The sequence below is a fragment of the Porites lutea genome, chromosome 13, assembly GCF_958299795.1.
Source record: "Porites lutea chromosome 13, jaPorLute2.1, whole genome shotgun sequence".
Classification (NCBI taxonomy): Eukaryota; Metazoa; Cnidaria; class Anthozoa; order Scleractinia; family Poritidae; genus Porites; species Porites lutea.
In genome coordinates this window covers 18,602,013-18,674,101 of record NC_133213.1, presented here as the reverse complement: position 1 = coordinate 18,674,101, position 72,089 = coordinate 18,602,013, and the positions used below count along the sequence as shown (strand labels likewise).

At 38.2% G+C, this 72,089-nt stretch overlaps 2 protein-coding genes across 2 annotated transcripts; both read right to left on the bottom strand.

The window, feature by feature from the left end:
* Nucleotides 1-27,710: 27,710 nt before the first annotated feature.
* On the bottom strand, nt 27,711-52,976 carry LOC140922653 (transketolase-like). The gene is made up of 12 exons (XM_073372642.1): nt 52,752-52,976; nt 52,590-52,660; nt 45,864-45,910; nt 44,934-45,053; nt 42,103-42,200; nt 39,179-39,370; nt 37,237-37,364; nt 35,464-35,663; nt 33,379-33,700; nt 31,366-31,580; nt 28,802-29,018; nt 27,711-28,168 (listed from the first exon to the last, which is right to left on the bottom strand). The coding sequence occupies exons 1-12, from the start codon at nt 52,859-52,861 to the stop codon at nt 28,005-28,007; spliced, it is 1,884 nt and encodes a 627-aa protein (XP_073228743.1). The 5' UTR covers nt 52,862-52,976; the 3' UTR covers nt 27,711-28,004.
* A 2,426-nt stretch (nt 52,977-55,402) lies between these two features.
* LOC140922878 (transketolase-like protein 2) lies at nt 55,403-69,913 on the bottom strand. The gene is made up of 12 exons (XM_073372914.1): nt 69,756-69,913; nt 67,611-67,681; nt 66,799-66,845; nt 65,149-65,262; nt 64,563-64,660; nt 62,855-63,046; nt 61,542-61,669; nt 60,522-60,721; nt 59,503-59,824; nt 58,185-58,399; nt 56,856-57,072; nt 55,403-55,750 (listed from the first exon to the last, which is right to left on the bottom strand). The coding sequence occupies exons 1-12, from the start codon at nt 69,863-69,865 to the stop codon at nt 55,587-55,589; spliced, it is 1,878 nt and encodes a 625-aa protein (XP_073229015.1). The 5' UTR covers nt 69,866-69,913; the 3' UTR covers nt 55,403-55,586.
* Between the last annotated feature and the right edge of the window lie 2,176 nt (nt 69,914-72,089).

Sequence of the window (72,089 nt, the reverse complement as noted above, 5' to 3'; positions counted from 1 at the left end):
CATGTATGTCTTTCAAACGTTTGAGGCTAGAACGCGAGCAAATCAGGCAGATATTACTGGACTTGGAGCGATTGACCTCTGACACGAGTTTCAAATTAGAAAATATGTTTTTAAAGCGAGCGGAACGAGATTTTCGGGTCGCGAGGCGGCCCAGCTAGCGATAAAATCGCGATAAGTCTTCGAACCGCGAGCCAAATTTTTATATAAGACGAAAGACTTCTTCGAAAGTGTAAAATATTACTTGAGAATATAAACAACAAATCTCTGTCGGCGGTGCGGTCCGGTAGGAAATCTTGTCGAGTCAATTTGACAGTTCTATTGTACTTTGAAGAAAAAACAGATGACGCTCGCGCGTGCGCATAATCGGGACACTGTCCCTTTAAGTTAACTGATTTGAGGAATACAAAATTATTGTTTGATTTAAGTTATAAATTTATTAATGGGAGCTTCGCTTTTAGCTGTGGCTAAATCTATATATTATGATACCACGAAGCGAATAAAAATAGCGTTGATGCATGCGATGGGTTTGTTTACATAGTCTTTAAAATAATCCTTCGTTGACAATGAAGAATAAAAGACACGCGAAAGCTTTCGAGTGGTTTTCGCACTCATCTGGTACGAGTTTGCGTTTGAAATCGAATCAAATGTAATACGATGTATTAAATTGGCTGACAAACATGGCGCATTCGAAAACGTTGGTTAATTTGTCAGACGTGTAGAATATGGCAGGCCAAATGTAGCAATATTCAATTCGCTTAATTTTATATGTAGTTTTGTATTATGTGTTCAACTATGCGTTTAATATTCAACTTATATTCAACATTCAACGCGTTATTCAATATTCCAATTCGCATTCAACATTCAACTATTCATTTTATATTCAATTCCTTATTCACCCATTCAATTATCTATTCAACAATTTCAACCATTTATTCAGCATTCGACTTTAATATTTAAAACATTCAACTATTCATTCAACATTCAACTTTAATTCAACATTCAACTCTTTTGAGCCCTCACTACTTCTGGTCAGTGACACAGATCATTGCTTGCTACGGAAATAGAAGGTTATGAAGATGACACAAGGCTCCACTTCGATGGGGAGTCTGACTTTCCAAGGTTTCTTGACTCGGTTCTTCAAAGAACTGACCAGATTTCCCAGACGAAAGTGGATGAGGAAATTGTGGAGCAGCATATTGTCGTTGTCGATCAAACGGTGCGTTTGCTTCGTATACCCAGGTATACCCCGGTATACCCCGAGACAGCAGTTCGAATATTAACGCCTATGAAAAAGAAACATTAGATAATCTCTCACCAGCGTGAGAGATTTTACCCGTGTTTTCACAATTCTTGTGAATTCTTATCGTTCCATTCTATCCCTGACCAGATTTAGGGCGTGAATATAAAGATCGATACCCAGATGAGTGGACTGTGTTAGAGGGTCAACAACATCTAACACATAGCACTCTATTGAATGCCTTTTATCTAAAGAAATTGGTTCGACAACAACGTTGTTATCTTCTTCTGAAGGAGAGGGGCCCTCTGGGTCATACCCATACAATAATATTATTGTGGTGGGAGACGGTTGCTCTGGCTAAACATTGCTGCAGGGCTGATCGACATCACTGAACGCTGATAAGAGATTATCTAAGGTTTCTTTGTCATAGGCATTAATATTCGAACTGCTGTCTTGGGGTATACCTGGGTATACGAAGCAAACGGACCGTTCGATCGACAACGACAATATGCTGCTTCACAATTTCCTCATCCACTTTCATCTGGGAAATCTGGTCAGTTCTTTGAAGAACCGAGTCAAGAAACCTTGGAAAGTCAGACTCCCCATCGAAGTGGAGCCTTGTGTCATCTTCATAACCTTCTATTTCCGTAGCTGGCATTCTAGCCGCCGCCGCCATGTTTTTAACAAGCAATGATCTGTGTCACTGACCAGAAGTAGTGAGGGCTCAAAAGAGTTGAATAAATAGTTGAATGTTGAATGAATAGTTGAATGTTGAATTAAAGTTGAATGTTGAATGAATAGTTGAATGTTTTAAAAATTAAAGTCGAATGCTGAATAAATGGTTGAAATTGTTGAATAGATAATTGAATGGGTGAATAAGGAATTGAATATAAAATGAATAGTTGAATGTTGAATGCGAATTTGAATATTGAATAACGCGTTGAATGTTGAATATAAGTTGAATATTAAACGCATAGTTGAACACATAATACAAAACTACATATAAAATTAAGCGAATTGAATATTGCTACATTTGGCTTGCCATAGTAGAACATCATTTTCTTTTCTTTCATGGATTGATGCCAATAAAAGAGTCGTGCATGATACATGTGTAGAAATAAAATTTGTTGTGATGTATCTTCCAAGGAAAGTTGTCTGAAACTTCGTTCTTATACAGAAAATCGCCCGTAAGAAAAGTATTTCTAATTCTACATCAAAGTTGCGCACTTGCCGATAACGCAATGCAGTCAATAGCCTGAATTTCATCCGATTACTTCGAGTCGTTATTACTCCCTCAGTAACGTCTGAATCGACCGGCCGTTAATGTCGTCCAGTGACGTCACTATCCTTGACCTTTCCTTTAATTCATGCAAAAAGTAAAACACGATTTTCAAGTGGCAAACCGAGAAATATCGTTTGGAAATGTCTCCATGATACAGAAGTGCTTTATTTTTTTCGATCGTAATTCATGTTTAACTTTCAAACTATCAACTGCATGCAGTACAACACTGAACCGGTTGTACTAAATTCTATAATCATGATCAAACTCGGTCGCAATCACGCAATGAAATAAACACACACACGGAACACTTAGTTCAAAAACACAATGATTTGCTTTAATTGAAAAGAAGCTATTTGGTCCTTAACGAAGAAAAAAAAACAAGGAGACAAGAAAGAAAAGCTGACAGAATCATTACACTTGACGGTAAAAATAGCAAGAAGGCCGAATTATAACATTGATCTCAGAAAACTTCGCGTAAACAAAACCACCGGCCGCCGAAACCACAAAGCGGCTCTAGATGAAAAACCTACCGACTCTCCGCAATGATCCTTCATTCGCAGTTCAATATCACGGCATTTCAGTTTCGAAGACAAGGGCAATTTTGCTTTTTAAGAAAAAGATTAAGCTTATCGAAATGTTTGAACTAAACGAAAGGATGCCAGGGATGTGATCCACTGAAAATCAAGCGACAATCCCGCTAAAATTTTTCATAATTATATATATCAACCAATCAAAATCACTACCCGGTTTTCGGGTAGTGAGTGACGTCACTGGACGGCATTAACGGCCGGTCGATTCAGACGTTGTTGAGAGGAGAAAACGACTCGAAGCAATCGGATGAATTTCAGGCTATGCAGCCAAAGGCAACAAATAAAAATTCCCGCTCTTGGTATCCTATTACACTTGCTCAATCCACATGTGGTCTTGGGAAACTTGTATATTCGGAATTTGTATGAGAAAATGGCTAAACGACAGTCCTCTCTGGTCAACCTTTTTAGCAAAAGAGCAAGAAGTGAAGGTGAGTTTGTTGACCAACAGTAAGTTTTTTCTTCCCGGTGATTTTCGTCTGTTTTTTCTTTGCTTTGCGTGACGGCGGCATTGCTGACGGTAATTTTGTCACTCTTAATCTGTTATCATTAAAAAAATCTGAGAAATAGTAAACATTATTATTGTAAACAAACAAATATGGACCTAACATGTACTAGGATATGGCATCTAAGAGAATAATGAAATGGGGAATAAAAAAAAATTGATGATGTTCATTCAAAATACTCAGGATTGTTAGCATTGCTCTCGGGAGAGCCAATTTCAGCTAGCGCGAAAACCTCAAATCCGTTTTGCTTCCGGGGGCTTCGCCCCCTGGACCCCAAACGGGGCGCTGCCCCTGTACCCCGCTGGGGGCCTAGGCGGCCCCCAGACCCCTCGCCTCCTGGGTGGCCTCCGGCCCCCAGTGCCGCCTGCTCACTTTCGTTCTCCGGCTACTTCAAATCATTTTGACAACCCTGCCTACCCCTCACCCTTACCATTCTTCACTTGACTGTGTTTATCAATCACGACTGTAAGACTTCATGTGGACTGATACAGGATGATTTATTCACCAACTGGCAGTTTGGATCTCTTATTGATCCTTGGCTGCGTGACCTCCAACTTCTCGTACTTGTGGTTTTCCACTTTGTATTCTAGTTCTTTTGGGATGACTGAAACCATTGTCTTTGCTAAACAAAATAAGACCCCCATCTCAAATATGCCCCCGGGTCTATTTAGCCCTACCCCCTCCCCCCCCAATTGTGATTGAAATAAATAAGACCCTGGGGGGGGGGGGTGGGGGCTTAATGCTTAATAGAGGATTTCGGTACTTGACTAAACACCTTTGACCCCAGTTGTTCAAAAGGTGGATAGCTCTATCCACCGGATAAATCTCTATCCAGTGGATAGTGCAATACTTAATACTAATACTTATCTTCTGGATAGAGATTACTCTGATGGATAGTGCTACCCAGCTTTTGAAAAACTGGGGCCTGTAAGATTAAAATTTAATAACAAAATGGTTGTAAAGTATTGGATAATTTTTTTGGTTTCTAGATACTAGGGGAATTATGGTCTTATTGTACACTAGTATACTTTTCCTCTGTTTTTTTGCCTGTTGATTACTTGTTAAACGAAGGAGTGTGTACCACTCTCGAAACATGTTTTGCGTCAGGGAACAGAGAAACGTAGGGATACCACTCTTAGGGCCTGGTCAAAAAGTATGGGGGTGGGCCGGAGCAGAGAGGGGGGGGGGGGGTCATGAGGTTTTGAGCCTTGTGGAAGGGGTGGGTCATGCAATTTTCAGCTACCCTTAGGGGGTGGGCCACCCTATTTTATTACATAGATAGGCACACTATACTGATACTAACAAGACAGTTGACCACACTTGATATATAAAACACAGCCAGCTGGAATTATTGCTAAAATACTCACAAACCTGTTGTGTGAGAAAATACAAGAGGTGACAGGCCACGCATCTATACCTGCCTGAAACCCTTTGTTAACCTTTTTTTTTTTGCTCTAATGAGCATGCCCTTTAATGATTTTCCTTTCTTGTAAGGAAATGATAGGTGGTTCTTTAAAAATTTAGCGAAGGTATGGTTGGTCTTGTATAAGATTTCACTTTTTCATTCAAGCCTCCTTTATAGTAGACACTGAGGGTTGGCATTGTGTCACGAATGGCAATATTTATTTTTCCTCCTTGTTGTTTTGTTTTAGGAGTTTAGACTTTTTATTTCTGATGGTAGGTTTTCTATCAAAGTTTGTGGGTAGCCTCTATCCATCAAGCGTTTCAGCTGAAATTTGAATTAGTTTCTTCAAAGGTTGTTTCTGAGCTTTTTCGTAGGATTCTCAAGGCTTCTTCTTTGACAAATCCTTTTTTTGTGTGTGCAGGAAGGTTTCCGTCTGTTTAAAGTGTGTCTTTGCATCAAGGATAGATTTTTCCTTGAATCTTGTGCCCTTGTATACAACAGTGTCTAAAAACACAGTCTCAGTGTCAAATGTTTCGGCCGTGAATTTAATAGTTGGGTGATGTAAGTTTGCTGGTTCAATGAAGGCCTCGATGTCTGTTATGTCCTATAGGAACAAGATCGTCTATGTAGCATTTCTAAACTGTTGGTTTAAAGACCGTTTTGTTGTCGGTTTTGTTTCAAATATATGCCATAAAAATGTTGGCAAAGAAAACTGCTGTCTTTGTGTCCATTGCAGTTTCATGGGTTTGTAGGTAGTGCTTTCCATTGAAGTGCGAGAAATTTTCTTTGAGGATGAATTTAAGCATTTCCGGCAAGTAATGTGTAGGAATAGGTTGTCTTTGTAGAAATTTTCATATGCTTTACAGATAATTTTAATACCCTCGTTTTGCGGTATATTTGTGTCAACACTCATAACGTCCATCGAAACAAGAACTGTTCGGCTTTTCACATTTGTCTTTTCAAACAAAGGTATGATTTCTGTGATTTTGATAATTGGTTGTAGCAATGTATCAAGACATTTTTTCACGCAAGGTTTTATTGGATTATTAAGAGGAAACCAAAAATCCATGTTTTGATACTAGGGGATGGGTCATCTAATTTCCAACCTTACTTTGGGGGTGGGTCAGTCATTTTTGTACCGAAGGGTAAGGGTGGGGCATGTATTTTTTATCAACCACATTTCCAAATTATCCGGCCAACCCTCCCCCCCTCCCCCCCTCTCCGTACTTTATTTCCAGTCCCTTATTGAGATACTCTTCGAATCGCACACTGATACTGGCCAGTAGAAAAAAATGACAAACTTTTCCAACTGGAAACTCATTCTGAAAACAAAAATGATGAGATATCCTCTAAGTAAATAAATAAATAACGATTTCAAGGTAGCCCATCCACATAGTTCTTCTTTGTCTACCTGATTCCTGGTCGAATTGGAATTTGGAAATGTTAGTTTTTGAGGAGAGGGGAAAACCAGAGTACCCGGAGAAAAACCTTCGTGGCAAGGGAGAGAACCAACAACAAACTCAACCCACATACTTGGCGTCGACGCCGGGATTTGAACCCGGGCCACATTGGTCGGAGGCGAGTGGTTTCACCTCTGCGCCACCCTTGCTCTAATTTCTAAACTTAAGAATGTGCAAACTTATACTGTCTTTTTTGACTTTTTGTCTCTACAGGTAATGGATGAGCGCAATTTCTTCCTAGATTTCTGCCCTTTGCATCTTCAGTGTCTGACCTGATATTGATTCAGAGTGGCCACAACACCAGACTCTGCACTCTTTGGGGATTGCTAAGTAAACGCTATTGATCATGATTCTTATTTTTCCAGTTTCAATTAAGATTCACATTTCTGCAATCTAAAATTATCAACGCGGACAACGGGAATCCTGGTTTGTTTTGGAACTTTTTTTTGTGGAAATTCGACGGGGTGTATAGGCGTTGAAACGTATTTTGCGTCAACCGCTGACACTCCAACCGATATTACACAAAAAATCAGGGAACAGAGAAACGTTGGGATACCAAAGTAAAATTATTAACTTGGGACAACGGGAATCCCAGTTTGTTTGGGAACTGATTTTTTGTGGAAATTCGACGGTGTGTATAGGCGTTGAGACGTATTTTGCGTAAACCGTTGACACTCCAACCGATATTGCACAAAAAATCAGGGAACAGAGAAACGTTGGGATACCAAAATAAAATTATTAACTTGAGACAACGGGAGTCCTGGTTTGTTTGGGAACTGATTTTTTGGGGAAATCCGACGGGGTGTATAGGCGTTGAGACGTATTTTGCGTAAACCGCTGACAATCCAACCGATATTACACAAAAAATCAGGGAACAGAGAAACGTTGGGATACCAAACTAAAATTATTAACTTGGGACAACGGGAATCCTGGTTTGTTTAGGAACTGATTTTTTGTGGAAATTCGACGGTGTGTATAGGCGTTGAGACGTATTTTGCGTAAACCGTTGACACTCCAACCGATATTGCACAAAAAATCAGGGAACAGAGAAACGTTGGGATACCAAACTAAAATTATTAACTTGAGACAACGGGAGTCCTGGTTTGTTTGGGAACTGATTTTTTGGGGAAATCCGACGGGGTGTATAGTCGTTGAGACGTATTTTGCGTAAACCGCTGACACTCCAACCGATATTACACAAAAAATCAGGGAACAGAGAAACGTTGGGATACCAAACTAAAATTATTAACTTGGGACAACGGGAATCCTGGTTTGTTTAGGAACTGATTTTTTGTGGAAATTCGACGGGGTGTATAGGCGTTGAGACGTATTTTGCGTTAACCGCTGACACTCCAATCGATATTACACAAAAAATCAGGGAACAGAAAAACGTTGGGATACCAAACTAAAATTATTAACTTGAGACAACGGGAATCCTGGTTTGTTTAGGAACTGATTTTTTGTGGAAATTCGACGGGGTGTATAGGCGTTGAGACGTATTTTGCGTTAACCGCTGACACTCCAACCGATATTACACAAAAAATCAGGGAACAGAAAAACGTTGGGATACCAAACTAAAATTATTAACTTGGGACAACGGGAATCCTGGTTTGTTTAGGAACTGATTTTTTGTGGAAATTCGACGGTGTGTATAGGCGTTGAGACGTATTTTGCGTTAACCGCTGACACTCCAACCGATATTACACAAAAAATCAGGGAACAGAGAAACGTAGGGATACCACTCTAATTCGGGTACTTTTCAAACTGGAAACTTATACTAACTTCTTAGTTTCTTCCAGGTGATGGTTGCACGCTTTGGGATTACCAAGCAAACTCTATTGATCGTGATTCTAGTTTTTCCGCTTTCTTTTTTAAAGAGAAGGCGATCCACGTTACTCCCATCTAAAATTATCAACGCGGACAACAGCAATCCTGGTTTCTCTTGTGATCTGATTGATTGTGGAAACTCGACGGAGTGTTTAGCCCTTGAGACGTATTTTGCGTCAGCTGTTGACACTGAAATCGTTATTACAGAAGACATCAGGGAACAGAGAAACGTAGGGATACCACTCTAATTGGGATGCTCTTCCAATCGCACTTTGATACAGGCAACAGAGTAATGTTGAGATTTACTATAATTAAAATGCTTTTCATCAAGATACTTCATAAAAGTCAAACTCATACTAACTTTTAGTGCCTTTTTATCTGCACAGGTATAACACAGTGACTGAACGGACTCTGCACTCTCTGTTTCTTATTTTTCCACTTTTAGTTTTTAAGCGAATTGCTCCAATCCAGATTTACCAGCGCGGACAAGTAAGTAATGTTCTCTAGTATTTTTCCCGTTATATTGTTATTGCCTTGCCTAATGTCGTTATAGAGCGAGAACAAGGTAGATTGTTATATTTCTTGACTTTCACTCCACTAAACAGGGACAGCCATTGGCTGATTCTTGGTCACATGACCTTGACTAAAAAAAATGTATCCCGATCGTGATACATTAAGTAGTGTACCCCGCCCGGGATACGTTACAACACGTGATCAAAGTATGGTGGAAAGTGGCGTTACAGAAGGCGGGAAAAACACTGCCAGTTTTCTTTTTGGTGAACTAACACAACAACACAAACATGAAGCCTCAAGCTAAAGCGCAACGATTTTTAAAGTTATCCCAGAAGGAAAACAGCAGCTAGTGGAGGAAAAAGATGCAGATAATATAAGGAAATTACTTTGTAAATCATTCATTCAGTGGTTTTGAGACTTAAATGTGTGTTCTTATAAGTACCGAGTCGACTGTTTTAATTCGCTCCGCTTAACCTTATTCTTTTGTTGCCGTTGCAGTACCTTAATTTAAAGTGAAAGTCTAGGAATATAACAAAACACTTAATTTCAGGTACCTCGGGAGACAAGTTAGTTTTGTTTTTCCTTGAGTCCTGATGTTTTCCGAGACGAAGTCGCCTCTCGGGAAAACAAAACTAACTGTTTCCCTCGGAATCTGACATTAAGTGTATAATGTTGCCCCCTTTTGGAGTGTTGATAAACCTTATTGATTTTTGAGCATTATTTCCAATTTATTCTTGCTGGGTCAAAAAGAAGACGTCCACAATTCTTTCCTAAAATTATTAGGAGGACAGTGGAAATCCTGAATTATGACGGGCCTCACACGACTCCCATTCGGCATTGGTTGAACTGTTGTATCTTCAAGTTGTCTAGTTTTGTCGGTACGAGTATGTCATAATAGGGCCATTTATACGAGGAAAAATAAGACGCGTCTTACATAAGACGCGTCTTAAATAAGACGCGAACTGTACCATTTATACGAGCATGTCTTATCTAATAAGATGCGTCTTAGCTAAGCCGCGTCTGATTTTAGACGAAATGTGCAGTTTATACGGAAAGTTCGCGTCTTATTTAAGACGCGTCTTATGTAAGACGCGTCTTTTTTTTCCTCGTATAAATGGCCCTAATATGTTAATAAGACTTTGTAGACCAGTCATCTATAAAAAATTTTTGTATCAAGATTTCCCTCAGCAACGGCTGGTTTTTCCTATGATGTCATTTCTCATTAAAATGTTTTTAAACAAAGCGAAGCAAATGCTTTTCCTTGGGTCTCTTTCTTGATTATCGGTGATTTCCAACAGATTTTTAGCTATCAGTTTATCTGAATAATCTCATACTAAGTCTTCGTTTAAAATTGTTGACACCATCTTCAATTGTTTTCTTAGAAGTGTTTTGTCTGAGTAATCTGAGTATAAATATTTGCAATTCCCTTTTGGAATAGCAACCTGGGGCCCGTTAAACTGTCATTTGAACTCACAAGTGCAGATGAGATGTGTACAATGTATATTATCGGCAATACAGCTTGTCAAATAAATTTTAGAGCTTATAATTGCTAAATTGTTATCTTAGATCCGGGATTGAGGTACAGTCTACAGAGTTATAACAGCTAATGGGTGATGCTTCCTCGTTCTATGAGGATCTGCAAAAATACAAGAGTAAGAAAATGGAAACGAAAGATAAACAAGAAAACAAGGACATCAGGAATACAAATATATAAATGGCAACTCCGAAGCAAAGTAGGTTTATGATTACGTTCATTGCTTAAAGATTTACAGATTTCGCCAAGAAAAAGTGCGGAAAAGCTTACTCAGTGTAAACTCTCTCAAAAGGAGGGCTTATTTTTCCAGTAACTGGAAAAGACCTTGGAGAAGAGGGCCCATTGGAGAGGAACGCTTAATAAATTGATTGTTCAAAAGAAGAGATTGGGACAGTTCTTAGCGAGATAATGGCCTTATTCCCCAAAGCATCAAGCTATCTCCTATAGCCGTACGTGTCTAGGGTCCTTCTTAAACTCTTAGCTGTTCCCAACAAACATGCAAGCTTGCCTTCCTTCCTTCCTTCCTTCCTTCCTTCCTTCCTTCCTTCCTTCCTTCCTTCCTTCCTTCCTTCCTTCCTTCATGTGCAAATTACCCTTTGTCTTTTATATCTCATCTAGAAATGTCATCTACATGCCATGGTCACTAGCCTGCCGTTAGAAGGAAACCAGAGCTTAACTGGGGAAGCCACTGTTGTTTTGTCTAACACAATTTTAAAATAAAATGGATTGCTGGTAAGACTTAATTTTATTGTTGTTTTTGTTGTTGTTTTTTTTCTCTCCCGGCTTTCAAAAAGTCACAGTTAAACAACATGTAGCTAATAGCACAAGTATTGGTTATGTATTCTTAATTTACTTTATTTATTTCGGAATTGCATGCTCTTCTCTGATCCAGGTCGTTAATTGCCATGATTTCTCGCATTGTTCTTCCACCACACCCCTTATGCAGAGTCTGTTGGTAAATGAGACAAGGACAGGATCTCCTGCTGAGTCTGAAAGCTACGGAATTTTGAGTGGAAACTTCGGTAATCTTAGTCCTGCAGAGCACCCTTCAAAGAAAGACATTTTTGTTGGTGCACAAAGTTTAGTGACTAACCCTACAACCATGAAGTCTCTAACAGAATTCCTCAAAAAGAACAGTTGTTTTGCTTGTAAAGATGATATACGAGCGTGTGAAACGAACTCTGAAGCACTATTGGACAGATTATCTGAAGCGTCTAGATACTTATTAAATATTTCAATAATTCTCTGGCGCTCAAGGTATCTGATTATCCTTTTAACAATTTCAGTAACTCATTGCAACTCAGTCCAGCCCAGGGGACCTTTGAAATGGGGTACAGCTGGCCTGGGGTTTTCCTCCTAGGGGGCAAGTGGACGTACGGGGAGGTTTTTCACCCAGCTGTTGTTCCACGACCCCATTTCATTTAACGTTTACTGAATCTTTGACTGCTAAATATAAGCGTTGAAACTGTTTGCGTTTCGTTAAGTTAATAAATTAAGTTAATCGCAACTGGGTACGAGATTCGCTTGACAATGGGAATGTTGTAAAGCTCCCGCAAGGGTCGTGAGTATAGTAGAACCTCGATATAACCAAAGGCCAGGGGACTGACAAAATTTGTTGGCTAAAACTAGGATTCGTTATATCGAGGTTCTTTTTCATATATTTTACTATTACTTGGGTAAAGAAAGTCCTTCGTTAAACCGAGGACTTTGTTATATAGAGGTTTGTTATATCGAGGTTCTACTACAGTAGGTTGTGCCCTTTACTTACCATCAGTCTAAGTGGCTATTATCCTGCGTGCTTTGAGGAGTACACAGGTGAAGACTCGGACTATCCTCTAATATCAAAACAGTTTCCCAGCCTTGTCCTAAGCCTCTGTCCTCTGTCCTCTGCAAGTACTTCATATCGGATCAGTGGTCAACCAACTGCTTCGTAATGGTTAAAATATAACCTCGCTTGTAAGTATAACGAGTTTCCTTGTTTTCTTGTTTGTTTGTTTGTTTGTTTGTTTGTTTTTTTGGCCCTATCTTCTGGAGACACGGCTGGTATGGTCTGCGGAGAACAGTTTTTGTTAACTGCACAGGGCTTTATTTACAAAGAAATTTTTAAAAAAACTCCCACTTAGGGAGCTTAATCCCTCGCGCATTTTGCCGCAAATACTTATTTATATGCAGCTAGGATAGCCGCAACACAAATTATGGTAAGACACTGTTTTCAAGTGTGTTTCAATTTTTAAAGGACGATTTCAGCAGGCGTACCTCTCTCTACTTGAAATATCATCACCTGTTTAGTTCAGAAAAGCAATTTTTTTCCCTAAAATATCGTAAAACGAATTTCCTTGGCCTGTTTTGCCTAAAATAAAAACATGGAAAGATTGCCAATTTTTGACCAAAACAAATCCCAATTTTTCGACTTTTTGAGCCTTTTCTTTATGTAGTCTCTACGGGCGTTTTTTCTTTCTAGAATATCGTAAAACACGTTTTCCTGGCCTATATTACCTAAAATTAACGTCTTTATACTCTACAAAAGTGTTTTTTCCTTTTAGAATATCGTAATACACATCTTCCTGGCCTATTTTACATAAAATAAAAACCTGGAAAAATTGCCACTTTTTCGGCAAAACCATGGACAAACTCCTTTGGAATAATCCCAATTTTTGGACTTCTTGAACTTCGTGTTTTTAACTAACCCCTCTGGGAAAATTTCTAACTTCTTGTTTTTATAATCTAGAAAGACCTCTTTTTCTTTCTAGCGTATCGTGAAATACATCTTCTTACCCTATTTTGCCTTATTTTTGACAAAAACCATGAAGAAACCCATTGGCAAAAATCCCAATGTTTCGACTTTCTTAACTTCTTGTTTTTATAGTCTAGAAAGGCGTTTTTTCTTTCTACCATATCGTGAAACACATTTTCGTAGCCTAAAATGCTTAAAAAAAAAAGGACACCTGGCTAATTTTTGACCAAAACCATGGACTAACCCCTTTCGAAAAATCTAAATTTTTCAACTTCTTGTTTTTATAGCCTAGAAAGACGTTTTTCCTGTTTAGAATATCGTAAAACACATTTTCGTGGCCTATATTCCCTGAACTAAAAAGCGGGAAAATGGCCAATTTTTGACACAAACGACTAACCCTTTTGGGAAAATCTCAATTTCTCGACGTTTTGAGCTTTTCATTTTTATAGCCTAGAAAGGCGATTTCTTTGTTTAAATTATCATAAAACATATTTTCCTCGCCTATAATCCCTAAAAGAAAAAGATAGAAAAATGACCAATTATTTACAAAAATCATGAGTTAACCCCTTTGAAAAAATCTCAATTTTTCGACTTCTTGAACTTGTTGTGTTTATAGCCAAGACAGGCGTTTTTTCGTTCTAGAATATCGTAAAACACATTTTCTTGGCCTATATTGCCTAAAAAAAAGTTGGAAAAATGGCTATTTTTGGACCAAAATCACGGGTTAACCCCGTTAAAAAAATCTCAATTTTTCGACTTTTTGAACTTGTTGTTTTTATAGCCTAGAAAGACGTTTTTTTTTGTTCCAGAATATCGTTAAACACATTTCCCTGGACTATATTGCCTAAAAAAAAAAGTTGTAAAAATTTTTCGACTTTTTGAACTTGTCGTTTTTATAGCCCAGAGAGACGTTTTTTCGTTCTAAAATATCGTAAAACACATTTTCTTGGCCTATATAACCTACAAAAACAAGTTTGAAAAATTGCTATTTTTGGACCAAAACCATGGGTTAACCCCATTGCAAAAATCTCAATTTTTCGACTTTTTGAACTTGTTGTTTTTATAGCTTAGAAAGGCAGTTTTTCGTTCTAGAATATCGTAAAACACATTTTCTTGGCCTATATTGCCTAAAAGAAAAAGTTGGAAAAATGGCTATTTTTGGACCAAAACCATGGGTTAACCCCTTTGGAAAAATCTCAATTTTTCGACTTTTTGAACTTGTCGTTTTTATAGCCTAGAAAGACGTTTTTTCGTTCTAGAATATTTCAAAACACATTTTCTTGGCCTATATTGCCTAAAAACAAAGGTTGGAAAAAAGGCCATGTTTGGACCAAAACCATGGGTTAACCCCTTTGGAAAAATCTCAATTTTTCTACTTTCTTAACTTCTTGTTTTTATAGTCTAGAAAGGCGTTTTTGCTTTCTAGAATATCGTAAAACACCTTTTCTTGGCCTATATTACCTAAAACAAAAAGTTGGAAAAATGGCCATGCTTGGACCAAAACCATGGGTTAACCCCTTTGGAAAAATCTCAGTTTTTCGACTTTTTTATCTTCTTGTATTTATAGCCTCGAAAGGCGTTTTTTCGTTCTAGAATATCGTAAAACACATTTTCTTGGCCTATATTGCCTAAAAAAAAGTTGGAAAAATAGCCATTTTTGGACCAAAATCACAGGTTAACCCAATTAAAAAAAATCTCAATATTTCGGCTTTTTGCACTTGTTGTTTTTATAGCCTTGAAAAGCGTTTTTTTTTGTTCCAGAATATCGTTAAACACATTTCCCTGGACTATATTGCCTAAAAAAAGAGATGTAAAATTTTTTCCACTTTTTGAACTTGTCGTTTTTATAGCCAAGAAAGACGTTTTTTCGTTCTAAAATATCGTAAAACACATTTTCTTGGCCTACATTACATAAAAAAAAAGTTGGAAAAATGGCCATGTTTGGACCAAAACCATGGGTTAACACCTTTGGAAAAATCTCAATTTTTCGACTTTTTTATGTTCTTGTTTTTATAGCCTAGAAAAGTGTTCTTTCGTCCTAGAATATCGTAACACACATTTTCCTGGACTATATTGCTTAAAGAAAAGTTCGAAAAATGGCTATTTTCTGACCAAAATCACGAGTTAAACCCCTTTGAAAAAATCTCAATTTTTCGACTTTTTAAACTTGTTTTTTTTTTAATACCCTAGAAACGCGTTTTTTCGTTCTAGAATATCGTCAAACACATATTCCTGACCTATATTGCCTGAAAAAAAAGTTTGAAAATTGGCTATTTTTGGACCAAATCCTGACCTATATTGCCTAAAAAACAAGTTTGAACAATGGCTGTTTTTGGACCAAAACCATGGGTTAACCACATTGCAAAAATCTCAACTTTTCCACTTTTTGAACTTGTTGTTTTATAGCCTAGAAAGGTAATTTTTCGTTCTAGAATATCGTAAAACACATTTTCTTGGCCCATATAAAGAAAAAGTTAGAAACATGGCCATGTTTGGACCAAAACCATGGGTTAACCCCTTTGGAAACTTTTCAATTTTTCGACTTTTTAAACTTCTTCTTTATATAGACTAGAAAGGCGTTTTTTCGTTCTAGAATATCATAACACACATATTCCTGACCTATCTTGCCCAAAAAAAAAGTTTGAAAAATGGCTATTTTTGGACCAAAGCGATGCGTTAACCCCTTTGCAAAAATCTCAATTTTTCGACTTTATGAACTTGTCGTTTTATAGCCTAGAAAGACGTCTTTTCGTTCTAAAATATTGTAAAACACATTTTCTTGGCCAATATTACCTAAAAAAAAAAGTTGGAAAAATGGCCATATTTGGACCAAAACCATGGGTTAACCCCTTTGGAAAAATCTCAATTTTTTGACTTTTTTATGTTCTTGTATTTATAGCCTAGAAAAGCGTCGTTTCGTTCTAGAATATCGTAAAACCCATTTTCTTGGGCTATATTGCTAAAAAAAAAGTTGGAAAAATTTCCATTTTTGGACCAAAACCGTCCGTTAACCCCATTTTGAAAAATGCAATTTTTCGACTTCTTGAACTTCTTATTTTAATAGCCTAGAAAGGCGTTTTTTCGTTCTAGAATATCGTAAAAGACATTTTCCTGGCCTATATTGGCAAAAATAAGTTTAAAAAATGCCCATTTTAAGACCAAAACCATGGGTTAACCCCTTTGAAAAAATGTCAATTTTTCGACGTTTTCAACTTGTTGTTCCAATAGCCTTCAAAGGCGTTTTTGTCGTTCCAGAATATCGTAAAAGACTTTTTCCTGGGCTATATTGCCTAAAAAGAAGTCGGAAAAATGGCCATTTTTGGACCAGAACCATGGGTTAACCCCTTTGGAAAAATCTGAATTTTTCGAATTTTTTAAATTCTATTTTTTATAGCGTACGAAGGCGTTTTTTCTTTCTACAATATCGTAAACGATATTTTTAATGGCCTATATTGCCTAAAAAAAAAAGTTAGAAGAATGCCCATTTTTGGACTAAAACAATGGGTTAACCCCTTTCGAAAAATGTCAATGTTTTGACTTTTTCAACTTGTTGTTTTTATAGCCTAGAAAAGCGTTTTTTCGTTCTAGAATATCGTAAAGACATTTTCCTGGCCTATATTGCCTAAAAAAATTGTTAGAAACATGCCCATTTTTGGACCAAAACCATGGGTTAACCCCTTTGGAAAAATGTCAATTTTTGGACTTCTGGAACTGCTTGTTACTTCAGCCTAAAAAGGGGTTTTTTCGTTCTAGAATATCGTTAAGACATTTTCCTGACCTATATTGCCTAAAAAAAAGGTAGGAAAAATGCCCACTTTTGGACCAAAACCATAGGTTAACCCCTTTGGAAAAATGTCAAGTTTTCGACTTTTTTTGAACTTCTTGTTTTTAAAGATGAAAAAGGCGTTTCTTTGTTCTAGAATATCGTAAAATATATTTTGCTGGCCTATTCTGCCTAAAACAAAAAAGTTGGAAAAATGCCCGTTTTTCGACTTAATCCATGGGTTAACCCCTTTGGAAAAATGTTAATTTTTTGACATTTTGAACTTGTTCTTTTATGGCCTAGAAAGGCGTTTTTACTTTCTAAAATATCGTAAAAGACACATTCCAAGGCTATATTGCCTTAAAATATAAAAGTTGGAAAAATGGCTATTTTTGGACCAAAACCATGGGTTAACCCCTTTGGAAAAATGTCAGTTTTTCGACTTTTTAAACTTTTTGTTTCTATAGCCTAGAAAGGTGTTTTTTTGTTCTAGAATAACGTAAAAGATATTTTCCTGGCTATTATTGCCTAAAAAAAAGAAGTTGGAAAAATAGCCATTTTTGGAACAAAACCACGGTTTAACCCCTTTGGAAGAATGTCAATTTTTCGACTTTGTAAACTTCTTGTTTTTATAGCCTACAAAGGCGTTTTTTCGTTCTAGAATATCGTAAAAGAACTTTTGCTGCCCTATATTGCCTAAAAAAAATGTTGCAAAAATGACCATTTTTGGACCAAAACCATGGGTTGACCCCTTTGGTAAAAATGACAATTTTTCGACTTTTTGAACTTGCTGTTTTTATAACCTAGAAAGGCGTTTTGTCGTTCTAGAATATCGTAAAACACATTTTGCTAAACTATATTGCTTTAAAAAAAAAGTTGAAAAAATGGCCAGTTTTGGACCAATACCATGGGTTAACACCTTTGGAAAATTTTTAATTTTTCGATTTTTTGAACTTCGTGTTTTTATAGCCTAGAAAGGCGTTTTCTCGCTTTAGAATATCATAAAAGACATAGTCCTGGCCTTTATTGCCTAAAAGAAAAATGTTGAAAAATGCCCATTTTTGGACAAAAACCATGGGTTAACCCCTTTGAAAAAATGTCAATTTTTGGACTTTTTAAAGTTGTTGTTTTTATAGCCTAGTAACTCGATTCTTCGTGGTAGAATATCGCAAAAGACGTTTTCCTGGCCTATCTTGCCCAAAAAGAAGTTGAAAAATGACCATTTTTGGACCTAAACCAATTTTTCGACTTTTTGAACTTGTTGTTTTTATAGCCTAGAAAGGCGTTTTTTCGTTCTAGAATATCTTAAAAGAAATTTTCCTGGCCTTTATTGCCTAAAAACAAAAAGGTTTGATAAATGGCCATTTTTGGACCAAAACCATGGGTTAATAACCTTTTTGGAGAAGTGTCAATTTTTCGACGTTTTTAACTTGGTTTATTTATAGCCTAGAAAGGCGTTTTTTCGTTCTACAATATCATAAAAGACATTTTCCTAGGCTATATCGCTTAAAAAAAAAATTGGAAAAATGTCCGCTTTTTGACTTAAACCATGGGTTAACCCCTTTGGAAAACTCTAAATTTTTCGACATTTTGATCTTGTTCTATTTTAGCCTAAAAAGGCGTTTTTGCGTTCTAAAATATCATAAAAGACACTATCCAAGGCTATATTGCCTTAAAAAAAAGTTGGAAAAATTCCTATTTTCGGACCAAAACGTGGGCTTAACCGCTATGGAAAAATGTCAAATTTTCGACTTTACAAACTCCTTGTTTCTTTTTTACCCTAAAAAGGCGTTTTTTCTTTCTAGAATATCGTAAAAGACATTTTTCTGACCTATATTCCTTAAAAACAAAAATAGGAAAAATGCCCATTTTTGGACCAAAACCATTTGTTAACCCCTTTTAAAAAAATGTCAATTTTTCGACTTTTTAAACTTCTTGCTTTTATAGCCTAGAAAGGCGTTTTTTCGTTCTAGAATATCGCAAAAGACATTATTCTGACCTATATTGCTTTAAAAAAAATAGGAAAAATGCCCATTTTTGGACCAAAACCATGGGTTAACCCCTTTGGAAAAATGTCAATTTTTCGACTTTTTAAACTTGTTGCTTTTATAGCCTAGAAAGGCGTTTTTTTGTTCTAGAATATCGTAAAAGACATTTTCCTGGCCTATATTGCCTAAAAAAAAAGTTGGAAAAATGGCCATTTTTGGACCAAAACCATGGGTTAACCTGCAGTGTCGCAATTTGTAATAATCATCCCACTTTGTAATACCTCCATAAAGTGGCCATTTTTCCTACTTTTTTTTTTAAGGCAATATTGGCCAGGAAAATGTCTTTTATGATATTCTAGAACGAAAAATCGTCTTTCTACGCTATAAAAACAAGAAGTTTAAAAAGTCCAAAAATTGACATTTTTCCACAAGAGTTAACCCATGGTTTTGGTCCAAAAATGGCCATTTTTCCAATTTTTTTCTTTAGAAATTATAGGCCAGAAAAATGTTTTTTATAATATTCTAGAACGCAAAAACGCCTATCTAGGCTATAAAAACAAGAAGTTCAAAAAAGTAAAAAAAATTGACATTTTTCCAAAAGGGTTAACCCATGGTTTTGATCAAAAAATGGCCGTTTTTCCAACTTTTCATTTTTAGGCAATATAGGCCAGCAAAATGTCTTTTATGATATTCTAGAACGAAAAAACGCCTTTCTAGGCTATAAAAACAAGAAGTTCAAAAAGTCGAAAAATTGACATTTTCCCATGCTCTTGGTCCAAAAATGGCCATTTTTCCAACTTTTTTTTTTTACGCGATATAGGCCAGAAAAATGTCTTTTACGATATTCTAGAGGCAAAAAACGCCTTTCTAGGCTATAAAAACAAGAAGTTCAAGAAGACGAAAAGTTGACATTTTTCTAAAGGGGTTAACCCATGGTTTTGGTCCAAAACTGGCCATTTTTCCAACTTTTTTTTTTTAAGCAATATAGGCCAGAAAATGTCTTTTATAATAATCTAGTGCGAAAAAACGCTTTTCTAGGCTATAAAATTAAGAAGTTCAAATAGTCAAAAACTTGACATTTTTCCAAAGGGGTTAACCCATGGTTTTGGTCCAAAAATGGCCATTTTTCCAACTTTTTTTTTTAGGCAATAAAGGCCCAGAAAATGTCTTTTATGATATTCTAGAACCAAAAAAACGCCTTCGTAGGCTATAAAAACGAGAAGTTCAAAAAGTCGAAAAATTGACATTTTTCCAAAGGGGTTAACCCATGGTTGTGGTCTAAAAATGGCCATTTTTCCAACCTTTTTTTTAGGCAATAAAGGCCAAGAAAATGTCTTTTATGATATTCTAGAACCAAAAAAACGCCTTCGTAGGCTATAAAAACGAGAAGTTCAAAAAGTCGAAAATTTGACGTTTTTCCAAAGGGGTTAACACATGGTTTTGGTCTAAAAATGGCCATTTTTCCAACTTTTTTTTTTTAGGCAATATAGGGCAGGAAACTGTGTTTTATGATAATCTAGAACGAAAAAACGCCTTTCTAGGCTATAAAAACAAGAAGTTCAAGAAGTCGAAAAGTTGACATTTTTCCAAAGGGGTTAACCCATGGTCTTGGTCCAAAAATGGCCATTTTTCCAACTTCTTTTTTTTAGGCAAAATAGGCGAGAAAAAAGTCTTTTATGATATTCTAGAGCGAAAAAACGCCTTTCTAGGCTATAAAAACTAGAAGTTCAAACAGTCGAAAAATTGAAGTTTTTCCAAACGGGTTAACCCATGGTTTTGGTCCAAAAATGGCCATTTTTCCAACTTTTTTTTTTAGGCAATAAAGGCCCAGAAAATGTCTTTTATGATATTCTAGAACCAAAAAAACGCCTTCGTAGGCTATAAAAACGAGAAGTTCAAAAAGTCGAAAAATTGACATTTTTCCAAAGGGGTTAACTCATGGTTTTGGTTTAAAAATGCCCATTTTTTCAACCTTTTTTTTTAGGCAATGAAGGCCAAGAAAATGTCTTTTATGATATTTTAGAACCAAAAAAACGCCTTCGTAGGCTATAAAAACGAGAAGTTCAAAAAGTCGAAAAATTGACAATTTTCCAAAGGGATTAACCCATGGTTTTGATCCAAAAAGGGCCATTTTTCCAACTTTTTTTTTTAGGCAATATAGGCCAGAAAAATGTTTTTTGTGATAATCTGTAACGAAAAAAACGTTTTTCTTGGCTGTAAGAACAAGAAGTTCAAAAAGTCAAAAAACTGAGATTTTTCCAAAGGGGTTAACCCATTGTTTTGGTCCAAAACTGGCCATTTTTCCCATTTTTTTTTTTAGGCAATATAGGCCAGAAAAATGTCTTTTATGATATTCTAGAACGAAAGAACGCCTTTCTAGGCTATAAAAACAAGAAGTTCAAAAAGTCGAAAAATTGACATTTTTCCAAAGGGGTTAACCCATGGTTGTGGTCTAAAAATGGCCATTTTTCCAACCTTTTTTTTAGGCAATAAAGGCCAAGAAAATGTCTTTTATGATATTCTAGAACCAAAAAAACGCCTTCGTAGGCTATAAAAACGAGAAGTTCAAAAAGTCGAAAATTTGACGTTTTTCCAAAGGGGTTAACACATGGTTTTGGTCTAAAAATGGCCATTTTTCCAACTTTTTTTTTTTAGGCAATATAGGGCAGGAAACTGTGTTTTATGATAATCTAGAACGAAAAAACGCCTTTCTAGGCTATAAAAACACGAAGTTCAACTAGTTGAAAAATTGACTTTTTTCCAAAGGGGTTAACCCATGGTTTTGGTCCAAAAATTGCCATTTTTCCAACTTTTTTTTTTTAGGCAATATAGGCCAGAAAAATGTCTTTTATGATATTCTAGAGCGAAAAACGCCTTTCTAGGATATAAAAACAAAAATTTCGAAAAGTTAAAAAATTGACATTTTTCCAAAGGGGTTAACACATGGTTTTGGTCTAAAAATGGCCATTTTTCCAACTTTTTTTTTTTAGGCAATATAGGCCAGGGAAATGTGTTTTATGATAATCTAGAACGAAAAAACGCCTTTCTAGGCTATAAAAACAAGAAGTTCAAGAAGTCGAAAAGTTGACATTTTTCCGAAGGGGTTAACCCATGGTCTTGGTCCAAAAATGGCCATTTTTCCAACTTCTTTTTTTTAGGCAAAATAGGCGAGAAAAAAGTCTTTTATGATATTCTAGAGCGAAAAAACGCCTTTCTAGGCTATAAAAACTAGAAGTTCAAACAGTCGAAAAATTGAAGTTTTTCCAAACGGGTTAACCCATGGTTTTGGTCCAAAAATGGCCATTTTTCCAACTTTTTTTTTTAGGCAATAAAGGCCCAGAAAATGTCTTTTATGATATTCTAGAACCAAAAAAACGCCTTCGTAGGCTATAAAAACGAGAAGTTCAAAAAGTCGAAAAATTGACATTTTTCCAAAGGGGTTAACCCATGGTTTTGGTTTAAAAATGCCCATTTTTTCAACTTTTTTTTTTAGGCAATGAAGGCCAAGAAAATGTCTTTTATGATATTTTAGAACCAAAAAAACGCCTTCGTAGGCTATAAAAACGAGAAGTTCAAAAAGTCGAAAAATTGACAATTTTCCAAAGGGATTAACCCATGGTTTTGATCCAAAAAGGGCCATTTTTCCAACTTTTTTTTTAGGCAATATAGGCCAGAAAAATGTTTTTTGTGATAATCTGTAACGAAAAAAACGTTTTTCTTGGCTGTAAGAACAAGAAGTTCAAAAAGTCAAAAAACTGAGATTTTTCCAAAGGGGTTAACCCATTGTTTTGGTCCAAAACTGGCCATTTTTCCCATTTTTTTTTTTAGGCAATATAGGCCAGAAAAATGTCTTTTATGATATTCTAGAACGAAAGAACGCCTTTCTAGGCTATAAAAACAAGAAGTTCAAAAAGTCGAAAAATTGACATTTTTCCAAAGGGGTTAACCCATGGTTGTGGTCTAAAAATGGCCATTTTTCCAACCTTTTTTTTAGGCAATAAAGGCCAAGAAAATGTCTTTTATGATATTCTAGAACCAAAAAAACGCCTTCGTAGGCTATAAAAACGAGAAGTTCAAAAAGTCGAAAATTTGACGTTTTTCCAAAGGGGTTAACACATGGTTTTGGTCTAAAAATGGCCATTTTTCCAACTTTTTTTTTTTAGGCAATATAGGCCAGGGAAATGTGTTTTATGATAATCTAGAACGAACAAAACGCCTTTCTAGGCTATAAAAAGAAGAAGTTCAAAAAGTCGAAAAATTGACATTTTTCCAAAGGGGTTAACCCATGGTTTTGGTCAAAAAATGGCCATTTTTCGAAGTTTTTTTTTTAGGCAATACAGGCCAGAAAAATGTCTTTTATGATATTCTAGAACGAAAGAACGCCTTTCTAGGCTATAAAAACAAGAAGTTCAAAAAGTTGAAAAATTGACATTTTTCCAAAGGGGTTAACCCATGGTTGTGGTCCAAAAATGGCCATTTTTCCAACCTTTTTTTTAGGCAATAAAGGCCAAGAAAATGTCTTTTATGATATTCTAGAACCAAAAAAACGCCTTCGTAGGCTATAAAAACGAGAAGTTCAAAAAGTCGAAAAATTGACATTTTTCCAAAGGGGTTAACCCATGGTTGTGGTCTAAAAATGGCCATTTTTCCAACCTTTTTTTTAGGCAATAAAGGCCAAGAAAATGTCTTTTATGATATTCTAGAACCAAAAAAACGCCTTCGTAGGCTATAAAAACGAGAAGTTCAAAAAGTCGAAAATTTGACGTTTTTCCAAAGGGGTTAACACATGGTTTTGGTCTAAAAATGGCCATTTTTCCAACTTTTTTTTTTTAGGCAATATAGGGCAGGAAACTGTGTTTTATGATAATCTAGAACGAAAAAACGCCTTTCTAGGCTATAAAAACAAGAAGTTCAAGAAGTCGAAAAGTTGACATTTTTCCAAAGGGGTTAACCCATGGTCTTGGTCCAAAAATGGCCATTTTTCCAACTTCTTTTTTTTAGGCAAAATAGGCGAGAAAAAAGTCTTTTATGATATTCTAGAGCGAAAAAAACGCCTTTCTAGGCTGTAAAAACTAGAAGTTCAAACAGTCGAAAAATTGAAGTTTTTCCAAACGGGTTAACCCATGGTTTTGGTTTAAAAATGCCCATTTTTTCAACTTTTTTTTTTAGGCAATGAAGGCCAAGAAAATGTCTTTTATGATATTTTAGAACCAAAAAAACGCCTTCGTAGGCTATAAAAACGAGAAGTTCAAAAAGTCGAAAAATTGACAATTTTCCAAAGGGATTAACCCATGGTTTTGATCCAAAAAGGGCCATTTTTCCAACTTTTTTTTTTAGGCAATATAGGCCAGAAAAATGTTTTTTGTGATAATCTGTAACGAAAAAAACGTTTTTCTTGGCTGTAAGAACAAGAAGTTCAAAAAGTCAAAAAACTGAGATTTTTTCAAAGGGGTTAACCCATTGTTTTGGTCCAAAACTGGCCATTTTTCCCATTTTTTTTTTAGGCAATATAGGCCAGAAAAATGTCTTTTATGATATTCTAGAACGAAAGAACGCCTTTCTAGGCTATAAAAACAAGAAGTTCAAAAAGTTGAAAAATTGACATTTTTCCAAAGGGGTTAACCCATGGTTGTGGTCTAAAAATGGCCATTTTTCCAACCTTTTTTTAGGCAATAAAGGCCAAGAAAATGTCTTTTATGATATTCTAGAACCAAAAAAACGCCTTCGTAGGCTATAAAAACGAGAAGTTCAAAAAGTGGAAAATTTGACGTTTTTCCAAAGGGGTTAACACATGGTTTTGGTCTAAAAATGGCCATTTTTCCAACTTTTTTTTTTTAGGCAATATAGGCCAGGAAACTGTGTTTTATGATAATCTAGAACGAAAAAACGCCTTTCTAGGCTATAAAAACACGAAGTTCAACTAGTCGAAAAATTGACTTTTTTCCAAAGGGGTTAACCCATGGTTTTGATCCAAAAATGGCCATTTTTCCATCTTTTTTTTTTTAGGCAATATAGGCCAGAAAAATGTCTTTTATGATATTCAAGAGGCAAGAAACGCCTTTCTAGGCTATAAAAACAAGAAGTTCAAAAAGTCGAAAACTTGAAATTTTTTCAAAGGGGTTAACCCATGGTTTTGATCCAAAAATGGTCATTTTCCAACGTTTTTTTTTTATTCAATATAGGCCAGGAAAATGTCTTTTATGATATTCTACAACGAAAAAACGCCTTTCTAGGCTATAAAAACAAGGAGTTCAAAAAAGTCGAAAAATTGACATTTTTCCAAAGGGGTTAACCCATGGTTTTGATTCAAAAATAACTATTTTTCCACATTTTTTTTTAGGCAATATAGGCCAGAAAAATGTCTTTTATGATATTCTAGAACGAAAAACGCCTTTCTAGGCTGTAAAAACAAGAAGTTCAAAAAGTAGAAAAATTGACATTTTTCGAAAGGGGTTAACCCATGGTTGTGGTCCAAAAATGGCCATTTTTCGAACTTTTTTTTTTTAGGCAATATAGGCCAGGAAAATGTCTTTTATGATATTCTACAACGAAAAAACGCCTTTCTAGGCTATAAAAACAAGGAGTTCAAAAAAGTCGAAAAATTGACATTTTTCCAAAGGGGTTAACCCATGGTTTTGATTCAAAAATAACTATTTTTCCAAGTTTTTTTTTAGGCAATATAGGCCAGAAAAATGTCTTTTATGATATTCTAGAACGAAAAACGCCTTTCTAGGCTGTAAAAACAAGAAGTTCAAAAATTCGAAAAATTGACATTTTTCGAAAGGGGTTAACCCTTGGTTTTGGTCTAAAAATGGCCATTTTTCCAACTTTTTTTTTTTAGGCAATATAGGCCAGGAAAATGTCTTTTATGATATTCTAGAACGAAAAAACGCCTTTCTAGGCTATAAAAAGAAGAAGTTCAAAAAGTCGAAAAATTGACATTTTTTCAAAGGGGTTAACCCATGGTTTTGGTCTAAAAATGGCCATTTTTCCAACTTTTTTTTTTAGGCAATATAGGCCAAGAAAATGTCTTTTATGATATTCTAGAACGAAAAAACGCCTTTCTAGGCTATAAAAACAAGAAGTTCAAAAAGTCGAAATTGACATTTTTCCAAAGGGGTTAACCCATGGTTTTGATCCAAAAATGGCCATTTTTCCAATGTTTTTTTTTAGGCAATATAGGCCAGGAAAATGTCTTTTTTAATATTCTAGAACGAAAAAACGCCTTTCTAGGCTATAAAAACAAGAAGTTCAAAAAGTCGAAAAATTGACATTTTTCCAAAGGGGTTAACCCATGGTTTTGATCTAAAAATTGCCATTTTTCCAACGTTTTTGTTAGGCAATATAGGCCAGGAAAATGTCTTTTATGATATTCTATAACGAAAAAACGCCTTTGTAGGCTATAAAAGCAAGGAGTTCAAAAAAGTGGAAAAATTGACATTTTTCCAAAGGGGTTAACCCATGGTTTTAATTAAAAAATGGCTATTTTTCCAACTTTTTTTTTTAGTAAATATAGGCCGGAAAAATGTCTTTTATGATATTCTAGAACGAAAAAACGCCTTTCTAGGCTATAAAATCAAGAAGTTCAAAAAGTCGAAAAATTGACATTTTTCCAAAGGGGTTAACCCATGGTTTTGATCCAAAAATGGCCATTTTTCCAAGTTTTTTTTTTAGGCAATATAGGCCAGGAAAATGTCTTTTATGATATTCTAGAACGAAAAAACGCCTTTCTAGGCTATAAAAACAAGAAGTTAAAAAAGTCGAAAAATTGACATTTTCCCATGCTCTTGGTCCAAAAATGGCCATTTTTCCAACTTTTTTTTTTACGCGATATAGGCCAGAAAAATGTCTTTTATGATATTCTAGAGGCAAAAAACGCCTTTCTAGGCTATAAAAACAAGAAGTTCAAAAAGTCGAAAACTTGAAATTTTTTCAAAGGGGTTAACCCATGGTTTTGATCCAAAAATGGTCATTTTTCCAAGGTTTTTTTTTTAGGCAATATAGGCCAGGAAAATGTCTTTTATGATATTCTACAACGAAAAAACGCCTTTCTAGGCTATAAAAACAAGGAGTTCAAAAAAGTCGAAAAATTGACATTTTTCCAAAGGAAAAAACCCATGGTTTTGATTCAAAAATGGCTATTTTTCCAACTTTTTTTTTAGGCAATATAGGCCAGAAAAATGTCTTTTATGATATTCTAGAACGAAAAACGCCTTTCTAGGCTGTAAAAACAAGAAGTTCAAAAATTCGAAAAATTGACATTTTTCCAAAGGGGTTAACCCATGGTTTTGGTCCAAAAATGGCCATTTTTCCAACTTTTTTTTTTTAGGCAATATAGGCCAAGAAAATGTCTTTTATGATATTCTAGAACGAAAAAACGCCTTTCTAGGCTATAAAAAGAAGTTCAAAAAGTCGAAGAATTGACATTTTTTCAAAGGGGTTAACCCATGGTTTTGGTTTAAAAATGGCCATTTTTCCAACTTTTTTTTTTAGGCAATATAGGCCAAGAAAATGTCTTTTATGATATTCTAGAACGAAAAAACGCCTTTCTAGGCTATAAAAACAAGAAGTTCAAAAAGTAGAAAAATTGACATTTTTCCAAAGGGGTTAACCCATGGTTGTGGTCTAAAAATGGCCATTTTTCCAAGTTTTTTTTTTAGGCAATATAGGCCAGGAAAATGTCTTTTATGATATTCTAGAACGAAAAAACGCCTTTCTAGGCTATAAAAACAGGAATGCCCATTTTTAGACCAAAACCATGGGTTAACCCCTTTGGAAAAATGTCAATTTTTCGACTTTTTCCTCTTGTTGTTTTTATACCCTAGACTAGGCGTAGGAAGCAAAGATTATGACGTGATCTCATTGCTTAATTGGACACGAATTTTATTTTTCTTGCGTTTCTTACTATTGTTGACATTTTTATTACAACAAGTTAAAAGGTGCACACCTGTTTTAGGATAATCTCCAGGAACAATTATAACTCCTAAAACATAAAATTAATGCTGTTTACCTGGGTTAATGCATGACAAGTAATTTCATTTTTCTAATCTAAGCCCAAAATTTCTATAATATGCTAAGTGAGAATAGGAAGCAATGTCTTATCTTGCTTGATACTGAACTTTAATACCAGCACAGTGTGTATGTATGGTTATCCAAGGACTATGTCCTTCACATGCTCTTGACGGTCTTGACAATGGTTTTGGCACCAATCCCATAATGATCTATCAAAACATCTCCTGGGCCACTACGCGGGATCTCTCTCACGGCTAATGTCTCCACAATCACCCCCTTCTCCTTTGCCACAACAGCAATAACAGCCTCACCAAGACCACCTAAGCAAAAGACAAAAAAATAAGTGTGACTCCTTAAATGAAAGCTGATGAGCAGTGCTTTCCTGTGGTACTCCTTGCTATCTTGAGCAAGGTAACTCCATCTTTTGAGTCTGGACAAACCTGTAAGGTGTAACCTTTCAAATGAAAGCTACTGAGCAGTACATTCTTGTGGTTGACCTATGACTTCCAGTGGCGGATCCACGGGAGGGGGTCCGCCTTATTTTGAGACCAAACTGAGGCCCGAAGGACTGAAAAAAAATATTTTTGGAGACCAGCCCCCCCCCCCCCTTATCTAAGGGTCTGGATGACCCCCCCACCACCACCCTATCTTCTAAGGTCTTGATCTGGTACTGACTTCAGCACAGAACTGACCAAACACAGTAGTATCCTCGTGACAAAGCCCCTTTAACCCTTTAAACCCTAAGATCAAACTTTGAATTCTCATTTGTTGCCCCTATTCATTTCGTACAGAAGAAGTGGGAAGAAGTTGATAAAATATCAAGCAAATTCATCTTGTGTGATCATGTCCGTAAATCTCATAACCACTGTTTTACAAAGCATTGATATTACAAGGGGAAATTTGATGTTGATCACTCTTAGGGCTTAAAGGGTTAACAAACCTACATAACATACCTTCAGGATAATGATCCTCTACAGTGAGTATTTTCCCACCACAATCCTTGGCATGCTTTATAATGGCTTCCTTGTCAATTGGCTTCATGGTGAAGAGATCCATGACCCGAATGTTGATTTCCTCCTTTTCAAGTTCTTTAGCAGCTTCAATTGCTTCAATCAGTGTAACACCAGCTCCAATAACTAGTACTGAATCTTCATCACTCTCACGAACAATCTACAGCCAACAAAGCGAGTGCTGTAAGCTAAGCTTATCCAGGAGGTAGGTGTTGGCATAGAAAAAAACACTAAAGGACTCTCAATCAGTGATTCAAGCCCGGGAATGTAGTCCCTTAAATTTCTGATAGGTGTGTGGCGCTTAGGGTGTTAAATTCCGTACCTCTCTGATAAGTCGCCCTTTGCTGGGGAAGAAAGTTATTACGCCCCCTCCCCCCTTGTCTTTAAGCCCTCCTTTTCCCTCTTTTTTTAAAAATGATAGACTGTATTTTTCAATTACAACTCTAACACTTCATGAGGACTGATCCGGTATGGCTTATTCATATTCTGAAAGTTTATATTTGCTAGTAGCATTTTTTGCTGCATGACCTTCAGCTTTAACTGCCTTTTGCGTTCTGGCTTTTATTGAGAATTTAGACCATCATCTTTGCTAAATTAAATAAGCCCCCTCTCTATTAAGTCCCCCCTTCAAACGTGGTTTAGGAAATAAGCCCCCCAGGGGGCTTAATAGAAGATTCATTACAAATTATTGAATGAGACTGAGTATCATCTGGAGAATTATGGAGATCAAGGAGGGTGTTATCTGCTGAGGAGGTAGGCTGAAGTAGATAACACCCTCCTCGATATCCATAATTCTTCAGATAATACGAAAGCCAAATTCAATAATTGTTTTATTATTCATTCAAAATAATTCCTAGTTTAAAAACAAGCTAAAGCATGCTTACCTTCATTGATGTTAAGTTTATTGTCAATAGTGCATGTTTATCGGCAAGTTTAGGAAATAAAGGGTTGTTCAGGTGAACAGCAGGTGTTGAGTTGTCTTTTGCTGTTCTTGCTATGCTTTTAGCAAATAGTTTGCCTATTTCTTACTCTTGAAACAAGTGAAATGTTCTGCCATGTACTAGTCACAACCTCGTCCCCAGGTCTTCTCGGTTAACATTTCAATAATCTGGCAATTTTGCTGCACTTTTGACATCATTTTTTACACATCGCAAAATTCTTCCACGTTTGGTTGACAATAGCTTATGATGGAATTATGCATGGGATTTTACCCAATCAGAAATGGAGAAAAATTTGAATGAATAATAATAGTTATTATTATTATTACTATTACTGTTATTATTATTATTATATTTAATTTGCTTTTTTAAGCTAGAATACGTTTTCCCCAGAACATTGTTTTTAATTGATATGAACTGTTTTCAATTCCAGTAATTCTTTTTTAATTGAATGAATTTTTTTTAAATCAAAACAAATTCAATCAAAAGGAATAGTAAAAAGTGCTTTGACTGAATAGTTTTTTAAAGCAAAATTAATTGTAATAGGATTTTAAAGTCAGCTTTGCTATTAATAAAAGAACTATTATTATTATTAGTTATTTAATAATTTTATTAGTTATTATTTTTGACAGACTGGCTTTTCCATAATGTTTTTTACTGGTTTCTGCTTCGTTTTAGAGCAATAACATGAGCAAAAAGTAAAATAAAACCATGCTGTTTTATGAAAGTTAGAGGGTATTGTTTTAAAAAATTCTATGTTTCTTTGGAGAATGTAAATCAGCAAGGTGAATAACTTTTTGAGACAATTTTATCACTTGGTTCTTTTGTTGCTGCATTTTGATCATGTGATGGCAGTGCTCTCTTTCAAATTCTCATGTTTACAAAATTTGGCAGGTGCAATACTTTATTAGTTTCTAAGATGACAAACACTTGGTTACCCCTATTACACTACTACATGAGAAACTTCTGCAATTTGATTGACTTAGAGCAGTGGTATTTCAGCTTAATTTGAAATACGTCCAGGTGAAAATTACAAAACCTTTGCGGGTTGTAGTATAATCAAATAATAGCATGAATTCTATGTAATATTGGGCATAAATACCACTTGTGGTATTTCAAAATTGTCTCAAATTTCACTCGCCTAACGGCTCGTGAAATTACGTACAACAATTTCAAAATATCGCTCATCGTATTTATGCCAAATATCACTTCAAATCATCCTATTACCTATACCAAAAACGTCATTAAGGTCTATAGCTGCAACACAAAACTTCGTTACTTGTACAATCCAGTGCATTGAAATTATTGCTGAAGGGGTCAAACACTGAGAAAATGGCATTCACGGCGTTCACCTCCTTCAGACATCGCAGATCAAGAATTGAACTGGACTGACCCCCTTGTTCTCTTTTCCCTGATAATGTCATTGATGGGCAAAAGCTACTATTTTAAGTTTTTAATTTTTGACAGTAGTGCAAGGCCTTGCTTGAACTTCAATATTGTTTTTTAAAATGCTACTGAGAGACCACATACAAAGGTTGTCCCATCAAAAGATGATCTCTCCGTTCTTACCTTGGCTTTGCCAATCTCAAATTGTTCATCATTCTCGTAGATAACAGGTGTATTTCCTCGAGTAGCACGGATGAAGGTCATATCCTTGTAGTTAGCTGCGAGCTCAACAGCGCGTTCACACGAGACAGCATCACTTGGGTAAAACACCACACAGTTTGGAATGGAACGGAACATGCCAATGTCCTCTAAAGCCATCTGAGAAGGCCCGTCCACACCTGATCATGAACCAATTAAGACAGACATAATCTTTTTTTTTTTTTTTACCACATGGTTACTAAAATACAATAATTTTATTAAAACCTGAAAAGCAGGTATTATCTTAGATTCTAAATAGGTTGACGGCGAATGATTTTAAGAATGCCAGGGTGTACCCCAGGTTAAGGGTATAACCCAATACAGTTCAAGGGTGTACATTAATGTTGTCTCAGGGTGTTTCTTAATTTAGATCAAGAGTGTCACCCAAAATACTGTAGTTCAAGTTAGTATGCTACAATGTAAGTTTACAGGGAAGTGACCTAATCCGGGGGGGAGGGGCAACTCCTGGGAATTCTAGTTGGGGGTGTGCCGCCCAGTTCTCCAAATCCTGACCCTATTTCAGACCAAAAAATGTCATTTTCCTCACACGTTTTCAGACCTGGCTTCTAGAATCCATACCCGTTTTCAGACCTGGAGGAGGTCATTAAACAACATTCATGTTTACTGAGATCCGAACGCCAACAAGAAAATTTCTAAAAAATCCATTTCAAATTCGCATATTATGGGTTTATTTCTTATTCATTTGGAACCACTGACAAATATGTTCATACACCACTGTAGCTCCCTCGAAAACTGTACTCAGATCCAGGCCAAAATGGGCAAAGTCTATACCCATTTTCAAACAAAATGGCACAAGAACCCTACCTTTTGGGGCGGCACATACCTATATGGCTTATATAAGGGAGTACCCCCCTTCCCCAGACTTAATGAAGCTCAACAATGTGCCCCATGCAATGTACACATCTTCATAGTGTCTCAATTGATTTCAAAGCTCTGCCCTAGATAAATAATTTATCAAGCACAGAAATCAATCCCCATGCATTTAAGCTCACTCAGGAATCCAAGAGGTACAAAATGCTCTTGAAGAGCTTAATGTAAGCCAACAACAGTTCACACAGTCAGCCCACACAGTCAACTCTTGCATTGCACAAACCTTGCTAGCACAGGAGCCCCAATAATATGGACAGTGGCAAAATTCTGGGCAAAAATTAGTTACAGATTTTGTCTGAAATGAACTTCTACTATTACTTTTGCTGTTGCCGACACTAACCCACTAACTGGGTGTCCACAATAAAAAGAGCTCACTGTACCTATTTTTAAACCAAAATGTTGGTGACGTGGATAGAAAGCTGGCCTGTTACTGGCCCCTACATTATGTTGCTGCCTACCCATATATTCAAGATTCTTTCAGTTTGCGCAGGGACATAACAATACTTGTCAAATTTCATTGAATCATTAAACTGAAACTGAGGATTTTTCATGTCACGCCTTCTCAACTGACTTGTCGTCTAACTTTTCCCTGAGTATAGTTTTTCTCTTCTTCTCCAATGTTGAGAGCCCTGTTTATTTGCAAATCCATAATACATGAACCAATATTGGAAATGACATAATGTGACAAGTATTGTAGCCTGTACACAGACATTGTTTTATTTTTTCTTTTCGTTCTTTTTGAAAACATCGGCGAGCGTGCAAGAACAAGCGCAGAGCGCAAGAAAGAAAAATAAAGACCATCTATTTTCCTCTTCCCCCACCCCTACCCCCTTCCTTTGGCGGTCAATAAATTCCACACGGTTTTTATTTTTTAATGAACTTTGAAGAGAAAATAGAGTGACTGTGAACAGGCTACAAGTATTGTAGTCACTTATAGTGAGTAATAAAGAGTACCAGACATGAGAAACTTCCCTAGAAACCCATGGGAAAAGAAAGCCCATCACAATTTTTTTCAGAAAAAATCTTTCTTACTTTAAGGAAACATACCGATTGAAACGCCACAGTGAGATCCACAGAAGTTAGCTGAGGTCTGTGAAACTGCTGCCATTCTCAAGTGATCAAAGGTACGTGTAAAGAATGCCGCAAATGTGCTGGAGAAGGTGATGGCACGACCCCGAGCAGCACAACCCATGGCCACTCCCACCATGTTCTGCTCTGCTACAAAACACTCAATGTGTCTTCCAGGGAAGGCGTTTCGGTAATCCAAAGAGTATGTGGAGTTCTTGGTGTCTCCATCCAGAGCAATAACCCGCTCACAAGTCTTGCCCAGTTTGATAAGACCATTGGCATATGCCTTGCGCACAGCAACCTGGAATGTTGAAAAAGTGCACACATAAAGGGTTATTTGCTGTACTAGCTGATTCTACCTTTCTGAATCACTAGAATCATTCAAACAATCTAACAGTCAACCACACAAACCGAGGCCACCCAGACAAAATTTTGAGACAAATTTTGAAATTAGCCAATCACAAGTCAAGATCTAAACAATGGAATTGCGCATAATTTTGTACTCAGAGCCAGTTCAACTTATACACATACATTGTGAACCATTTTTCTAAAGGATATAAAAAATAAGGAATTTTGACGTTTGTCTAAATCAACCTGAAACTGTTTTTAATTTACAGTGTCTGGGTTTGCCAGAATCAAAGCCAACAGTAAAGAAATTTTGAAATTTTGGTCTGGGTGGCCTCGGTACAAGTAGTCGCACTGTAAAGACATTGGATACAACTTAAGCACTTCTGCTACAAGATGTAAATTTTTAGGCACACTGCCAAAATTTTAAGCGCACAGCTGAAAATTTTAGCAGCACAGCTTACAATGTTGGGAACATCTATTTCAAAAGTGAGACCAAAATCAGCAAGTTACACCCCAAAGCGAGAAGATGAGCATCCCTGTTTCTTTTATATGAAAGTCCCCTCCCCCCCAGGAAACTCTTGTCAATGACCACTTTTGGTAGCAAAGGTTTTTAGAATTTTCTATTGTTTTTTTATACCTGATATCTTTGCTCACTGTATTTACTATGCTGCTCACAGTATACTTAGAAATTTCAGTGATAGCATGGAGCTGATCATATTGCAACATGAAAATTGCATACAATAAGTTATCTTCCATATTAAAGTAGATGAGTCTGCACCCCTTCACACAAAAGATCGACCCATAGTAATAATGGATTCTTGTAAGGAACCATCTCCCAAAAGCATCCACTTACGGGTTGCTTACAGGAGGTTTGACAGTACTACATAACCGTGTTATACTGTTATATAGCTGGAAATTTCTTCCCGACATCCCACACTCAAATGGTTACTTCGAGGTTATATGATATCCAACAATAAAACTGTTTCCCAGCAAAACCTCTGAGCGGGCAACATTGCAAAAATCTATGACGTAAGAGGGTAACAGTGCACTGTTAGCCGCGAATGTTGATTGACCACTGCAGTTAAAGCAACGTTTCATGAATTTCCAGCTACACAACAAATCACTTAAAGACTGGTCACTACAGAAACAGTTTATTTTGTTTCTCGGGAATCTCAATGTTACGGCATTCTCAAGAAAAAAAAATTTTGGTGCTAACAACAAGGACCAAAACTAGAAAACCAGAAAAAAAAAGGAAAAATGGGTAGTGAGAGCTGAGTGAATCCTGACATTGCCTTCAGCAATCAATTATTGCCAAGCCGCCTACTTTTACATCCTCTGACATCTTCTTTAAAATCAATAAGAACCCTGCTCAAACCACTAGATAAAATTTTTATTCTGCATACATTGAATCAACAGAATAACTAACTCCGCTAAATAGCATCCGTGCTCAACAATCATGTCTGCAATGCGTTTTAGTGGCATATGAGTAAAACAAAACAAAAATACTTGGCAAATGCAATGATCAATAAGAAAGTTTGGAGAAGCACCACTGTATAAAACTACTTGTTTCTGAGAGGATTTTTGCCAGTTTCCTCTTCAAAGGACAGAGGGCCATGTGTTAGAAAACTCTTTACTGGGTTAATCATGTATCTACCCTCTCAAAATAAAGAACATTGTATTGTATTGTATTGTATTGTAAATAAATGGCTTAATTACCTTTTGTCCTATTTTGTAACTTGGTGGTTCAGACAGTTTAATGGTTCCAGGTGACAGATTCACATCAGGTGCATCATCAACAACTGGCTGCGGGCCCAGGTTATGTCTGACATTGGAGAGTCCTTCCTTCAGCTTCTCTACAGCTTCTTTGCCTTTGTCTCCAAGAGCTTTGCCGTGATAATTTTCCAAATCTTCAACGCCTACAAAACAGGTTAACAAAACACTTGGAAATAGTCCAGTTTCGAATCTGTCGTGGCCACTAAATAAATTAGTGCTGAAGACTTAATTATTAGTACAGGGTAAGCCTTGAGCTAAAGTAAAACATTCACCAATACCAGCAAGATCATGGTGTGCAAATTTGAGTTTACACAACATACACAGTTGTACATAGGTCTTCTTCTGACTGGAATTTGTGAATATATTTACCTTAAGTCCACGCTAACCCTCTATAAATGAGTCTTCAGTCTACTGGAATAAACAAATATGGGCTTTCTGCCCCAAAGATTGTTCCCCAAAATTTTTTAGAGGTGTTATATATGGATAATATGTTGTTATTGTTGCTAATGATGACTAAACATGTATTTACATGTACCACTGGGATAAATTTGGCTGGCTAGGAATCTACAAATATAGACATAAATAATATTGAGAAACATTTGACCAATAAAATGGCACAAAGATACAAAATATAATTATTTCAAAGTTTCTGACAAAAAAAAACAGAATCATTATGAAGCAAAATCTATTGACCCACTTCACTGGATTAATTACAACCACTTGAAGACTGTGACCTAACCTTCGCCACACTTTTATCCTCAATTCCCACCAAGAAAAGAAGCTAAAAGGCTTCTAGCTACACAAGATTGTGGGTCACCAAAGGGGAAGAGATGGAAAGAGAACTCAAGGATGGCCTAAGCTAAGATTCAAGGACATCGTGAAAAGAACCCTGAAGTGGAAGAACATCTTAAGGAGGCAGCGAGCAAAGGACAGAACCTCCTGAAGGATTACCTCATTAAAGCATGAACTCTTCATGAAACAGTCATTGTCACTTTGACAGACTGCTTAACTTTGACTTAAGGGAAAGGTGGGGGCAAAAGTTTGGAATGGGTAACCTGAGCCAGATAACTTTACCCTGTTTTGCAACTACAATATATAGGCCAACAGCAAGTGCCAAGGGAGGAGAGTTTCAATAGGCCATTTGCACTAAGAGGTCATGTGACTAATGCTTCCTTTAAACAATGAGTTGGAATCTTGCTGATGCCACAAATAATTGATGTCCAGAGCACATAAAAATTATCTTACAGCCGAAATTTGAGAGGAAACACATACAAGGGAGATATTTTATGGCACTTTCATTTTTCAACAAATTAAAGTAGTATGATTGGCCGCCATGTTGGAGGCATGCTCTTGCCCTCCAATATGGTGGCAAAAACTACTTTTTGCTTATATCCTGTTAGATGTTTGATAGTTACACACAGATGTGCTCTAAATGTTACCACATCATCTTTTCAAAATTATTTTCCTTGACGTTTAAGTGCAAAACTTGTGTTCAGAAAGAAGTAAGTCATGGTTTTAAAAATCACATTTTGGTCACGTGACCAGCTATGAAATTACTCATTTTAAGAAAATGGTATGGGTTTGAAAAACCAAATCACTATTATTTTGTTTAAGATATGAGCCACTAATCGTTTTTTGAAGGCAAAATCATATAACTTTCATCATCATAAAAACGATGTCGCATGACCTCTTAGTGCATATGGCTTATTACCATACCTTCAACGCCTTTTCCTTTGTACGTCTTTGCCAGAATAGCTGTTGGACGATCCTTTGTTGTTTCGGCTTCATAAAATGCTTTGCAGACTTCTTCAACATCATGACCATCTATCACAAGGGTCTTCCAGCTGGAAAAATTCAAACCATTATAGAGGCCATGTTAGGGCAAAATTCCCACACAGACATGGCCTGGAAACAGCGACATAAGACAGCTGAAATATGGCGACAAATGGCACAAAGATGGGTTGAACTGTGACAGCAATGATTGAAATAAATGCGAATTTCAAAAATTTGCATTACTACTGAAACAGGTAGACTGTTTTTTCGCAGACGTACGTAACAGTTGTAGTTAGCAAAAAAGGTGATTGTTTTTTGTCACGTGTCGAAAGAGATGTTAGCTCCAAAGGCAAACGCACGCGATAACATTCCTTCGCACTTTGGCTGTCTATCGTCGCTTATCCGCTTTCGTTTAGTAAATTATACAGCATGATCCAGCTAAATTAGTGTTCTATATTAATATTTCTTTTCCGGAAAATCGATCTGAACTAATTACAGCAGACAAAAATGAGGTGTCTACCTTCGATGATCTCATACGAATCGTAAGGAATAAATTAGAGTGTTTACCACGGATATAAGACCTTCCTTGTTTGTTTATGGAAAAGCCCACCATCGTTTAATTCTCAGGAATGTGAAGGAATGCGATCACGTGTGCTTACATTTCAGGCGTCAGGGATAGATCACGTGGGGTTAATTCAAATATGTTTCTGTGCAGAAACAACTGTTTCGCACATCTGCAAAAAAACAATCTACCTGTAGTAATTCTTATACACATTAATTTTTGTGCCATACATTAGTTAAGTACAGCGTTAATTTCTGCGACCTTAATTTCAAGTATTCTGGTCCCAAACTCTCGATACACTTTAGATATTCTTGATACCTAACAAAGACGTATCAGTGAAATTGGAAGAACCCTCAAAGAAGCCAGATTTCTTCACTTGACTCCCTTGCTACATTTGTGAAAGTAGCACAAAACAAGCTCCCAATTTGAATTATATAATTAACTGTACTTCATTCCTGTGGTGCCCATGAGCCAACAATAATTAGTTTTGTTTCTTAGTGAATGTCCTCCATTTTGAAATGATATCTTAATTTTCTTTATTCTAAAGTTGTTTCCCAATTAAATTTGTGCTAATTTAAGTCACATTAAATTCCAATACCTTCATTTCTCAGAGCCTATAAAATATTGGTGTAACGATTAATCAAATTCTCGATTAATCATGATTATGACCGTTCGGTTCCATTCATGATTCTTTGCTTCTACGTTTTGAGTTTGGTTCGATTTTTGCATACCCTTTCCAGGGTGCCTTCACTGAGTTATAACATTGTTAAATCAGAATCCAGAACTCTTTAAAATGTGCGGGTTTTTTTGAAGAGCAAGGTGATTGCAGTTCATGCGCCTTGAGAATTTCCAAATAAGGCAAGCCATGTGCGACACACTCTTTGTCAGGTTCCCAAACAAGGCAACAAACGCACAAGCGACAGTGAATACACCTGTCCCTGTTACTATTCTAAAATTAGGGGTTTAGGGTTGCATGCTGTTTACATTACGCAATTAAGAAACATTTACATAATCAAATCAAAACAATCGAAATCGAAAGGCAAGAATCGAAATAGAATCGAATCACAAGGAATATGAATCGTTACACCCCTACTATAATAAGGAAGTAAAATAACAACAGGGACATGGTTTCCTCCTCAGCAGAAAAAATGATTAAGTTTTTGAAATTCAGAAGGCCTCAGTATATATAAAACAATAACTGAATATACTCAATATTAAATTTTGAGGATTATTGCAATTAAACAAAAATCAAAATTACTTTTTTGCAAGTGACTACAACTTAAGTTTTTAATTGCAGCATTGATATTTATTCACTGAACTCACCCAAAAGCCTCAGTTCTTTTCTTGTAAGTATCAAAGTCATGCTCAAGCATTGTGGGGTCACTTTGTCCAAGACGATTGATATCAAAGATAGCACACAAGTTATCAAGCTTATAATAACTTGCAAAATTCATAGCTTCCCAGACTGAGCCCTCTGCAGCTTCAGCATCACCAATAACACAAAATACACGATAGCTGAGAAAATAAAAATAAGGCTGTCACATCAGCGCAAGAGCAAATGATCAAGCTGCTTCTAATGACACATCTACATTAAAATCCTGACACTAATTCCAACTTTATTGAATGACCTGATTTAAATTTGATGATGGTGATGCAGTATACAGATTCAGGGTGGCATGTTTCTGAACAATACTATTATGTCATCAAGGCAATTGTATGTCTCAGCTTAAGCAATTAATTACAATCATCATCATCATCATCATCATCATTGAAAACTGTTTGGTCAAGATCATTGGTTGAACATTGAAAAAAAAAATTCTTTTAATTCTTTTACTTACAATTTATGTCTCTTTAATCTTTACCTAACAGTTTTGTAATATATAGATTTAGCCATGGACATGACAATTTATCTATTAAGCTTAATACTTTAGACACCACGGATACAGAAACAATCTCCACTTTCTGTTTTTATCTTTGTTAACTCTTTAGTTGTCTCTGCTTTACAAGATGCCGGTGGCTATGCGATTTCCCACCAAAATGACCTCAAGTTGCATTTAGGGAAAGTTCATTTAATATGACAAGGGGGGGGGGATGAAGATATTGAAACTCGAAGCTTGAAATTTTAGCAGCCCACCTCGCTAGCGGTTCAATTTTTTAGGAGCCCCCTCCTTGGTAGTCGAAAAAATTTCAGAGCCCCCCCCCCCTCCGCTCCTCCTTCATTTCTTAACATTTCTTGTTACAGAGTCATCGTTTTTATGGTTCCCGTTAGCAGATTTTGAAATCTTGTTGAATCAATGTGGTTTTATTATAAAAAGTTTGAGCATTTCTAATTTTTGAAATTTTCTAAAGCATTTTTGGGATGAACAAGAGTGTAATAATTACTGAGACTACATTTGTTATATCTGTAAACCACGTGATATAGCTGAGTTGCACAGGTCATTAAATTGTTGAGTTGAAAACCATCGATCTGTATGATGATGTCATGTGTTGGTTTTGAAGTATACAAATTTTCGGAGCCCCCCCTCCTAGCGCAACAATTTTTTCAGAGCCCCCCCTTCGGGTGTCTAAAAATTTTCGGAGCCCCCCCTCAATATCTTCATCCCCCCCCCTTGTCATATTAAATGAACTTTCCCTTAGATTGCTATACCTGTTGATTGAGTTATTTTACACTCATAGGCGTATGGGCCGAGGGGGTGAGGGGGGCTGCAGCCCCCCCAAAGTTTGGGCAGCGAGAGAAAATTTGGGCAAAACCAGTTTTTTAAGACGTTTCCGTGTTTTTGAAATCATTATTTTGAAGAGATAAATATTTTCTATTTTAACCTGAAGTTGGCGTAATAATCCAGTACTGTTATATTCACACGAGACAGTGGTTGCCTAGCACATGATGAGTTTCTGGTTATAAGGGAAGGGTATCATGTGCTGCAATGGGCTCTTTCCAGTCATGAGTTGATTAGAATAAACTTCTGCCTAACTTTCTAGAATCATCTCCGCTCGTAGAACAATGTATGGCAGATAGCATCAGCAATGGGTCTGAAAGTGAAGAAGTGGCTGACTAATTCTCAGTTTGAATTACGCGAAGAATCGTAATTTTTAAAATTCAAAAAAATATAAATAAAATAAAATAAAATATAAATAAAATTTTAAGAATCTATCAAGTGGTTTAAAAATTATTCACTAATTTGTTAAAGTAGACCGAAATGTTTACAAAACCGCTAACAAGAGCGCCATGATACATACTAAATACTCAAATCCTTTTTTGGCCAGAGCAATCTCCATGATCTTTTACCCACGTTTTTAAAAAGATTGAAACTACTATGAGGTGAAATTGCATGTCAAAAGCGCTTCGCTTTCTACAGATAACAGCCAAACATCAAGATTTTCCTTTTTACCTTATTTCTAACGATAAAAACTTTATCCCAAAAATATCTCCGCAACGCTTTTACAGATTCCTTTTTAACTTTACGAACATCGAGGCGACTATTGGAGGAAAATTCTCCCGTGAACAATTTTGGAAGAACAGTTCCCAATGAGAAATTTTGCTGCAAGTATAATAGGTAATGGCGTCATTTGGTTGCTATGACAACTCCGATGTTATTGCAACCCGGATCAAAACAAATTTTTATCTTTATCTAATACAACTGTGGTGACAATTTTTCCAAATGTTTGTTTATGAGGTCGTAGTCTATGCTCAAAAAAACTTCACAGGTATTGACCCTGAAAAACTGTATCGAGCCACTTTCATAATGCTAGTACGGCCTATGTTGTTACATCGTATGGCCCTCGTTTCTGTTCGACTGTTTTGTAAAAATTTGGGCAACTTGCAAGAATTTTTTTGGGCAAATGGTCTACCGCCCCCCCTGGCAAAAAATCCCCCTTACGCCTATGTTTACACTGGTATGCCTGTGGTGCGGATGGATGGTCACTCTGTGTACGATGACATGATTACCAAATTTTCTAGGATGGGTAGATTTACTTAGGTATGGGGCTCCACACGCGCGCAGTTCATGCATGCGTGGAGTTCCGTTAATATATTGAGTGTCTGTATGTGAATATATTTTTTTCTGGCAAATAAATAAAAAACAAATAAATAGATAAATAAAGACCTTAACCCAACAGATATACGGAAAACTTGGCACTTGGTCAGTAACCCATAAAAGACCCTTTAATTTGCTCCAAAAGATCCCAAATGAATAATTCATATACAAAAAAATAAATGACAAATCATATCAAATAAAATAACATTTCACCTTGCTTTGTCAAAGTATTTCCCAGTGTACGCCATACCACATCCACAGCTAAGACCTTGGCCCAGTGAACCCGTGGCAAAGTCAACAAAGTCTAATCGCTGGGGAAGAAAACATAAGCATCATATTTTATTAACCCAATTTACAGTTAGTTGATTGAAGCGAGGCTGGATAGACCTTATTTTGACATACATGTACAGCCCTTCCTGATTTCTTTGTGAATTCTTGTTCTAGTTCTAATAATTATTAGCAATTAACTACATATAGAATTATTTCAGAATAATTTTCATACAGAAAGCAAGTATAGGTTTGGATCAAACCATATATGTCAAACTAATGTCCTTACATTTCTCAAAGGCTATGGTACTTTGAAACAGCACTGATGTGCACAGCACTGGCTTTTCGTATATACACCTATTACAATTAAGGTTGCTCCCGTGAACCATGTTTTATAGCCTGCAGCGCACTATGGTAAACCCTTTTGTAAGGGGAAGTTTAGTCTTGCTCACGTTTATTGAAATAATGGAGACCATTTGTGAGAAGGCATTCTAGAGAGCTTTCAAGTCAAATGGCTGCTAAAATATTATTCTTAAGCATGAGTGAGCTGAAAACTTTAATTTTTAACTCGTGGGTACGCACAAGCATACGACGAGTTATTGCAGGGACAGGGATATGCAAATGAGTCACTTGCTCACTCGTGGTAGATGCACTTTGTAATTAATCGGGTCCGAACTCGAGAGCCTTCTTTTTCCCATCTTCCTTTTTTTTTTCTTTTTTGTTTTGTTTTGTTTGCTTATTTGTTTTGCTTTTTTTTTTTGTTTTTTTTGTTTTTAAATATATATACCCAAATAACTGTTAATAAAGTGCAATAAACAGCAAGAAAAGTATTGTGTTTCCAGAACAAGGATAGTATATTTATAATTTGAATTTCTATCATTTCCTAAAATTTATTGTGGGAAAACCAGAGGTGATAACTAATTGATTACTTTCTAAACAACGTACACACGAGTTGACGATAGTCTTTCTTTGATTAAAATCTCACAGTAAAAAATTAGAAGCCTCTTCTTTTAACAACATTAAATGAATAGGGTTTTACCGCCTGATTGAGCTGCGTTTTTGCATGGGCCAGAATGCTGGTTATTTCAGTAAAGCAAACTAAAAACGCTACTTTTTTTTAAATCAGTTTTTAAAAAATTGCCTGAAAAATAGATAAACACATAATGTTAAGTTTTATCTATTGCAGTTCAACAAATGCCTCAAATCTGATTTTTTTTTAACTCAATCCAAAATTTCCATGTGCACGAGCGAAGCAAACTCATTGAAAATTTGCAGCATTTGCATATTACCACAGAGAAAGACCTAACATCAGATCACTGTCTTAAATTAAAAAGCCTAGGATTCATTCCTTTGAAATCCATTGTCTTAAGGGTCTGCTGACATAGCATAGAAGCATCAGTAGCATTTGCTTTCTAGGCTTCTAGGCTAATTGCGGGCACTAGACTTGCTACAATAATGCACCGTGGGCTATAATATGAAACTTGGACCATGCATCATGCATCATTCTTCTCTGAAGTAACCTTAATTGAAATAGGCGTATATACAAAGATGAAAGGCAAAGGCAATCATTTTGCTCTGACAAACAAGTTCCTCTAAATAAAATTTAGTAGACCTCTCTGGAACTCTCAGTTTTTAACAGCTGTTACGCCAATCTATAATAAGAGCTTATGGAAAACTGGGGCTTCAAAATTTCCTTTAGGGGGAAAAATTTTAAACTCATATTGTGTTTAAAGTTGAACCTTTACTATAATGGTCACCTCTCTACATAAAAGTGGCCTGATGACTCCACAAAAAAAAAAAAAAACATATGTTTGTCCTGTGGTTATATTGATCCATGTTTTAACCCCTAAAACAGCCACGCACGACCACCACCCAAATGCAGTCATTTTTCTCAACCCCCAACATCGCCAATGCGACGAGTAGTGTAGGGAATCAACTAAACTTATAATCGTTCATCAGAAATAATCTTATTTATCCCACACATCTATCATCAATTATATTCAGAAAAATCTCTTCATTAGAATTCCATATATTATTAACCCTTGTGCAAGTCAAAGTACAGTACCGCTTAAAAGTCAGTTACCACCCCCTCCCAAGGCACGAGCCTCGTTGTCCCCGTCTCTCAAGACAAAACTCTCTTCTCTAGATGAGAATCTTGCCTCATGAGACAGAAGTCCTTTCTCCACAGAAGAGACGCCTGAGACTTTTGACCACTAGCCTGTGAATGGCAGACGTTTCTACTTGTTCATTGCCGCCGAGGGACGTTTCGCGACGAGGAACGTCTGCAACTCAGTGACAGAAATTCCATACCGAGGACGTAAATCAATGTTTACATAATAAATCCAGTAGTCATCGGGTTCCAAATGCAAATTTGTTCAATTTTACGTTTCTCCTGGTCGATTTTGGTAAAGTGTTGTGTTCATCTGCGAATGAGCTCCAGAAAAACTCAAATGCTTCTTCTGGAGACGACTATATTCGACAAATATTGACTGTTTTGTTAGAGGTTCATTGCATTTACATTTGACCTTTACGGCCTTTTGTCTTTTGTCTGTCATTCACAAACAATAGCTAAAACAACGAAACTACTCAGTCGACCAATTAGCGCTTCTGACCAGATTCCGGACAGATTTTGCGTCATCAGTATGGAATTTCTGTCGCTGAGTCGCAGACGTTCCTTCTCGCGAAACATCTCTCAGCAGCGATGAGCGAGGAGAAACGTCTGCCGTTCGCAGGCTATTTGACCACATAACATGAGCAAAACTAAACAGGTTACTCACAGGGGTGGGGTGGCCTTCCAGATCAGAGCCAAATGCCCGCAGTTTCCCAAGTTCTGAGACAGGAAATTTTGCATGACCAGCCTCTGCCCATGCCGCATACAGGATGGGGGCAGCATGACCCTAAAACATGGAATGAAACAAAAAACGAATAAGAAAATGAATGTATATGTGGTTGTGGTTCAATTTTGTCCTTGGTTTAAATTTTATTCTCCTTCTTGTTTTTGGCCATGGTAACATATGATAATGAGTTTGAAACAAAGGAAAAAAAATTGAACCAAGGATAAAATTGAACTACAACATATCCACAGGTATAAAACAAGTATAAATTTCATTTCACTTGGCAGATTATAATGAATATAAATGTGAAAAAAGTAAATCAGTTAAAGTGAAACTCAGAAACTGAGAACGTCAAACAAAATAATGGAATGTTAATGTTTTCCAAGGGAAGAACCACCTGGCAAGAGATTATTAAACTGCAAGCAGCAATGGTGATACATTCTTGTTTTGTGGTTTGCTCACCTAAAAATTATATGAAATATTTAATCCTTTAAGTCACAAGAATGACCAAAATTAATTTTCCCCATTTTAAAGCAAAGGGTAAGGTAAAAGGTATAGGCCCTCAAGGGCTAGAGGCCCACACGGCTGGAGCTTATTTCCAGTTTCCCTAGCATGAAGCATGCCTAGGAGTATTGCTACTCCCCCCCTGGACAGGATGCTAGTCCATCACAGGGTTACTCCCAACAGAGTATGTCCCTGGTAGCCATTTATACTCCTGGGTGAAGAGACACAAGAGAGACTGAGGATTGTTTTCGCTATCTGTTATCATGACGAGCCAAAGAAAAGAGGTTGAAATGCAGGTCAAAATAACCTCTGGAAAAGTCATGTTTGTGCAGCTAGGTGACAGCTTTGTCATTAAAGTAAAATGCTTACCTTTGACAAGATGAACCTATCACTTGAGACATCTCGAGGCTTAGACACTAATTATAAAAAGCAACAGTTGGAAATTAACTATAAAATGGACCCGGTACAATCTTTGCATAATTCATAGACATTTTGATGGTAGCTAAAGGATATTTCTTTCTTTCATTTAAGAAATAATGGATATAACAAACCTAAGTCCAGTTATAATTCACATAATTGGGAGGAATATTACAGCTTAGACAAAATTCACGAGACAGTTCCATCTATATTTCCATTATATGTAATACTAGGATGAAAACTTGCCGAACAAGGTCACCATTACGTTTCAATATGCATAAGCTCACCACATAAGTTCAGTAATCAATTTACTTTAATCAAATCTAGAACTATTGATGAACGAACTTGATACATATAATAAGCTTAATGGAAGTTTGATTGACATTGTAACATCCTTCCTGTTTTGAAAAGTGTCTCTTCATAAAACAATCATTTCTAATCATTCGGCACACTGTCTATTCTCTGATCAAATTATTAATGATGAGAAACTACAATGTTCTCCAAGTCCTATCAATAAAAAAAACAAAACAAATCGTAATGAAAAAGATAATGTTAAACTATGGCATGTCCTTTAATCATATCTAATCATTTCAGTACGTAATCTTTCAGATACTGAGGGGGTCGTCTAATGCACTGAGGCATGGCTGCTGTCTTGGGTGCGATTGTTGTCTTGTTGTCTGTGGTTTTCTCAGCAGTGGCAGGAGAGGACAGTAGCTTCGGCCCAGCAGGTGTTGGCTGATCCTCAGGACTTCTACAAGGTGTTATGTCTGACACTTCCTTGGGATCAGGGTTTTCCTTGGTTTTCCTAAGGTGGTAACGATTTCTCCTATAGGTGTCTCCATTGGGTGTTTCGACCAAATATGATCTTTCGCCAAGTCTCAATATTATATCAATCATGCCTTTTTTCCACTCCTTACTTCACAGCTGGAACGGCTTCATACATACGACATCACCTTCTTCGAGTGAGAATAGGTCACAAGCATGCTGATTGTAGTATCTAGACTGATGAAATTGTCGCTTATTCAGTTGTTGGATATCTCGCTCACTGTGTGGGGCTCTGGGTTGGAGAACAGTCTTCATTGTGGGAAGGAGTGTTCTTGTTCTCCTATTCATTAGGCGTTGAGCAGGACTTGATTCCATTCCTTGTGTGGGAGTATTACGGTAATCAAGAATTATGATGTATGGGTCTGTTCCGGCACCCAATGCTTTACGTAGGAGGTTCTTTGCTGTTTTCACTGCTTATTCCACTTTACCGTTGGCTTTGCTGTTCCCAGGAGAGCTAGTTCTGTGTTCAAAGTCCCAATCGTTTGCCAATTTATGAAACTCTGATGACACGAACTGAGGACCATTGTCGCTGATCAAGCGATCAGGGCAAAAATAGCGAGCAAAATGGTTCTTCAGCTTCAAAATTACAACTGATGAGGTGGTACTTGTGAGGCGGTCAATCTCCCATAAATTGCTGTAATAATCTACTGTGATCATGAACTCTTTCTTGTTTAGTTCAAACAGGTCCACTCCTACTTGCTCTCATGATCAATTGAGTACTTTGTGAGGTATCAGAGACTCTTTCTTGTGGCTGGTCTCGTACTTGCGACAGGTCTCACAGGTTGCAATCATTTCTTTTAATTCAGAGTTCATGTTCAGCCAGAATATGGTCTCCCACGCTCTTTGTAAACAACTTTCTGCGCCAAGGTCTGAGGCATGCAGCTTTTGTTTCATGTGTTTTCATAGGCTGACAGGAACTACAATTTGTTGCCCGCAGAATATCACCCCATCGTGTACTGACGACTCATCCCTCATGCTAAAGTAGGGGCTTATGTGCTCTGGTATTTGACTACAATCATCTGGCCAGCCACGCAATATGACAGCTTTCAGGGCTTGCAGGATCTCGTCATCCTCAGTTGCCTGCTGGATTTCCCGGAGTCTAGATGTGGATACAGGAGGAACGCAGTGGCATTGATGTTCTCAAATTCAGCTCCAGTCGGATGTAAGGTCGTCGGCAGGTACGCTCTGGAGACTGTATCGGCCAAGTACAGGTTCATGCCATACTGCACCTCTTAATCATATTTCTGACGTCTCATCATCATACCTTGAAGGCATTTTGGCGTACACACGAGAGACTTCTTCAGGATGGATTCCAGTGGCTTGTGGTCGCTTTGGATTTTCACGTGGCGTCCGTAGCTGTACTGGTTAAATTTCTCAAGTGAGAATACGATCACAAGCATTTCTTTCTCAATCTGTGCGCATCCCTGCTCAGTCTCAGTGAGCACTCTGCTTGTGTACACGATCAGTTTGCCTCTTTGCAGGAGGGCAGCTCCTAGGCCTTTCTAACTGGCATCACACTGGATTTCAAGCTCGGCCTTCGAGCTGGGGTGGTAGTCACAAGACACTTCACTTCTCTAAACGCGTTCTCTTGCTCATCCGTCCAGTTAAATTCTGTACACGTCTTGTCATGTGAGGCAATGTATAGGCTCCATTTGGTCTGCTAGGAGAGGTAGGAAGTTTGACAAGTAATTGACAAATCCGTTAAGCCTCTGCACGCCTTCCACATCTTTGGGTCGAGGCATCTCTAAGACTGCTTTTACTTTGTCGGGGTCTATCTTGAGGCCTTGTTTGGTTAAGAGGTGACCCATAAATGGCACTTCAGTAAACCGAAGTCTCAACTTGTTCTTTTTTAGGGCAATTCCACGCTCTGTGCATCTGAGTAGTAATGCCTCTAATTTACGATCGTGGTCACGACGAGCTTCATCTTTGGTGTCACCAACTCCAAATACGAAGATGTCGTCAGTGATGTTAAGTATTCCTTCCAGTTCTTCTAGGGCTTGACTCACCCGTTTCTGGAAGATCTCGCTTGATGCTGATAAACCAAATGGGAGTCTTTTCCACCGGTATCTTCTGAAAGGGGTTGCAAAGGTAGTCAAGAGACTAGACTCGTCGTCAAGCATGCAGTGCCAGTATCCTGCGGTAAGATTAACAGTTGAAAAGATCTTTGCTCAAGCCCGCTCTGGCATTTAGTCGTCTAGGATTGGCAGCTGATGTGTTTCTCTTTTTAAGGCTTGGTTCAACAGTCACCGATCTATACATATTCTAAGGGTGCCTGACTTCTTTGTAGCAATAACAACACTGCTCACCCATGCCGTAGGCTCATCTACTTTTGCTAGTACTCCTAGATTCTCTAAGCGGTCTAGTTCAGCTTTGAACTTCTCTCTCTGCGCTGTGGGAATCGGTCACGAAGGCGTTATGGAAGGTTCGGCATTTTCATCAACTCTCAATTGGACTGTGCCAGGTAGGGTTCCCAGATATCTTGCGAAAACTTCTGGATAGCGTCGAACTAGCTTGTCAGCTGTTGCAATGCTTCGGATGTCCTCACATGATGTCTTTTGAGGAGGCGGAACAGAAACAAAATGATCTTCAACCACAGTTATCAGCTCCATTTGTTGTGCTGTACGTGCACCTAGCAGTGGTGTTAAGTCATCGGGAACAACAACAATTTCAATTGAATACTGCTTTCCAGTTTTAGGATTCGTGACTTTCAAGCTGGTAGTTCCGAGGGGTTTTATTTCTGTTCCATTCCACATCTTCAGGGTTTTGTTTGATGGTGTTACGTGACTTTTTCTGGTGTTACATCTAGTGATGATGTTTATCGAAGCTTCGCAGTCGATCTGAAATTTAATTTTCTTGTCATTGATCACCATCTCTGTGCATATTTCTTTTGCATGGCTGGATGTTTGTTCAATTGCATGGATAGATGATTCCACTGCGATAACGGTGAGGAATTCGTAATCACTAGACTCACAGCTGTCATCGTGTTCATCGCTGTCAAGCTCAGGTTGCTCAGAAAGCCCATGCACACCACGCGCTTGGCCCTTTTTGCAAACTGTGGCGAAATGATTTCTGCCATTTCACTTCTGACATCGCTTTTGCCATGCAGGACATAGCTCGTTTTTCAGAGGGTGATTCCCAGCGTGGAATTTGCAAATCTTTCGCTTCTGGTGCTTGTGATGCTTTGCCTTCCGATCATATTTTTGCTTCCAAAGAGGTTTTGTTGGCTGTACTTTTAGTCAATGTACGTCATCTGTTGTGCTAGATGCTCCTGAAATATCTTTAATAATTCTGGGAGGAGGCAGCTTCGATCACTACTTCTACACAAATTGATGCACTTTTTAAGATCCAAATTTCTCTCTTGCAGCAAGCGTTTTCAAAGAGAGTGGTTGTTTATCCTGAGAACAGTGCGATCCCTTAACAGGCTGTCGGCAAGACAATCACAGAATCCACATGCTTTAGCTAGAGATCTTAGCGCAGTAATGTATGCATCGATAGATTCGTCTTGGCCCTGATTTCATCCGTTAAAGATATAGCGTTTGTAGGTCTCATTGACTTCTCCAATAGTAAACTCGTCAAATTTCTCAATAATTTTGGATAAGGTGCGGTGGTCCGTCTCACTGGCGAACTGCTTTCCATTGTAGATTTTTCATGGCACCTGGACCCAGGCAGTGAAGGAGTAACGTGACCCTGTACTGTTCCATTTGTGCAGTAAGATTTGTGATAATAGCGTAAATTTCCCAGATCTGTTTGAACTGTTTCCAGTTTTCAGCTATGTTAGTAGTGGTACCTAGAGGTTTTGGCGGCATGATACCTTGTCTAAGGGGAGCAGCTTGCATTGTGACGCTCGGCTGAGACGGCAAAGGAGGTGAAGCTTGTGAGGCCGCCGATGCGCCGTAGTTTCTTCCGAGTTGGACATTGGACTCTCTCTCTCTCTCTAGGACTCCAGCGGGGTCCTAAACCAGCTACGCCGCTTCCACCATGTTTCAATATGCATAAGCTCACCACATAAGTTCAGTACTCAATTCACTTCAATCAAATCTAAAACTATTGATGAACGAACTTGATACATATAATAAGCTTAATGGAAGTTTGATTGACATATTGGAAAAGGACATGATTTTTCCAATCTGTCTCAAAAATACAAACTAAAAAAACTAAAATAGTTTCCAAAGAACAGCAATTTTAAAGCAAATTGAGAAAACAAAAGCTCCAACAAAAGGAAATTCAATGGAATAAAAAAGAATGATGTATTCCTATATCTGAGAGAAATTCCATCTTATTTAAAATTGTAGATTAATTTTGACATGTATATCCCCATCTTTACAGCTGTTAAAAAGATTGGTGAAAATTATAACTTGCTAGTAAAAGTCAGTGAACAATCGATTGAGTAGTGCAAAGGTATTCACTTTTGCATTGCTTTCAATTATTATGCAGATTAAAGGAAGTTGAAAATCATTACTCTGAATTGCCCAAAGCATAAGGGAGAAGGATATTATAATGATCAAAAATGGGTACGTTTTAATCATTACATAGCAACAAAAATCATTTGGTAACACAATTTCATAGTTTAACTCATGAACAACATTGCATGACTAAAGGAAACAAAATTGATATTGGTGACCTTAATGAAGACTAACAAAAAAGGAATATTAAAAAAGCACTGTTGTATTAATATTGCACATACAAAAAAAAAAAAGGATGGTGCAATATGTCTTTTACAACATAAGATTGAGCTGTTGAACGGTGATAGGGGTAATAAATTGTTAGATATATTCAGTTCCAAGTACAACCTGTAGCTCAACACAAACAGTAATAACAATTCAAGAAAATAATAACACAAAAGCATTTATTCTAAAAGTTTTCAAAACTTTCCGAAGTTGTTTGAAAAACAAAAAACAGCTTTTAAAAACAAACTCAACAAAGATTATTTATGACCACAAGAAAATAGCATCTTTTTGGCTTGTAAAATGTTTCAAGAATATTTATGTTTAACTCAAAATCTACATGACATGACTGAGTGATTCTCTGCAATTTGCATGACGAAAACATGTACATCGGCTCACAGATACAATTAAATTTACTCAACACAAGGTCAGATGATTGACATGTGTTGGTCTAGCAGAAAGAGATGTCTGCCTTTATTTTCCGTGTTTTGTCGTAATACATTGCACATGTAATCAAAATTAAGGCTAGCGCTTGTAAATTAGTAGGAGTTTCAAAGTTTTAACTTAAAGCTAAAAGCTCTTCAGAAAATACTTTATGTGCAATGATGTACGACACGGGAGATGAAAGATCCCAGCGCCTTTGTAAAAATGCTTTTTTTAAAAAAACAGTGACGTATTTGTTAAATTCAAATCAAAGCGAATCGAACTTGAATTAAGTGTATGCAACTATTACATGCTTAAGGACAGGCATTTAATTAAGCCATTGGACAGTGACAATGCAAAAAAGAATTGGCACGCTTTAAATTTACCTCAAAAAGATTCTACGTACAGCATCGCAAAATCAAAATACAGTAAACAAACTAAAATTAATAACTTAAGTGAGTTATTAACTGAATCCAATGGGGTGAAATCGATACACGCTGATGAAAACTCCACAGTACTGCCTTGAAGACTTGGGCCAATATTTGCTTAAGACACCTCGGAGTACAACCTTACGAATTTTACATAAAAGCGAAATAGCACGGAATGGAGGCCAAATCGGCTTCTAAAAGCTGCTAATAAAGTTCATGTTATGTTGGCTAAAATTTCGAATGACAAGCACCAAGAAAGTATTGCTCAATACATATCTCGCTCGCACGGTTTAAGATGATTACGAGCAGGCAAAACTAAAAGCATAACTAAAACCCACCTTTGTAACGCATGGTATGGAAGAAAAGAACCGACATTATTTCAGCCATAGAACAACAAGACGACGGATGTCTGAAAGATAAAATCAGGAAGTTTAAATGCGACTTGTGAGTTAAACCAAGCTGCAAAGTTTAGCATTAAAATTACTGCATATTGTACGTACCCTGAACCTGCTGTGTTCGTAGACTCAATGCTATGGATTCGTAGCCTGTTCGCCATATCTCTCAAGGCCTGGAGAGTCTTTTGGTCCGGTCTGTGGTATGTGTCTCCCATGTTGCTTAGATCGAGTCCAGTTGTCGAAGGAAATTTGTAAAATTCACAGGCCAAACAACTTGCACCCAACACACACGACTGAGGCAAAATGAAAGAATTTTCCAGTGCCTCTCTCTTGTAAAATTTTCTCCACGTGATCTCCACCCGTGTAGGGAGGGGTAATACGGTTTACTTTTGGGTCGTCACGCAACGCTCCTCCCCCATTTGTGGAAAAGAGCGTTGCGTGACGGCACAAAAAACGGCTGTGTTGCAGACTACAAGAGGTCACAAGATCAATGAAGTTGTGGAAAGCGTTGTGGATAGTCCTTCGAGCTGCTATTATATTATGACTTGCGATGAATAACAATTTGCTTTGTCAAGCTGTTTTTTTTTTCTACACGTTAAGTACCTCCACCTTTGGCTATGTGCCTACTTCTATAAAAGTGACAACTGATCATTTCTCCATTTTAAAAGTTACAGGCACAGATCTGATTAAGAAATTGTGATAACGGGGCTTAGCTACAATATAGGCACGTACGAACGAGCGTGCAGCTAAATTTCGAAAACAACAGTCAAATTTTTACTAGAAGAACACATTTTTATCATTGAGTTAGCTGATGTAAAGCCTTTTTGTATTTTGGTGATACAATGCTTTAAGTTAATTTTGTCAACACTATTAAGTCAATTTTTCAACACTGTCAATTTATCAAGTAAAGAAACCGCTAGAATTTCGTCCCCCAACCGACCCCAAATTCCCCTTTCAGGTTACGACGCCAACTTTAAGGAGAGCTTTTAATATCACGTGCCCGTGGGGATGGTCGGCCTGTCAACACTTATTTTCCGTTAGACTACGAGTAGTCCCCCATTTTTCCTCAGGGATAGTAGAGCAAGCGAAACGCGAGCGCGCGTGAAAATCACCCCACGCGAGGAATTGCGACACGCGGCGGGGAGAGAGAATTATGATTTTCACGCCCGCTCGCGTTTCGCTTGCTCTACTATCCCTGAGGAAAAATGGGGGACTACTCGTAGTCTAATTTTCCATTTTCTTTTCTTTGTTTTTAGGCTCCGTCTTTATCACAGACAGTGAAATCCAGTTGGCTGGTTACGAGGCCTATTTATTCATCGAAATGTCCCCAGCACGCAAAAGGAAGAAATTTGGGAAACACCCACCCAGAACACCGCCTATTCCCCACCCTCCTCGAGGTCAGAACAGTTCCTGGTATGTTCACCTTTAAAAAGCCGCTGCTTCCCTGTCTGAACTGTAAGCTTCTTTAACCCAATTTAGAAGCCTAAAAACAGATGTGACAAACTTGTTTGTTTATACAGCGAATCAGTAAGGTCAAGTAGTAATTAAAAGAGGGCACTTTGACCTAAAATAGAAGGCCCCGTCTAAAAGCAAGAAATGTCGCACATGCCATGAACAAATCATTTTCCGAGGTGGAAATAACAGCTCATTGACGAGATCCATCTTCTCGTCGACATTCGTCACGATCCAAGAAGAAATGACGTAAAGTAAGGAAAGAAAGACCTGGGAACGAGGTTGCTGTCTGAGTTCACTGCAAGGTCGATGACGTTGTACTGTTGAAGCTTATTGAAAGTAGTTTTAAGGTGGCAATCTACAGTACGAATACGATATATATATATATATCTATGTTTTTCTTATGGCCCAGTTTTAAGTCCCTATTAACTGAGTGGAAGGGCCGGAGGGGAAAATATTTGGTTCGAGGTCAGGAAGTACGGACCTAGCGGAGCGAGGTCCGTGCGTCCTGACCGAGAGTCAAATACTTTCTCGTCCGGCCCGACCTTATTAAAGTTGGTTTTCACTAGCAACGGAGTCGTAAGCGGAGACGTAAGAGCACTTATGACCAAGTGATAATCAAAAATCGGAGTCGTAAGCGGAGTCATAAGCGCGACGGAATCGACGTCAAAAGAAAATGAATCAGAATGCTTCCGCTTTTGACTCCGTCGCTTACGATCAAGTGAAAACCAGCTTGTCGGGGTCGGAAGCAGAAGCGCAAGTTTAAACCAATCACAATTCACGTCCCCACGCTTTATGACTGGTTTAGTTCTTCTGCTTCTGCTTGCGACCCCGACAAACTAGTTTTCACTTGATCCTAATAGACGTACGGTAAGCGGAATCAGAACACTGTTTTCACTAGATCGTAAAGTTCTACGCTTCTGATTGCGACTCCGACTCCGTCGCTAGTGAAAACCATCCTCAAGCATTTTATCATATGAACGTTGAGCTTTTCCGGCCCCATCAGTTGATGCGTACGACCCTCATACGGGAGATTTTTTTCATATGTTTTTTCAAAGAAATTGCCCGTGAGGCCGTACGAGTCATTTGATATGAATCTTTACTTCCAACGACGAAAACGGATTAAATGGTCTCTGCACTTGTTTCGCTTTTACCCCGAGACGTGGTGGTCTAGCGCGTGATGTGAGGGGAGGGGAAAGCTGCCGCATATGTCCTCGATGTGGTATAGAATGCCCTTATATTCATTTGCAGGTCCGGCACGTTTTCAGAACGAGGCTGACACGAAAACGCATCTCACTCACTGATCATTATGGCTCTCCAAAATTACTTTAATGGCCTGACAGTTCTTAGAACTTATATCCCCAGGACAATTTTAGCTGAGGTAAACATCATCGACCCCGATTAATAAAAAAAGGAAAAGGATTATTTCATGTTTTTCGAATATTGCAAGTGTAACAGTGAAGGGAAATTTCATTCCTGAGATGGTCATTAAATGTTTTTAACAGCTTTGACAATGTGATTAGCACTGATTCCAAATAGATCCAGCAAAGCGTCCCCAGGCCCACTTCGAGGGATTTCTTTCACTGCCAAAATGCGCACAGTCACCCCACTCTCCTCTGCTACGGCAGCTAACACAGCCTCACCAATGCCACCTACAGGGGAAGTACAGTAAAAACCCTGGACTAAGAACCTGCACTCTCCCAAGTTAGCCTAAACAGGTTCTTACATAAATGATAATTAGCACAAATTTAAGCTAATTAGGGCATTAGCATTGTTTTTGCCTCGGATGGCAAATTCCCGGAGGTGGGGACTCTTGACTCTATTGTTTTTAGACTCCAAAACAATAGAGCTCTACCGGATTGTAAATTACACTTATAAAACTTTTATTAAATTGACCCCTGTTTCAAATTTTAGGCTGAACAGGTTCTTGTATAGAGGGGGCCTAGCTGGCAAGTTTTAGCCGAACTGGCTCTTGAAAACCAGGTTCTTATAGTCACGGATAATCTCTTTAATTTTTCAACCTAGGTCACCCAGCAACGCGAACGAAAACTTTGCTAAATAGATTTATCTGAAATAAACCATCGGTCTGGATTTATTGGAAATGAAAACAACAACGCAGGAAAACCTTTTCCTTTTATGTCAACTTGTTTTTAGCTTTAAATCAGAGCCAGGGCGTCTACTCTAGTCAACACAATACAAAAAATCAAAACAAGAAAAAAAATGCATGAAGCCAAAAAAATGCGCGGGAAAACGCATATGACTATAATGTGACCTAGTCAGATTCATTCTCGTCCCCAGAACCACTCGGCTTAATTTGTAACCGACCACGTAACCAAGAAACGACGGGCTCTGGGGACGAGAATGAGTCAGATTGAACTTCCGATTGGTCAGCAAATCACGTGATGAAGCAGAGCAAAATCGAAGCGCACAAATTTGCGCTGAGTTCTGAATTGGCTTTTAAAGTAATTTTAAGTCACTGTGAGGTCCCGGCTAAGCGATCAACTGTTTTCATCCAACATTCTATTAGTCATGAACAACTTGGGGTGGCTAAACGATTAAGTATTTTTTTGTAATGCAAAATGTTGGATGAAAAAGTCTGATATAGATCCAACATCGAAAGCCACTAATGAAAGACGCATCTAAAGTCGCTAAACGGCGAAACATGCTCCGGCTTCCGAAACAATGTTGGACAAAAAAGTTTGGCCGTTTAGCTGGGACTGAAAGAAATTCTGTCTAACTAGGATGTATAGTAAGTACCTTCAAGATAATGGTCCTCCACGGTCAGTATTTTGCCACCCACAGCCTTGGCATTCTGAACAATGGCTTCCTTGTCGATTGGCTTTATAGTGAAAGGATCCAAGATACGGATGTTAATATTTTCTTTAGCAAGCTCGTCAGCAGCTTTCAAGGCTTCGTCCAATGTGGCTCCCGCTCCAACAACAAGCACTGAATCTTTGGCAGTTTCACGAACGATCTACAAAGAAAAAATAGTTTCACATAAAAAAACGGGCCCGGTTCTTCGAGAGATGGTTAAGTTTAACGCAGGATTAAGCCAATTTTAAAGAAAGGTTTTCTTGCCTTTGAACTTGCAACTTGAGCTTACAAAATACTGTTGACTCTTTACTCTGAGATACAGTAATGATAACACAAAATTTTACTCTAAGCAGTACATAGGAAGGTAAAATACAAAACCAGAGCAAAATTTTAATCCAGGATTAGCGCTAACAGGCCTTTCAGGAACTGGGCACTCGTAACTAACTAAAAAGTTACGAGGTTTGCTTATATAAAATATCATTATATCTGAGATTTTTCTGACTTGTCAGCTTATGGAACTCGAACAGATTGAGTTTAGATCTAGAGGGATCGCTTTCCCACTGCAGTCCAGTCCATTTTGTTTTTAGGGGGAGTGGGAGGGGGAGAATAACCTAACAGGAAAAAGAGAGGGAGGGGTAGGAACTCTTTTCCTCTTTTCCCAATCACACTCCTTTGCTTTTCACTTTTTCCGCCCTCCCGACCCTCTATAGCTTTGGACGTTTGCGTAGTAAATGAAAAAAAGGACAGCTTCGTGACAAAAATAAATTTCAAACGGACAAAAAAGAAGAATTTTGGAAAACCATCAGGCTGACAATTTTCTGACAAGTCTCCTTCGCAAGCTTACAGGGGTAAGGGAAGAGAGTGCCGGCGAACTGCGAAAGGTGCGAGACACGCGAGAGGAGAATTTTTTTGCTCTCGTTACTGCGCGCATGTGCCCCCGGATCACTTGAGGTTTCTCGGTTACTGACTACCTACCCATCCCTTAAGTCACAATTTTGCCCTAAGTGAGAAGTAAGTGCTAATGTTGATTTTGGGGAGGGGTCAGGTGGTCAGTTACCCAAAAACCTGAATTGATCCCTGCCTCCACTGTGTACGGCTACGCTAAGTTGGGTGACCAGTTCTCACTGTCTAAAATTGGCCAAATTTGGCCGCTCATCTATTGCTCTCTTTGTCCTTCTAACTCGAGAAGCTTAAAGGTTCTGGCACCAAGGATGAGCCTAAAATCGAACCACAAAATATGCGCAGATAACACTATTCCTAATTTTAAGTTACCTTAGCTTTTCCAATTTCAAATACTTCGTCATTATTGTAGATGACAGGAGTCGGACCTCGAGTGGATCGGATAAAGGTCATGTACTTGTAGTTAGCCGCGAGTTCAACAGCGCGTTCACCCGAGACAGCATCACTTGGATAAAACACCACACAGTTCGGAATGGAACGGAACATAGCGATGTCTTCTAAAGCCATCTGGGAAGGCCCGTCCACACCTAGAAAAATACATAAAAAAAGAGAGAAAAGCTAATGCGAACGCCACAGAACAAAAAGAAGTTACTTCGATTTTCATTTCTTACGCAAATCTTACTGATTTCATCTGAATAAGCAACAAATAAAAATTTTGCCATACGGAACAGAGCGCTAGTGTCACGTATGAAGCTTACGGTGTGCGCGTCCGGAGGAGCTTAGTTGTGAATTAACATTGTAAACTACAATTCTGACATATCATCCGTGTCAGAAGTAACTTCTCAGTTTTCTTGAATTTTATTTTACTACGAAAAGCCTCTTTGTGTTGAATTTACTCCTTATATTACCGCCTTATTTCCTGCAGGGGTTTACGCGTTCGTTCACTAATTTTTGTTTCATTCTAGAACTACTTTCGATTATAAACACGGGAATAACCTCCTCGGCTTTCAGTGTTTCTTGGTACATTTTTCGCTAATACTACGCTCTGCATGTCGCATATTCGTTTGGGATCCTTTGCAGTTGTTCATTTGTCTCCTAAGAATTCATTCTTTATGTCGACGCTAACGCTTCGGCAACGCTCCTCAAGCATCAATTGCTCTATACAGAGCAACTTAGGAGACTAGCGGCCAATGACTTGCGGACAGATGTTTTCTCAAGAAAAGGAAATAAGAGACCTCTGGGCGCAGGCGAACACAGGACACATTATGGTACAACAAAAAGACATAATGGAGAGATTTACATACAAGGACGACTACGATAACGACATTTTATTTTAAGTTTTCTTGCCTATTCTCGGAAAAAAGACACCCCGGAAAGCTTCATCGTACTTTTTTTCACCACAAAAGTTAGTACGCTTAATTCCGTTGAAGGAGATAAAGCCCTCTACCGATCTCTAAATGATAAAATTCCTAAGATTTGATAACTCGTTTTCGCCACTACGGCATTTTCGCTAACACACATAGTAGTATGGCGACGGCTGCCACATTTTCCCGCCAAAATGACGTCGGTTTGCCCGCGTGCACTACTTAGTATTGCGAAAATCTCGTTCTCGTTGTCGTCCTCTTCTTAGAATCTAAGCTCTCTATTGAAGCAGGCAGGGAAGAGTTTCACGGAATCAGCAACAACTTACCAATAGAGACACCGGGGTGAGAGCCACAGAAGTTTGCAGAGGACTGGGACACAGCTGCCATGCGCAGTTGGTCGAAAGTGCGGGTAAAGAATGCAGCAAATGTACTGGAGAAAGTGATGGCACGACCTCGCGCGGCGCATCCCAAGGCCACACCCACCATATTCTGCTCGGCCACAAAGCATTCAATATGACGTTCAGGGAATGCTTTTCTGTATTCCAGAGAGAAGGTGGAGTTCTTCATGTCTCCGTCTAGAGCTATCACGCGGTCGCACGTGTTACCGAGCTTGATGAGAGCTTTGGCATACGCCTGACGAACAGCAACCTAAACAGAGAAAATAGGAAGCTTCAGCAACGACGACTCGACGTCTCTTTAAAAGTGAATTCGCGCTGTTTCAAAATTCATCGCTGTTATTCAGTTTTTCTTTCAATTTGTCAAATGTTGGTGATTTTTTCTGGAGTCGAATTCTAAAGGACTCTATCTAATTAGAAAATCGTTTTCTTCCGTTTACGTCCTCAACAAAACCGTGAAATTAGGCATTTTCACGTCGTGGTCGAGTAACGACGGTAAAGAAAGGTACAAAAATGCGTGACGCACGTGCAAATTGCTTTTTGGTCGTTCTCCTTGCCATCGCCGTCCTCGTGACTTAAGACCTTGTTTACATGGAGTAGGGGACCCCGGTCTAGTGGGGTAGGTTTCTTTTGTTTTGTGTCCTCCAGAGCGTGAAAACAAAGGAAACCAACCCCACTAGACCGGGGTCCCTCACTCCATGTAAACAGACCCTTAAGCTACCTAATAAATTAGACGTAAATTGTCTGCAAACTAGAACTTAAACTAATAATAACCAAAGGTTACGGAGTGTGGACGACAACTGATCAAAGGTCAAAACGCTTTTGCTCCATCCCTGTCCTTCGCCTTACCCACCTAATATAACTCAAGCGTATTTAGCTTGATTGTTTGACATATCATCGGTCAAAGCTGACTGTATGCGGCAATAAACGGTCCATTTAAGCCTGCGTACCTTTTCTCCAACAGTGTAACTAGGTGGTGAGGACAGTTTGACATCGGAGAGATCAATGGTGGTCACGTTATCATCAATGACGGGTTGAGGTCCCAGGCTATTGGGTCCATTAAACGTGATCGTCTTCTTCAATATCTCCACAGCTGCCCGGCCTTTGTCACCAAGAGCCTTCCCATGAAAGTTATCCAGATTTTCTACTCCTAAAATATGGGGAAAAAAGGAAAAGGTTTTTTGAAAAAGCCAAAGGATATTTTTCAGTCACGGATACACAAAAATTGTAATAGTTTTGTGATAACTGCTCTGAGATGCTAAGTAAACCAAACGATAGCTGTCAAACACACTTTCCTATTTATTCTACTGCACAAGGCTGTTCTCGTGAGTTTGCAGAATGAACCTTAAAGCTGTTCTTCAAATGAAAGCTACTGAGCAGTACTTTCCCGTGGTACTGTTTATTATGTTGTACAAGGTGGTTCTAACTTTTGAGTCTGTGATGAAATCCTCAAGTGCAACCATTCAAATAAAAGCTGATGAGTAGTACTTTCCTGTGGTACTGTTTATTATGCTGTACAAGGTAGTTCTAACTTTTGAGTCTGTGGATGAAATCCTAAAGTTTGACCATTCAAATAAAAGCTACTGAGCAGTACTTTCCTGTAGTACTGTTTATTATGCTGTACAAGGTAGTTCTAACTTTTGACTCTACTGATGAAATCCTGAAGTTTGACCATTCAAATAAAAGCTACTGAGCAATACTTTCCTGTGGTACTGTTTAATATGCTGTAAAAGGTGGCTCTAACTTTTGAGTCTATGGATGAAATCCTTAAGTGTAACCATTCAAATGAAAGCTTCTGAGCAGTAATTTCCTGTGGTGCTGTTTATTACAATGTATTCATTTTTATTGTGTGGAATAAAAATACAATTCTAAAACGTAATTATCCATATAGGCACGGCCTTTTCACCCCGTTCTCTCCCTGATTTCAAATGGAAAAGGTCATCTTAGGCATTTTAAACAACGCTATATACCTGGTACACCTCTTCCTTTGAACGTCTTAGCTAGAATGGCTGTTGGACGATTCTTTGTTGTTTTGGCCTCATAAAATGCTTTGCACACAGCCTCAACATCATGACCATCGATCACAAGGCTGTTCCAGCTGGAAAAAATATCATTTATACATTTGAGAAGTATAGTTCAACTTTGTTATTCCACAACATCGTCCGCATGGACGCAATAAAGCAGTAGAGACTGTGTTTTATTACATTGCTAAGTCTGTGTGTGGGACATCCTTTGAGACCCAGGGGCGGTTTGACGGGTCGGGATAAACGGCGGCGAAAGGTTTCAAGAACGGTCGGGAGAGCCCTTAGGATACTATTCTTAACGAACCAGTTCCACCACTTAGTCAAATGCTTGTCCCTGACTGGGCATAAAAAATATTTTTGTACCCAATCGGAGACCAACATCTATCGCGCTGCTTTCGTGATCTTCTTATGCGAAGAGTTTACCTGCAAACTCGACTGTTCGCCGTACCTGTCTCGCTCACTGAAAACTCTTCGCGAGAGCCAGACAGGTGCACGGCGAACAGTGGTATTTGCAGGTAAACCCCTTCTTATAAGAAGATCATGAAAGCAGCGCGAAAGATGCTGGCCTCCAATCAGAGACAAGCATTCGAATGAGTCGTGGAACTGGTTTGTTATTTTATGAAGAGCAGCATCCTAGGGGCTCTCTCGCCCGTTCTTTAAAACTTTCGCCGCCGTTTATCCCCACCCGACAGACCTCCCTGGGTCTCTGAGGATGTGGGTGGGCATGATGAAGTGAATCCTACTTTCTGATTGGCTACTTGAGCGTGGAACATGGGCCTCTCGGGATTTCCCGCGTTGGTCCTGCAAGAAAACGTTCTCTTTTTGCCATACAATAAATCCTTTATTGACCAAACTCGTTCGATCAAGATGGCTGTATACTGACCTCGTTCTTCCTACATTTTTATTGACCTCGACTTCGTCTCGGACAATAAAAGTGAAACGCAAAAAAGAACTTGGCCAATAGGAAGCTTAAGCAACGAGAACGAGGACGGGTACAAAAACGTCACTAACGTGATTAGCGGACTAACTGGTTTATGTGTATACCTTCTCTAATTTATTCCTTTCCCAAATCAACATCATTTCTCAAAAAAAAAAAAAACAACCAGACTGCCCCAGACTGTCCCCTTCAGATCTTTTGCAGAGCAATGTAGAGAGATAGGGGGCCTGGAACTTCACTGATGACGTGACGATTACGTATCACAGGATTTTTGGCACGAACGTCTTCAGTCTGGTGCCGTCTAACTTCTACGTTTACTCACCCAAAAGCCTCCGTCCTTCTCTTGTAAGCATCGAAATCATGTTCAAACATTGTGGGGTCACTCTGTCCAAGACGATTAACATCAAAGATGGCGCACAGGTTGTCAAGCTTGTAATAACTTGCAAAGTTCATGGCTTCCCAGATAGAACCCTCGGACGATTCCGCGTCACCAACGAGGCAGAACACGCGATAACTGAAAAACAACCCTGAAAAACTCAGCGCTTTATCGTAATGAAGGGCTTTGGTCGTTTGGTTAAGGCGGTGGCTCATAATATACTTACAAGTAGACATCAGCTTTCAATAGTCTATGCTCCTATAGTGGAGGCGTGTGTGGCCGAGCGGTTAACACCTCGAAGTGCGGATCTGGAGATTCGGGGTTCAAGCCTCGGTCGCCCGTCACGTTGTTTCATTAGACAAGAAACATTACTCTACTTTGTCTCTCCTTCAACCAGGCCCGGGTTGTTCAAACAATGGATAGCACTCTCCACTGGATAAATCACTATCCAGTATCACGAAAATCAATTACATTATCCGCTGGAGAGTTATTTGTCCGGTGGATAGCGTTATCCTGCTTTTAACTGACAACAACTGGGCGAGGTGTATACATGGATACCGGCGACATACTGCTGAGGGGTAACCCTTCGATGGACTACCATCCTGTCCAGGGGGGAGTAGCAATACTCCTAGGCTTGCTTCATGCTACGGAAACCGGAAATAAGCTTCGGCCGTTTGGGCCTTTGGCTCTTATGCGCCTTTACCCGTCCTCCTATAACCCTTAGAAATGACGTCTGGTCAAAATCTTTAAAACTCACGATTTTACTGCTAAGTTTGGACATTCTGACGTCATCCTTATGATCTACACGAGTATACCGCAGAGGAGACCATGGAAAATTGTTGTCTATTTGTTAAATATGATATTTTGATTTTTTACTTGAAAGTTTTAACGTTCATTTCTTGTAGATTTTCTTGAAAATCGCCTTCAGGACGGAGAAAATCGATTTGAGTCATCATCCCTTTGATCCCATGGTCTCCTTGTCTATGCTTTCACACCACGTCATTCTGTGCGCGAGAGATTGTAACCCGGTTATTGTAAAATACAGTACTTTTATGTAGCTTAGTAAAAAGGGGACTATAATTTAATTGCCATATACAGTGAAACCTCTATTAAGCGGACACCTTTGGGACCTTCCTAAGTGTCCGCTTAATAGAGGGTGTCCGCTTAAGGTACTGTGATAAAATTGCATGTTGTTAAAGAAGCCATCCAGACTTCAAGTTCATTACCTTTCATTACCAACTTTAATTTGTTTGTAAATCCAAAAACATTTTGACTTCAGTACGTATTTCAAGGACGTAATCCAATACTACTGTTGTCAATTTAGTCCGGTGTCCGCTTAATAGAGGTTATTAACAATAGAAATAAGCCAAATACAACATATTTTAGAGTGCGCGTCCGCTTAATAGAGGTGTCCGCTGAATAGGGGTTTGTTATAAAGGGAAATATCACGTTCGTTTCGGGACCCGGCTTAGTGTCCGCTTAATACAGGGTGTCCGCTTAATAGAGGTTTCACTGTAAATTTATACTTCTTATATGAGATTCGGCTTTTCAAAAAAAAACACTGTTGTTAGCCAACTTGTAGCCATAACCTCCCCACCCGGCTGAGAAAACGTGGAGGGAGGGGGAGGGTACGATTACAGATCACATGTTTCACCTTGCTTTGTCGAAGTACTTTCCAATGTAGGCCATCCCGCATGCGCAACTCAGACCTTGACCCAGTGAGCCTGTGGCGAAGTCGATGAAGCTCAGTCGCTATGAAACAACAAAACGGTAACATACATGATAGACACATTGAATTCTGTAAAGCTGGTAGTAATATGTGAAAATTAACTTCGCAAGACGTATTCTTTAGATCCCATACCAGGGGCGTAGCCATCCTAGAAGCCCGTAGGCCAGCTATTTAATATAAGTCTTATAAAATCGGAAAATTGAACTTAAGTATGAGATACGATCGAGTTCAGAGGGTGTTCAACAATTGCAGAAAAGAGAATTATTGTGGTGGAAAACGCACTACATAACACCATTTTGGATTTATCAAAGTAACGCTCTGCGCATGACCAGATGGTAAAACCACTGACTGAAAAAATTTTAAACTTAACCTCGCCAGTTACGTGTGAATAGAGCGGAAATATTAAACGGTTCCGTGTGAACGAAATATTCGATCGCATTTTTTCAGCCTGTCGAGAAGTCGCCATGCGATCACAGCCTCATTAAATAATAAGCAAAGGCAAGGTACTTACAGGGGTGGGGTGACCTTCAAGATCAGAGTCGATTGATCGCAATTTTGCAAGTTCTGAGACGGGAAACAAACCAGCTTCTGCCCATGCAGCATACAGAATCGGGGCGGCATGTCCCTAAAACAGAAGTATCAACATCATCATAATCACAACATCTTCATCACCATCACCATCTATAGAATTCATTACCTCTACCACCACCACCATCAACAACATCATCATCATTATTACCACCACCACCTCCACCACCACTACTATCATAGCCCCCCTTTCCCTTTTTAAAGTGGCTCGACCAGGAGCCGAGTAAGTAAGTAATCGGCTCCTGGCACGACCCAGTATTTTTGTAGGTACACCTTCCATCTTTGAATCTCTTATACTTAAAAAAATTTATCTTTAATGTAAAAACATTATAACACATGTATTACACATAGACTGAACTTTAGTATGATATTATTTTTTGTGCAATCAGAATAAATATCACGTCACAATGACGTCACAGTAGTTTTAGCTCTAAATCGAATTTCTGCCCTGAACGGCATTTTCTTTGGAAATGCTTTACGGTACGTATACTTTGAGTGCCTGCCTTCGGTTGTGCGAAGTTTCACAAAAATGAATCTATAAGAGGAATTTCGAGATATCTTTGAATTTCTACAAAAAGTTTATAAATTGTGCCTGAATTGAAGGCTGGACTTGATGCAGACAAATTTGCTACTTACTGGATGCTTCCGAAAAGTTTTTATCACTGATTCGTTTTGCAAATGACCTTTGTACACTCTACAACCAGCTAAACGCAAGTAGACTTGCGCGATTTCGAAAAAACATGAAAACATGTGAATCAGTAAAACGCAATGCTGAGGCTCTCTAATTTCCAAGGCTACTTTCACGAAAACAGCGATTAATTAAACCAAAATTCGTCGATAGATTTTCATTAAAAAAATTCAGTGCTGCAATTGATCAATGCACTATCAAATCCCCGAATTTCGAGTTGTCTAACGTAGAATTTACCGTGCCTGGTTTCCCTCTGAAATCTTTCTGCGATTTGGATGCTGTAGAAAGGGTGAAAACTGACAATAGCGAATAGATTAGGGAGGGCAACCAGGCGCGGTAAATTCCCGCGTATCCTTTATCGATGCAGAAAATTGGAACGCCTTACTGCATGGGTATTTGATCGATGTCGTTCTAAACTTGAGACAATAGAAAATCCCAGAACAAAAACTATGGCATCGCTTCAATAGTTACTCAATTTTGCGCCGACGTTAGACAACTTAAAAAGTTTTCAATGGACACGAAATTCGGCGATTTTATAGTATACTGATCAATTGCAGCACTGAAATTTTTTAAAGAAAATCTATCGACGAATTTTTGTTTCGAGCCACCTTAAATCAAGTTTCCGCCTTATATGGTTCTGCCTCCTCCTCCTAGGTGTTAGCCTCCCACGCAGACGTTCTTAGAGGTTCGTCACGCGTTCCTGCGTGGGGCAGGAACGCGTGACGAACCCCTAAGAACGTCTGCGTGGGAGGCTGTCTAGGTGTAAGAGGTCTCCTAAAATTTCATATTTCAGTACTAAAAGGTTTAGTTGTAATGACGCTCCATTCTTTAGAAAATTATGCTTTTCCAAAAAAATTATTAACTCTATTCGCAAAATTAACTTACCTTTGATAAAACGAATCGGTCACTTGAAAGATCTCTAGGTTCAGAAACTAGAAGGAAAACATCGAAACAGTGAGTCTATTATTCAACCTTTCCCTAGCCATGTTCCAAGCTCCGAGATAGTCGAGTCCACGGAATTTAGAACGCACGAACAGGAAAATAATACGGGAAGAAACTGGGGAGAGGAAGGGTGGCTCCCTTCCGCCACGCCCCTTTTCCCAGATCACGTGCTCATATATTCGCGTGTCTTTCACTTACGCGTCATTCCTATTATCTGAGAGCCTGGAACGGGCTAAGCTTTTCCTGAATAAGAAAACATGGGTCACTCTTTACACAGAAGAATTAAAAGTGTACCGCCAAATCAATCGACTGCTGACGTAGATTGAAATTGTTCTATGTTTGACATTCAACACTGAATTCAATCCAACAACAGATCAAGCTCCCCCAAAGCCTCAATTAATGAATTAAAACCACTGTCCTTTTGTACTCACTGAGACTTTAGTAGCCTCCCCTCAGATGTCCTTTGGGGTTCGTTTGTCACGAACCCCAAAGGACGTCTGCGGGGAGGCTAAGACTTTAGAGGCTCCAATAGGGAAAGGTACAGTAGTATGGTGTGGTCAAAAATAGAAGATACCTGACACGCATAGATCCAGCTTAAAAATAGGACTGGAACATGAGGACGGGGACGTTGGGACGCTAGCTTGCGTGCCAGGCGTGGGTTAACTTCTTTGGTTAGTTTTTACAGAGAGCGCGAGGAGAAATCGTGAAGTTTTCGCGTCATGCATTCAGTAAGAATATTTATGATTTCAACTCACCTTTATAGCGCATGGTGTGAAAAAATAAAACTGACAAGATTTCCGCAATAGAGCAACACGAAGTTGGATGCCTGCAAAATGAACTCAAGTCTTTAGAATGCAATGATTTTCACTTAATAAAGCAGATGTAACAACTGATTCATGATTCAGGGTGCATATGTCCAGATATGAAGCACGCAGGAAGTTTAAAGAGCACGACGGAAGCGTAATAGGTCCTCAAGGGGTAGCCAAGAGCAACTCCAGCAACTTGATGTAGTATCGTAAGCGGTTCAGTATTTCTCAATTAGTAGAAGAGAAGTGAGCTGAAATTTGTCCTGTAGGTTTCCGTAACATTTAACTAACTTGTGACAAACCGACAGCTTCTGAGCTTTGCCGAAATTCCTGCATCATAAGAAATGACTGCTTCGTTTGAAGGTCCCTGGTCTGGCCAATGGTTCCTTGGCCCGGCCACTTTAGCCACTTCGTAAGCCTGTATGCAAACTGCGCGCAAAAAGAAACGTTCCAAGCACCATCAGATCTAAATTCCCGCATATTTTCTATAGGGATCGCGCACTTAAACTTCGAAACCAAAAGGAGACTTCTGTGTAAAGAGCTATAGTTTGGTCTGTTTTCTCTAAGATATCTGTTCGGAGAAACAAATATTGACTAGAATTTTCCATGAGGATGGCTAAAAATTTCTAGAGATGACCGTTCAATGATGATGTACAATTTTCGAAGCTTATCCAATAAATTCCCTAGGGTTTTCTGAAGTTTTGCTTTTCACTCCCCGAGTTATATAAGGGTAGAAAAAGGAAACGCAAAATATTCGGATTCCAAAAGGGGGAGTGTAAAATGAAGACCACGGACTGACTGCGGACAATTGCTTTTAGGGTTAGAAAACAATGGGGCTGTTGTTGTCAAGTTCTCATTTGCAAGGTTATGTTAAAACAATAATCCGCAGTCTGCGTTTTACAATGACCGATTCCAAAGTGCGATGAAGAGCGGAAAAAGAAAAAAAATTACTTTCATAAAACTTTAAATTGCATCTAAAATTTTCGGGAAAATAATACTGAAGCCCTTGTAGTTTGTAGAGATTCAAGTTGCCCTAAGATGATCGAACAGACACTTAGGCCCAGTTCAGACGTCGTGCTTCTGCCGTGCCAACTGTGGCACGGCAGGAAGACAACTTTGATTCAGACGCCGTGCCAGAGTCGAACCAAATTCAGGATTTACTGATGCCTCGGTAACAATTCTTCTCCCAACTCCCCGTGGGAACGCAATCTCGCCAAAATACATTAATATAATTTATGAATTTTGTTTAGCGCGGCAGAAGCACGACGTTTGAATCGCTGCCGTGCCGGAGCCGTATAGCACGGCAGCGCTTGTCGAACTTAATTGCTTGCCGAACTTAATTCAAAAGTTTGATTCAGACGCCGTGCTTCTGCCGTGCTTTTGTCGAACTTAATTCCTGAATTTAGTTCGGCACGGCAGAAGCACGACGTCTGAACTGGGCCTTATGAGCGCCGCTTAGAATACATTTGTTATGATCTAAAAATACCCTGGGCAGCTTAAAAAGTGTTTTCAATACATTTAAGAGGAAATCGTCGTTAAGTGCCCATGTCTAATGACACTAGTTCGACGGTTGATTCAGACATCGAACTTAACAATGGTCGTCGTAAATGCGGTTGAAACGAAGTCGCTCCTTAGTCGAAATTCCCATAGCGAAAGTTTACATGAGAAGTCGCTTAAGATTAGATAACATTCAAAAAGAATCCATATTGACATGGAAAACTATCAACGCACCAAAAAAAACATTTTTGAGCGAAAAACTTGCCAGAAATGATTTTCACGCGCCATAGCAACACGACGTGCTCAATGGGAGTATGAAGCACGCTTGCGATGTTGAATTTGATTGGGCAAATGTTCCACAGTAGAAGCTCGGTATAACGAAGGGCCAAGGAACTGGCAAAATACGTTTACTATGACGAGCTTTCGTTTTATAATTATCGAGGGGCTTTCTACATATATTTGACTTTTACTGACGCGAAGAATACTACCGTTTGTTATACCGAAAACTTCGTTAATATTCAGATAAGTACCAGATAGGTACTTTGAGGGTCGTTAAGTCGAGGTTCCACTATACACATGTTTTAATTAAATACATACCCTGAACCAGCTGCATTCGTAGATTCTATGCTGTGAATCCGTAGTTTAGTGGCTATGTCTTGTAAAGCTTGAAGCGTCCTCTCGTCTAGTTTGTGGTAAGCGTTCTCCATTTTGACTTGTTCCTGCAATGCCGTTACCACACACTGTTTTCACGCAGACCATAATGCACCTTGTTTACCAAGCCGGGACGGGGGGGGGGGGTACTCCGGATTTCAAGTGACGGGAGATCGAATGGGGGCAAAAATAAAACCCAAAAGAATCTCTGCACAAACAATTAACCCACAAAAAATCCCATGCCGAATTTCCTAGCCTTTAGAATTTCCAGAAGGCATTAAATGATATAACACGAAAACTAAAAACATTAGAAATTGAATGTTTGTGCCGTTGTTTCTTCGGCAAAATCTGAAGTTATCATTCGCAAGCACGAATCTTCAGATTGTTTTGAATACCCAAAAAATCCCTACTTAAATCAAGCCACCCAAATTTTCCTACCACCAAAAAAATACCGGAATAGAAAATTTCAAACCCGAAAATCCTTCCATCATTCCCGTCACCTGAAATCCGGAGTACAACCCTCCCCCCCGGGCTTGTGTTCCTGCCTAAAATTTTGCATAACCATTGTCTCCTGTTTCTCGTTGGACGACGTTCCCAGGAGAAATTGGAAACAATGGCCATGCAAAATTTTAGTGAATAGAGACAATTGAACAACACAACCGCAAAAAAACGCGTATCCATTGGATCAACTCATTTACATGTACATGTCGCGGTGCCGTGGCAGCGAGGAGGGAGTTAGTTTTATCCGGTTCCAGTGAACACCTTTACATCGCAGCAGCGGTGTATTAAATACAATCTTTTGCAAAAAAATTGTCCCATTCTCAGCGAATAGCGAAAAAAAAACGGCATTTCTCATTCCCTTATAAATTCGAAGTCCAACGAAGTCCCGTAGTGTCTGGGGCGCTTGTGGTTAAACGTCATTTTAGACGGTAGACGTAAAAGAAAAGGAAACGGATGACTGCAACTCACTACCTGCTGAATCAGCTTCGTTTGCTTGAACAAAGAATGACTATTTTGACTATTAGATACTAGATGATGATAATTTGTTTTACGTTAAGAAGCTCCGCGATTTTTAAACTACAGAATCGTTGTTCGGAACTTAATATTTTTTTTCCTCACACAAACACTGAGATAATTATTTATCCTGGGAGCAGTTAAATAATTAAACATATGCATCAAGCGTTTATGCAAAGGAAACTAGTAAGCCATGCCATGGCTATAAAAAAATCCCGGCGTTCTAGACAAATGTTTAACATTCTCTGGCTGTAATGATCTGTGTAGTGTAAAATTATTCATCTCCTGGTATCCTTTGTAATACTTGAAACCTGTTAAATTTTTTTCTTTTCTTTCCCCTGTAAAAACTTTTTACTGCGTTAAATAAGATAAATATCCAACATTGCTCTGGTGTGAGGCTGGCCAAGCCTGTAAGTTAACAGCAATTATTTTAATACTGAGACGCCACTTATAACTGAGGAATGTTCAATCAGGCAAACGAAAGATACAAATCATTTTAGATATAACTAAACAGCAAAGACAAGAGTGACTTGAAGTTCCCAGCAAACACTTGCCAATTTTAAGTATAACAAGACCATACTATGCTAAACCCTAAACTGCAGGGCGGATCTAGGGGGAGGGTGCAGGGGGTGCGCACCCCCCCCCCCCCCCAGATGACCTGCGGTTTTCTAATACAACTGGTATTCTGCAAAAAACAACTATGTGGTTTATTGGTGTGGAAGTAGAGCAAGAGACGAGTGCACCCCCTCCTAAAAAAAATCCTGGATCCGCCCCTGAACTGTATATAAATTTGGTAACCAGTTTTGTTAGGGTTATAATAATAAAATTATGAATAGGTTAAAAGTTTATTTATTTGTCTGCTAATCGACAATCTATTACTATCTCTAGCCTAGATTGCCAATAGGTACCCCAAAATAAAAGAAGCTATTTTCCCAGACTTAAAAAAAAGTAGGTTCTTATTGGTGGGTATTAACTACATTTCGGACGGACAAGCCGTTCGTCCGGGGATTTAAAGTGGCTCGATGGGGTTTTTCAGGGTCAATACCTCCCAAGTTTGAGCATAAACTACGTCGCCATTAACAAAGATCTGGAAAACTTACTACCACTGGTGTATTTATAGATAAAGATGAAAATTTGTTTTGATCAGGGTTACGTTGACATTAGAGTTGTCATGGCAATGGAATGACGCCAATACCAATTATACTTGCAGCTGTTTTTCTCGGCAATGGGAACTGTACTTCCAAGATCGTTCCCGGAAGCTATTTC

Coding starts and splice junctions, on each gene's coding strand:
- LOC140922653 (XM_073372642.1), bottom strand. CDS start 52,861: ATGGGAGACACATACCACAGACCGGACCAAAAGACTCTCCAGGCCTTG. Junction 42,201..44,933: donor TGGAAGGCCACCCCACCCCT/GTGAGTAACCTG, acceptor TTTCTTCCCCAG/CGATTAGACTTTGTTGACTT. Junction 37,365..39,178: donor AAAAGAACTGAGGCTTTTGG/GTGAGTTCAGTG, acceptor GAATTTTTCCAG/CTGGAAGACCCTTGTGATAG.
- LOC140922878 (XM_073372914.1), bottom strand. CDS start 69,865: ATGGAGAACGCTTACCACAAACTAGACGAGAGGACGCTTCAAGCTTTA. Junction 67,682..69,755: donor ACGAATGCAGCTGGTTCAGG/GTATGTATTTAA, acceptor TTCATTTTGCAG/GCATCCAACTTCGTGTTGCT. Junction 63,047..64,562: donor AAGTACTTCGACAAAGCAAG/GTGAAACATGTG, acceptor GTTGTTTTTCAG/TTATCGCGTGTTCTGCCTCG.